General features: G+C 42.2%; 1 long non-coding RNA gene across 2 annotated transcripts; it reads left to right on the top strand.

Annotated features, from left to right (window-relative positions):
* The first annotated feature begins 37,750 nt into the window (after window positions 1-37,750).
* On the top strand, window positions 37,751-55,082 carry LOC133559903 (uncharacterized). 2 transcript variants are annotated; one of them, XR_009808322.1, is made up of 4 exons: window positions 37,751-38,197; window positions 49,077-49,148; window positions 49,215-49,279; window positions 54,740-55,082. It is a non-coding gene; the product is annotated as an uncharacterized LOC133559903 (long non-coding RNA). The 2 variants fall into 2 exon arrangements; XR_009808321.1 differs by lacking the exon at window positions 54,740-55,082 and adding an exon at window positions 52,454-54,721.
* The last annotated feature ends 17,007 nt before the right edge of the window (window positions 55,083-72,089 follow it).

Below are 72,089 nucleotides of genomic sequence, written 5' to 3'. Positions count from 1 at the left end.
ATTTCACCTCAGGTAAACGTTTTATGTAATATTTAAAATATTTAAAATACGCCAGTTCAGTTTGGCCATGATCGAGTGTGTTGTAAAGAGCCTCCCTGTATTGACCGGTGCATATTCCATTCCAAATCAGGAAGTGAACAGTGTCCATAACATCGCTCAAGTCTCCTGTCCATCATTACATCAAACATAATGCAGAGAGTCTGGGAGGCTTAAATTTGCAACGATTACAGTGAATTGAGCAAGAGGATGCACTAACTTGTTGAAGCCAAACCATCATCATCATTATATTCCTCCGTCCTGTCTCTGGGTGTGTGCTAAGTCAGGACAGCACACCCTAACCATAAAAGGAGATGTTTTTGTGTAAGTGTCTAGAAAGACAACAGATGCAGGCCGTATCTTACATGCTGGCATTAAACTACACATGCAGTCTCTTCTCACGGATAGGGCCATCACCTCTGCATACCAAGGTCCAATTTTATTGCCTTTTCTTCCACGAGAACTAATCCAATCCTCACACAAATGTCAATACTAAAAGGCCCTATGTCATTATGTGCCCAAACTGAAATACCTACCATCTTTTTTCTCCCAGATGAATATAAATATTTACCATGTGCAAAACATAATATGATTTAATCAATTCACTTTCTTTACCTCTCCATGGTGGCCATGGTCCCACAGGGCACTCCATCCTCGAATCACAAGAGACTCCAAGATGCATAGCACCACTGCTGAGCGTCATAAAGGCAACATGCAAGCGACGTGGATGGGCATTCACCAGCTCCAGTCCTGTGCGACGTGGACCAGATGGACGCCGCACGCCGCTGGGTGACATCTCAAGACAGAAGTGGCCTCCTGCCCCCGCGCTGAAGAAGATGAAAGCTGCGAGGAGGCAGGTCGTGTCAAACGGCGATTGATCTGATCAACAACCGCAACCTGGATGAAATCAAAGTGGTGGAGACATGTGGCGAGAGACATCTGGTCGCAAACACATGCTCCCATCGCTGCTTTCCTCCCCCGCTTACTGGCCTGTAGCTGACAGAGGGGCACTGACGGTGCAGTGGTGTGTTAGTGGGGGTATGGAAAAGGCGACAATGTCATTGTGACTTAGAATGGATGCCATATTAGTAGGGGTGTTGTCAAAATGTTTTATTTTAGAATGAATCACGATTTCTTATTTGTAACTGTTCTTAATTGATAAAAAAAAAAAAAAAAATTACCTACTCAGGCTAATCACATTGTTTATGTAGATGCCCCATATATGCTGTAGAGATTTATTTTAAAAAGCAAGTTTTGGATACTTCTTTTGTTGCCTTATTTATATTTGACTTTATTAAATTTTTGCGTAGAAACAAAACCAGTTTTCCTCTAAGCAATACAGACATTTTTTCAAAGCTGATTATCTATTTTATGAAGGGATGTACAAAACCCAAAACCAGTGAGGTTGGCACGTTGTGTAATTCGTAAATAAAAACAGAATACAATGATTTGCAAATCTTTTTCAACCTATATTCAAATAAATTTTGCAAAGATAAGATATTTAATGTTGGAACTGAGAGATATACATATATATATATATATCCATCCATCCATCCATCATCTTCCGCTTATCCGAGGTCGGGTCGCGGGGGCAACAGCCTAAGCAGGGAAACCCAGACTTCCCTCTCCCCAGCCACTTCGTCTAGCTCTTCCCGGGGGATCCCGAGGCGTTCCCAGGCCAGCCGGGAGACATAGTCTTCCCAACGTGTCCTGGGTCTTCCCCGTGGCCTCCTACCGGTTGGACGTGCCCTAAACACCTCCCTAGGGAGGCGTTCGGGCGGCATCCTGACCAGATGCCCGAACCACCTCATCTGGCTCCTCTCGATGTGAAGGAGCAGCGGCTTTACTTTGAGTTCCTCCCGGATGGCAGAGCTTCTCACCCTATCTCTAAGGGAGAGCCCCGCCACACGGCGGAGGAAACTCATTTCGGCCGCTTGTACCCGTGATCTTATCCTTTCGGTCATGACCCAAAGCTCATGACCATAGGTGAGGATGGGAACGTAGATCGACCGGTAAATTGAGAGCTTTACCTTCCGGCTCAGCTCCTTCTTCACCACAACGGACCGGTACAACGTCCGCATTACTAAAGACGCCGCACCGATCCGCCTGTCGATCTCACGATCCACTCTTCCCTCACTCGTGAACAAGACTCCTAGGTACTTGAACTCCTCCACTTGGGGCAGGGTCTCCTCCCCAACCCGGAGATGGCACTCCACCCTTTTCCGGGCGAGAACCATGGACTCGGACTTGGAGGTGCTGATTCTCATTCCGGTCGCTTCACACTCGGCTGCGAAACGATCCAGCGAGAGCTGAAGATCCCGGTCAGATGAAGCCATCAGGACCACATCATCTGCAAAAAGCAGAGACCTAATCCTGCGGTTACCAAACCGGAACCCCTCAACGCCTTGACTGCACCTAGAAATTCTGTCCATAAAAGTTATGAACAGAATCGGTGACAAAGGACAGCCTTGGCGGAGTCCAACCCTCACTGGAAATGTGTTCGACTTACTGCCGGCAATGCGGACCAAGCTCTGGCACTGATCGTACAGGGAACGGACCGCCACAATAAGACAGTCCGATACCCCATACTCTCTGAGCACTCCCCACAGGACTTCCCGAGGGACACGGTCGAATGCCTTCTCCAAGTCCACAAAGCACATGTAGACTGGTTGGGCAAACTCCCATGCACCCTCAAGAACCCTGCCGAGAGTATAGAGCTGGTCCACAGTTCCACGACCAGGACGAAAACCACACTGTTCCTCCTGAATCCGAGGTTCGACTATCCGACGTAGCCTCCTCTCCAGTACACCTGAATAAACCTTACCGGGAAGGCTGAGGAGTGTGATCCCACGATAGTTGGAACACACCCTCCGGTCCCCCTTCTTAAAGAGAGGAACCACCACCCCGGTCTGCCAATCCAGAGGTACCGCCCCCGATGTCCACGCGATGCTGCAAAGTCTTGTCAACCAAGACAGCCCCACAGCATCCAGAGCCTTAAGGAACTCCGGGCGGATCTCGTCCACCCCTGGGGCCTTGCCACCGAGGAGCTTTTTAACTACCTCAGCGACCTCAGCCCCAGAAATAGGAGAGACCACCACAGATTCCCCAGGCACTGCTTCCTCATAGGAAGACGTGTTGGTGGGATTGAGGAGGTCTTCGAAGTATTCCTTCCACCTATCCACAACATCCGCAGTCGAGGTCAGCAGAACACCATCCGCACCATACACGGTGTTGATAGTGCACTGCTTCCCCTTCCTGAGGCGGCGGACGGTGGTCCAGAATCGCTTCGAAGCCGTCCGGAAGTCGTTTTCCATGGCTTCCCCGAACTCTTCCCATGTCCGAGTTTTTGCCTCCGCGACCGCTGAAGCTGCACACCGCTTGGCCTGTCGGTACCTGTCCACTGCCTCCGGAGTCCTATGAGCCAAAAGGACCCGATAGGACTCCTTCTTCAGCTTGACGGCATCCCTCACCGCTGGTGTCCACCAAGGGGTTTTAGGATTGCCGCCCCGACAGGCACCAACTACCTTGCGGCCACAGCTCCGATCTGCCGCCTCGACAATAGAGGTGCGGAACATGGTCCACTCGGACTCAATGTCCAGCACCTCCCTCGTGACATGTTCAAAGTTCTTCCGGAGGTGGGAATTGAAACTTTGTCTGACAGGAGACTCTGCCAGACGTTCCCAGCAGACCCTCACAATGCGTTTGGGCCTCCCAGGTCTGTCCGGCATCCTCCCCCACCATCGCAGCCAACTCACCACCAGGTGGTGATCGGTAGAAAGCTCCGCCCCTCTCTTCACCCGAGTGTCCATAACATAAGGCCGCAAATCCGATGACACAACTACAAAGTCGATCATGGAACTGCGGCCTAGGGTGTCCTGGTGCCAAGTGCACATATGGACACCCTTATGTTTGAACATGGTGTTTGTTATGGACAAACTGTGACGAGCACAAAAGTCCAATAACAAAACACCACTCGGGTTCAGATCCGGGCGGCCATTCTTCCCAATCACGCCTCACCAGGTTTCACTGTCGTTGCCAACGTGAGCGTTGAAGTCTCCCAGTAGGACAAGGGAATCACCCGGGGGAGCACTTTCCAGTACTCCCTCGAGCGTTCCCAAAAAGGGTGGGTACTCTGAACTGCTGTTTGGTGCATAAGCACAAACAACAGTCAGGACCCGTCCCCCCACCCGAAGGCGGAGGGAGGCTACCCTTTCGTCCACCGGGTTGAACTCCAACGTACAGGCTTTGAGCCGGGGGGAAACAAGAATTGCCACCCCAGCCCGTCGCCTCTCACTGCCGGCAACGCCAGAGTGGAAGAGGGTCCAATCCCTCTCGAGAGAACTGGTTCCAGAGCCCTTGCTGTGCGTCGAAGTGAGTCCGACTATATCCAGCCGGACTTTCTCGACTTCGCGCACTAGCTCAGGCTCTTTCCCCCCCAGTGACGTGACGTTCCACGTCCCAAGAGCTAGCTTCTGTAGCCGAGGATCGGACCGCCAAGTGCCCTGCCTTCGGCTGTCGCCCAGCTCACAATGCACCCGACCTCTATGGCCCCTGCTATGGGTGGTGAGCCCATTGGAGGGGGGACCCACGTTGCCTCTTCGGGCTGTGCCCGGCCGGGCCCCATGGGAACAGGCCCGGCCACCAGGCGCTCGCCATCGTGCCCCACCTCCGGGCCTGGCTCCAGAGGGGGGCCCCGGTGACCCGCGTCCGGGCGAGGGAAATCTGGGTCCATGATGTTTCTTCTTCATAAAGGTCTTCCGGAGGTGGGAATTGATATATATATATATACACAGCTGACAGCCCGGAAAACGACACCGGGGCAGTGAGAGGTAGCATCCCGAACTGCACCTTCTGAGAGGAAGGAACCCACACCAAGCTACGAATCGACCTACAGGAAGTATACCCCCAGGGATTCCCGAGAGGGGGGAGGAAGTGAGTCCCACCGGACGGATCAAAGGACGACGACACATGGCAATGGAAACACGATGACGACTATCAAATGCATATGTTGGAAATGTTATTCAAGAACCAACATGGCATGCGGATCCACAAGCCACGATGAAGTGTATGCAGAAGGTTGTAGAATCACAGCGCACAGGAAATTCGCCTGGTGAGACACTAGAGGAGCCAGGCCCGGACTCACCCCACAGTGCCTGGAGCCTCCAGGTGATGCAACCACCCGATGCACTTAGGACATCAGAACATCGTCGGATAAAATGGCCCCAAGCTAGTAAGTAGAAGGAGCGGCTCCAGTTTGATGGAGATGCTGATACCATCTTGGAAGCAACAGCCAAAGGGGAAGCTGACCAACGCCTCAAGACGATGACCACGAGCATCATCAGCCTCGCTGCAGAGACGTTTGGACTTAAGGAGAAGCATGCAGCGAAGCCCCCCTACATCATGAACAATAGAGCGAGTAAGATCCAGCAGCTCAGGCAGGAACTGAAGAGCTTGAGGCAGCAGTTCAAGGTTGCAAGTAAAGAGGATAGCGGGCCGCTTGCGGAGCTACGTTGCATAATCCGCAAGAAATTGATGACCTTGCGGAGAGCTTAGCGGCATAGGAGGAGGAGGAGGAGGAGGAAGTATAGGTCCAAGAGGACAGCTGCCTTTCTGGTGAATCCATTTGGAGTCACAAAACAGCTGCTAGGACAGAAGCGAAGCGGCAAAATGGCCTGCTCCAAAGCTGAGGTCAACCACCACCTCAAGCAAACCTACAGCGATGGATGTAGAGAGCAAGACCTAGGCCCTTGTAGGTCCTTGATCAATCCACCTACACCGACGCTAGACTTCGATGGCTTTGAGATGAGGGTCAGTAGGTTCCGGCGCAGGTGGATGGGACTGCCGCAAAGCGAGCAGCATTGCTCTATACAGGCAGAATAACAAGCTGAAGCTCCCCATCAGCAGCCTGAGCGAGGAGTTCATGGTAATGCGGTCTGGGAGCTCCTACAATATCGGGAGTCCAGTGACCCAAAGGTTGCCCGGGCTGGGATTGAAGTCAGGACGGGCGGAAATGGAGAGCTGCCGAGGCTGTGGATGTTGTAGAGTATGCAGAAGTTATGTCAAAGGGTGTTGGTGGGAACAGTGGCGCAGGGGAGAGTTGGCTTAAGTAGCAGAAGAACACCTCGCTATGATAAGGCGCAGGGTAAACAGAAGAGGTCACTAATCCTCGAAGAGGTGCGAGCAGGAGTTGAGGAAAGGCGAGCCTGCCAGATGGCGGGTATGCGGCAACAGGGCGCCTGGGCGAGATGGGAACAAGCAGCCGAGCACAAGGTTACATGGAACAAGCTCTGGAAAGCCGAACCTATCGGTTAAAATTCTTGATCCAGGCGGTCTACGATGGTCTGCCAAGTCCATCCAACCTCTTCACCTGGGGGGAGGTGGAGACACCAGCATGCCCCCTCTGCCAGAGGAGAGGAACTTTGGAGCACATCCTGAACTGTTGTCCAAAAGCCCTGGGTGAGGGGAGGTACCGCTGGCGACATGACCAGGTCCTGAAAGCCATTGCCGATTCCATCTGCAGCTGTGTCAGTAACAGCAAGGGCCTCTGCCCAGTTAAGAGCACCGCTTTCATCAGAGCTGGAGATAAGTTAACACCGGCTGCCCGGAACACCTCTTCTAGCCTAGCCTGTTGGCAACAACACGAGACTGGGAGCTTCTCAGTTGATCTGGGTAAGCAATTTAAGTTCCCTGACATGGTTGCCAAAACAACACTAAGGCCAGATATTATGCTTACCTCATTGGCCTCAAAGCAGGTAATCCTCTTGGAGCTCACAGTGCCTTGGGAGGACCGTATGAAGAAGGCCAATGGGAGGAAGAGCGCAAAGTACTCTCAGCTTGTGGAGGAGTGTCACAGCAATGAGTGGCGAGTGATATGTCGACCCATTAAAGTGGGATGTCAAGGGTTTGTGGGCAAATCCCTCTACAGGGCCTATAGAATGCTTGGCATCACAGGGGCCAGCCAGCAGAAGTGGCATCAAGGTGGTTGTGGATCAGGAGGGGAGAGGCATGGTATGTTGGACAGTAGCGCTACCTGGACACAGGCCGGGGACTGATCAACCCTGGCTGGGTTGCCTAGGGGAGGGTTCTGATTGTTGAAAGACCCGAAACCATCACAGAGTATGTGTCCAGTTACACCATTGCTGTATCTATATATAGGAACAAGCGGTAGATAATGTGTGTATATGTATATATTAATGCATATATTATTAAATGTTGTTGTTGTTGTTGTTTGGTTTCAGAGGACTTTGTGGGCGAAATAGAGGAACTCCCATTGACTCCATTGTTAGCTGACTTTTTCTAAGGTTTATTTATGAGTTAGAATGCATAAATGATTAAAATGTGTTCCTTTCTTACTTACATAAGGTTTGTGAGTGATAGGCAAAATTCCCCCAAAAAGTAGAGTTCCCGTTTAACCCTGACACTTCAACACTCTAATTTTTGCCGTGTATATAGGACTCGGAGGTTAACTAAATAGCGCAGTAAATTAAAGCCCCATGCATGTTTTGACAGTTAGAAACAGTGTAAAACTGGGGTCCCCAAACTATGGATCCGGCCAGCCAGTGCCCAAAATCTGGCCCGCCGGAAGTATTATTTTTTAAAACCTGTCCTTTCTAATCAATTTCATCCGCTTGTTACTTTCAGTGTCTCCTAGCCACTCTGGCAAATCATATTGTCTAAAAATGCATTTTTCCATTTCGAACGTGACATCAAGTGCGCACTCTTTCAGTTAGTTAGTGCACGAGGAATATATACAAATTATTTTAACCCAATGCAGCCCCCCCAAGTCAAAAATCTTTTGGACCCCTGGTCTAAAACATGCGCTGCGACACCTACAGGACTCCAGTGGAACAGAAACACCTGGTCTGCCACGGAAGATTTACACAGAATTCTGAAGTCTTACAATATAGTGAACATTTTAGCTTAACTGACGTTTGGATTTTTCGTTCCGGAAAGCTCCCAGAACATCTGTCAGTTGCTCTCCTTGTTGGCCACGTTGAAAAGCGAGAATAAATCTGATACATAGCAAATGGGATCTTTTTGCTCCTGAACAAAGCAAAACAAAAAGCTGTACAGCATCAACTGATGTAACGTTTACTATTACCCGCAACCAACATGCTAAGCTCCTTGCGGCATCAATCGATCTTGTGCGACTTCTCCCGTGTTCGCTGCTGCGATCATCTGATCCTCTAATCTCACAACGCCAGGTTTCACTCAACGTCATCTGCCATTGAGCTGCAGCCAGGCGCCCAATGCCGCCCCTGGCACCGCAACACCACTCATTCAGTGTGTAGTGTGTGTGTGTGTGTGTGTGCGTGTGTGTGTTTGTGTGCATGAGTGCTTGTGTGTTTGTGTGTGTTAGTACTCACTGTTGCTAGGCTACGAAGGGAGGAATCAAATTTTGGGTGACTTCTACAGCTGTGCCACCATGACTGACCTGGCGGCATTCCCAGTTTGAAACTGGGTGGAATGAAGCAGGAAAGGCATGAGAAGTTCAACCAAGCAGAGCTCTGGTCTAACACCTGGAAATAGGAAATCTTTTGAAAGTACATTTTAAAATCTATTGCCATTGGAAAAGCCTCTGTATGACTTTAATGATTTTGGTAGCTCTTTACTGAAGGGGCCCATTTGGATCCCAAACGTCCCAAGCAAGATGTTTATACATCTATATTTGTACCGTACTTTTCGGACAACAAGGCGCACTTAAAATCCTTTAATTTTCTCAAAACTCGACAGTGCGCCTTAAGTACGGAATGATTCTGGTTTTGTTTACTGACGTTGAAGCTATTTTATTCTGTACATGGTGAAATAGTAAGTGTGACCAGTATATGGCAGTCACACATAAGAGCTACATGTAGACTGCAATATGACCCAAGTAAACAACACGAAAATTGTATATGTTCCATTGAAAATATAGAACATTACACACGGCGCTCAAAAATGTATCAAAATGTTTTCGTACGACTTTGGTAAACTATGAAGTTGTACTGTGCTTCAAAATAGGAGTATTATTATGGTGTGTGTATAAGGTAGGACAGTATCTGGCGTTTTGTTTCACAATATTATGCAAAGGAAACTTCTCTTACCTTCTGGTGCCTGCTGATCTGTATTTGGGATCTGCATAGGTCCTGAAAATTTGCACGCGTCCGCCTTTCTAGTCCGTGTCAACAGTAAAGCAAATAGAACTAGATTTTTCAATCCCTTTGGTAAGTAGGAACAATCTTGACGGTAGCAAAGGAGGGTAAGTATATCATCGGATGGGCACCCTACTTCATTGACGTTTTGTTCATTGAAGCCCACGACGTCTCCAGAGGCTGCAACGGTGTACCCAGTGTCCCAGGTACACCCCCTCCATGACGTACCCTCCATATCCTGTTGGACTTTGCATGGCAGGGACGTCCTTTTCCCTGAGGCCAGCTTAAGCCTGACCGCATACCATCGTCTCTATTTTACTGCCCAGTTGGGGTCCTTACACTTAATCCAGAGCCAGTGGCTGCTTTTTTTCGCCAGCACTTGAAATGGACTTGATAGCCTGTTGGAGGGAGAGACCATTCACCCCCATTTTTCTTAACAGACTGATGGTAGATGTGGCAACAAATCCCCTGCATCCCACCTCTACTGGGAAAATGCTAGTCTTCCAGCCGTTCTGGGATGCTTCAGCTGCCAGGTTCCTCATAAGCCTCTGCAACCCCTCCTTCCAATGGTACTGTCAGCTCCGCGACATAAGCCAGCTTTGCTGTTGGAGACCACAGGACCATATCTGGCCGGAGTGTTGTAGCCATTATTTCTGGGGGAAACACAAGCTTTTTATCCAATTTCCAATCTCGAGCCGACTGCAGAATGCTTGCATTATTTGGTGTTCTTTGATGCTCTTGATGTTGGCCAGCTGGTAAAAAGTGTGTGAAGTGAACCTTTTCTGCTGGTGTTTGTGGGAGATGGTTTGTGGTGGTTCGCCTCTGTTCCAGTGTTGATTCAATCTTTCTGAGCACTTGGTTATGCCGCCAAGTACAGCGTCTTTGGGTGAGACTTATAGTACACCCTGATAGGATATGCCTTAGATATGCAGGTACTTGACACAGGGAACAGGCGGGATTTTCTCTGTACCAGGTTTTCAGATTTAGAGGGGTTGGTAGCAGGTCGTATGTGGCTCTGATGATAAAACTCAGCCGTGCTCCCTCCCTTTGCCAGATGTCATACCAGTTGAGCTTTTTCCTCTCCAGGCTTTCCCAGTTGGTTCATCTCCCCTGCTTGGCCATTGAGACGGCTTTAGCATGTCGCTCTCCCTCCTCCTCCTCCTGTCTCCTGACTCCTTCAACTACTGTCTCTTCTGATCTGATGTTGCTTTGTGCCATAGGGGAGCTTTTGGGATGAGTCCGAGCCCTGCCCTCCATTGCTGTACTTGCCTCAGCCACATTTTTGAATTGAAGAGCAGACTTTGCACTCTGAACAGCTCCTGATAGATTCCACTTCTCTCCCGCTGCTATTCGGGGGGGCTGCTGTTCGAATAACTGCATCGTCATCCAAAGTAGTCGTCTTCTTCTATTTCTCTAGCTTCTGGTTCTGGGACATTCATCCTCCGCTGTTGCCATTTCTAAAATAGTGTAAAGTTCTTACTTCAATATGTCAGTAAACTCGCCATGAAAGCACTAAAACATACTTGTGTAGTGAGTTTACATTATTCACCCAAGGAACTTTAGTTACTAAAAAGTTCAGGTCAGACGTTTTTTCACGGGACACATTTCCGGCGTTGTTGTACTAGTGAGCCACGGATGAGGGGATGCTGCTCCGTTATTGATTTGAGTAAACTCTGAATGTCATTAAAACAGTTAGCTCCGTCTTTTGACACTTCTCCCACTCTCGTTCTTGCACGCTACACCACAACAACAAAGATGACGGGGAAAAGACGCTGCCATAGGTGAGCTATGTAAATAAGACTTGAAGCGACTGTCAGAAAGCGGCTCGAATTTGATCTGTAAAACATAATTTTGACCATAGAAACCCAATTATATGTTATGTAGACCACAAGGAAGTGTTTCGAAAAAAATTATAAAAGCATGGACTCCTTTAATGCGCCCTATAATCGCCTTGTATATGAAGATAGACCTGACTAGACCCGCTCATCAGCATTGTGCCTTATAATCTGGTGCCCCCTATGGTCCGGAAAATATGCTGTATATACTGTATATATATATATTATATATATATATATATATATATATATATATACATATATATATGTGTGTGTGTGTGTGTGGGAAAAATCACAAGACTACTTCATCTCTACAGAACTGTTTCATGAGGGGTTCCCTCAATCGTCAGGAGATAAAACATCTCCTGACGATATATATATATATATATATATATATATATATATATATATATATATATATATATATATATATATATATATACTTATGAAACAATATACTGACATACATTATGGGGTAAAACACGCAGCAACGCCCAAAAACACATAAGTGCGGTATAAACACACAGCAATGTGCATAACACGAAAAACATGCAGACAAGAGAAGTATGATTAAACCGGGAGTAACTACTTTTAACAGCCAGTTTGGGGGTTTTTTCAGTAGTTTTTTCATGGCACTGGCCACTCGACCAAGTGTCATTGTTGGTGTTTATTTCTTGTGCTTTGGAGCTTTGGACAATTCAAGAATTTGATCTGCACAGCTTCTCCATTCTGCTTCTGGGGTCCAATCCCAAAACAGAACATAACAGAAAGAATCAGCAAGACAGTTGGACCTCGCAAAGTAAGACCCTCCGCAGCCAGACTATGAGTCTTTAACAGCAATACAAATATTTGCCAAATTAGGGACCTGCGTCAACAACTTGGTCACTCGCCAAGATGCCCTGACAGAGGTTTTGGAAGCCGAGCTCTCTTCCATCCTCTCTGCACTCTTACCTGGCACGTCTTTTGATGTCTCTGTCCAGCCATCAGTCCATCTGCTTCAGTCACCTCGACATCAGTACGCCTGCTTCCTGACCCCCTTCTCGAACAGAATGGTGTTGCCACCTCCCACCTTACCAGTTAAGCCATCGCGTGGGCCAGGGTGGAGTGGAGTATTTCGTATATTCTGAGGCTCTCTTCGACACTTTCTGCGTTATACTCGATGGTTAAGGATCTGGTTGAAACACAGGACATTGATGACCTAATCGCGGTTCAAAGCAAATAGTGACTCGACAAGAAGGAGAAAAACTTTAACCAGCAGTGAGAACCTTCCCCAACGGCTGCATTTTTTTGATCCACCTTAAAGGGGAACTGCACGTTTTTAAAAATGGTGCCTATCATTCGCGGGGGTTGCTGGAGCCTATCTCAGCTGCTGTAATGTAGTAACAGGCACATTTATTATAACATTTCATATTTATGTATTTTAATCATTCAAAGCATACGCGGTGCATTCATTTTAAAAACACATCACAACGCTTGCTTTTTTTTTTCTTTATCACTGATTATTACTCACTGCAGACTTTATGAGAGAAAACAAACATAATAAAACATCACTTACTGTACAAGGTCTGCTTTCATTAGGATGCCGACTGCCGGGATGTTCATATATTCCCATTTAAAAGAAGAATATCTCATAATCCTTGCGAAGAAACGGGGTAAAGTTCGGGGGAAGAACTAGCACTTTTCGTGTCATTCCCACCAGTTCCAGGTTCAAAATTGTCTGTCGACGTGTCCCAACTTGTCGAATTACCTCCTCAGATTTCTCATGTCCAAGTGAGATGCATGATTTACGATAGGATAGGATAGTATAGGATAGGATAGGACAGGATAGGATAAGTCTTTATTGTCATTGCACAAGTACAACGAAACTTTGTTTTCAGCACAAAACTGTTCAAGATTAGACAAACAAACAGTGTACAGGGTTACAGAACAAGAACGCTGATGGGTCGCCATAAGGCGCCCCGTAAAAGATAGGAAAAAGGTCAACGCTGAGGAAGGATGAGTAAAAAAATACAATCTAAACTGGGCTCCTAAAGGGGTCCAGTCTGGAGTGGGAAAAAAACCTCCATAGCAAAGCACATATACATATTACAACATACATTTTGAGATATCTAGCAACAGAGGGAAGGAAGTTCGGGGTCATTCTGGTAGGCCGCAGATAAACTTACAAGGAGCAGGGAAGCGAGGAAGCAGCAAGCAACTCAATGAAGTAAACATAGGGAGAAAAGAAGTGATTACGTCACCGCTATAAATAGTTTGTCTGGGTTAGCACTTATAATAACAATATCAATAATATGTGGTTAATATACAAGTCCATCCATCCATCCATTTTCTGCCGCTTATTCCCGTTTGGAGTCGCGGGGGGCGCTGGCGCCTATCTCAGCTACAATCGGGCGGAAGGCGGGGTACACCCTGGACAAGTCGCCACCTCATCGCAGGGCCAACACAGATAGACAGACAACATTCACACTCACATTCACACACTAGGGCCAATTTTAGTGTTGCCAATCAACCTATCCCCAGGTGCATGTCTTTGGAAGTGGGAGGAAGCCGGAGTACCCGGAGGGAACCCACGCATTCACGGGGAGAACATGCAAACTCCACACAGAAAGATCCCGAGCCTGGATTTGAACCCAGGACTGCAGGACCTTCGTATTGTGAGGCAGACGCACTAACCCCTCTGCCACCGTGAAGCCCTAATATACAAGTCACAAAATGTAAATTGAAAAGTGCAATTCCCCTTTCAGTCTCCATCAGACCATCTCCCATGCAACTGATGAAGGAGCCTATGTAGGTTGGTGGAAACAGGGTAACGCCCACTGAGAGTCATCGATGCCAGCGACTTCACCTCTACATCTACTGAAGGCAGGCAGCCCATCTCTGTACACGCTGTCTCATTTGCCAGGTCAGCTGACTTAAAGGGGAACATTATCACAATTTCAGAAGGGTTAAAACCAATAATAATCAGTTCCCAGTGGCTTTTTTTTTTTTTATGTTTTTTCAAAATTTTACCCATCACGCAATATCCAGAAAAACTGCTTCAAAGGGCCTGATTTTCCCCATCGCTATATCCGCCCGTCCATTTTCCTGTGACGTCACTGCGTGATGCCAAAACAAACAAACATGGCGGATAGAACAGAAAGATATAGCGGCATTAGCTCAGATGCAGACTCGAATTTCAGCGGTTTAAGCGATTCAACGGATTATGCATGTGTTGAAACGGATGGTTGGAGTGTGGAGGCAGATAGCGAAAACTAAATTGAAGAAGAAACTGAAGCTATTGAGCCATATCGGTCGGGACAGACAGCGGCAACGAGGACGAATTCGGCGATTGCCTTCTAACCAACAATTGCATCTTTTGACAACTGGTGCAACTTGAATCCGTCGATGTGTATGTGTTTGTTTGGCATTAAATGTGGGTGGAGGGAAAGGCTGGATGCAAATATAGCTACAAATGAGGCATAATGATGCAATATGAACATACAGCTAGCCTAAATAGCATGTTAGCATCAATTAGCTTGCACTCATGGTGTGCGCAAATATGTCTGATTAGCACATAAGTCGATAACATCAACAAAACTCACCTTAGTGATTTCGTAGACTTTATCGTTGGAAATGCATCTGCTATGAGTGTCGCAGGATATCCACACATCTCTGTCGTAGCATTGCTATCGTCGGTAGCAATGCTATGACAGAACAGAACAAACGAGGGACTTTCGCATCTTTTGACAACTGGTGCAACTTGAATCTGTCGATTGGTATGTGTTTGTTTGGCATTAAATGTGGGTGGAGGGAAAGGCTGGATGCAACTATAGCTACAAATGAGGCATAATGATGCAATATGTACATACAGCTAGTCTAAATAGCATGTTAACATCGATTAGCGTGCCGTCACCATTGATATGTCTGATTAGCACACTCCACGTAAGTCAACTTGAATCCGTCGTTTGTTCGTGTTGTTACACCCTCCGACAACACACAGACAAGGCATAATGTCTCCAAGGTACGGAAAACAGTCGAAAAAACGGAAAATAACAGAGCTGATTTGACTTGGTGAGTGTAATGTGGTTGAGAAAATGGCGGATTGCTTCCTGTTGTGACATCACGGGTGAAAGGTCAGTGCTCCGACAGCGAACAATTGAAAGGCGTTTCTATCGCCAAATTCACCCTTTTAGAGTTCGGAAATCGGTTAAAAAACATATGGCCTTTTTTCTGCAACATCAAGGTATATATTGACGCTTACATAGGTCTGGTGATAATGTTCCCCTTTAAAAAAGCGACACCTACCTCCAGCATAAAGTTAAAGTTAAAGTACCAATGATTGTCACACACACTCTTGGTGTGGCGAAATTATTCGCTGCATTTGACCCATCACCCTTGATCACCCTCTGGGAGGTGAGGAGAGCAGTGAGCAGCAGCGGTGAAGTGCCAGGGAATAGTTTTTGGTGATTGATCCCCCTATTCCAACCATTGATGCATAACCACGTCAACATTGGCTTTTCCACCTTGACTTTCATCTAAGTAACTATCTTGCCAGCTTCGAGATACCATCCCTTGGCTCTCAAAATTACTTCATACAACTTGTATTAATTCTGGAGCTGGTGATTGTTTCTTGGATGAATGTTTTGTTAAATTATATAGCATACTCGTTTCCAAAGAATACTAAACTGATGCATTTACTTGACACGCGCCATCTGTTCTTTGTTTTCATGTACAATCAAATTATGTCAAAAAGCTTTCGCTCCACTCCAATATTCTTGGGCGTACTTGGCAAGCTACGTACAACCTGCATATCAATTGAAACAAACTCACAATCATTAATCGGAACATTTTTTGGGTAGTCTGCTCTCAGTGATCCTAAGACTAAAGATGTTACCCCTGCTTACCAAGAGAGGTTTTCAGTAAGGATTGTGCCATCTTCTGGCACAAGACCATGTGATTGTGGTATCGACCTCATGTACTTCACATGTCTTATCATCTTCTGTCCTGAGCTTGAATCAACCAAAAAATACATATCCACTTCGATTGCTTCCGGTATTACCCGTCCATCCTTGTTTTCCTTGGCTGCTGGGTTTTTCTTTGTTGAGAAAAATAATAAGTCACTTTGACGCTGTTTCGATTACTATGCATTGAATGATACAACTGTGAAGAAAAAGTATCCACTGTTAAAAATCGCTTTTAGTTACCTCCATCAAGCTAAATATTTTAACACGTTCGAGCTTTGTTCACATCCGGGAGGTGGAGGAATGGAAGAAAGCCTTTGATATCACCACCAACGGTGTGCTGCACATATGGGCGCTCTTTTCTCGTCGCCTGATGCCTGTGAAGAAAAATTACAACATTGGCAATAATGAACTTCTGGGCATTCTATTGGTTCTGCAAGAGTGGAAGTGAAAAGTATTTATGTCATCTTCACGGACCACAAAAGCTTGGCCTACCTGCGTTCCACCCAGATTCTTAACTCTGGACAGGCACGATGGTCTCTGTTTTTGTCTGTGTTCCGCCCAGGTTACCTGTGCAGCTTACATTCCTCGGGGGTCTCCAGCACAATGTAGAGGAGGCACTTAAGACTCCCTGTAGCTGCCACCTCTGTTGCTGGCTGGTTGTCCGCCACCCCATGACCTATAATTCCAGTCTTTGAAGCAAGCTCTAAACTGGCTTGCCAATCTTTCTACTGGGACAGTGGTTTTGTTGGATTTCTATGAGGTCTAAGGCTATGGAATGTAAGAAAGCCTTTGATATCCCCACCAACGGTGTGCTGCACATCTGGGAATTCTACTCTCGTCGCCTGACACATTGGCAGTAAGGAACTTCTGGCCTTTATATTGGTTCTGCAGGAGTGGAAGTTAATTTTTTTTCACCATATTCATAGACCACAAAAGCTTGGCCTACCTGCATTCCACCCAGAGGCTTAACTCTGGACAGGCACAATAAGTTCTGTTTTTGTCTCTGTTCAACTACTCCCTGAAGTTCCACCCCGGTTACTTGTGCAGTTTATATTCCTCGGGGGTCTCCAGCAGGATGTAGAAGAGGCACTCAAGACTCCCTGCACCTGCGGCCTGTCTTGTGAACAGTTGTCCGTTGTCCCATAAGCTATAGTTCCAGTCTTTGAAGCAAGCTCTTGACTGGCTTGCCAATCTTGCCAATATTTCGACTGGCACAGTAGATTAGTTGGTCTTCCATGAGGACTAAGGCTAAAAAATGTGTGGCCACTAGCTCCGTCTGCGCTCGCAACAAGCCGTCCCATGAGCCATCGGGATGTGGTTGAATGGAAGAAAGCCTTTGATATCGCCACCAACAGTGTGTTGAACTTCTGGGAATTACTCTTCAATCGCTTGACGCATGCGGACAAAAATTACAACATTGGCAATAAGGAACTTCTGGCCTCTGTTTTGGGGGTAGATAATTTCACGATCAATCAATCAATCAATCAATCAATCAATGATTATTTATACAGCCCAAATCACCAGTGTCTCAAAGGGCTGCACAAACCACAACACAAACCACAACGACATCCTCTGTAAAGCCCACATATGGGAACGGTTCTGCACTCTTATCATTTCAGCAGATCTGTCGTACTGGAAATATTCAAAAAGTAAAAGGAGATGTGCTGTCTGTCATCCACAATCTTTATGTAAGAGATGAAACCATGTTTTGATTTTTTTAATGCATTCTAAGTTGTAAATAAATACATAAAAAGTCCACAACAAGTGAGTCAATGGGGGCTCACTATTACGCCCACAAAACCCTCTGAAAAACCATCCAAAACCTGCCATCAATAATCCATTTACATTTTGTGACCTAAATGACCAACCTTTTACTTTTTATTCATAGCTGTATGTAAAAGTGGCTGGATGTATCTGCTGCTTTAATGTCTTTAATGTCCTTTGTCTTCTTTGATGTTTGATGTTTCCCTCTTACACAGATGTGAGAGGGATGTGTACTATGGCTTCGAGTTAAATGATAAATAAATGATAAATGGGTTGTACTTGTATAGCGCTTTTCTACCTTCAAGGTACTCAAAGCGCTTTGACACTACTTCCACATTTACCCATTCACACACACATTCACACACTGATGGAGGGAGCTGCCATGCAAGGCGCCAACCAGTACCCATCAGGAGCAAGGGTGAAGTGTCTTGCTCAGGACACAACGGACGTGACGAGGTTGGTACTAGGTGGGATTTGAACCAGGGCCCCTCGGGTTGCGCACGGCCACTCTCCCACTGCGCCACGCCGTCTCTTGTTGTTGTTGTTTTTTTTCCCTTGGCTTAGACCGATTTTTTTATTTTATTTTATTTTATTTTAATTTTCTATTTTTTTCTCCCATTACCCCCCACTTGTTTACCTGTACCTCACCTTTTTTGTAAGGGGCGCTGGAAGCCGGCAGACCCATCAGCAATCCTGTTCTGTCTCCCTGTAACTTTTGTCTGATCTTGAATGGGATAGTGATGAAAATTTTAATTTTCCTGAAGGAGCTCTCCTGAATGAATAAATAAAGTACTATCTAATCTAATCTAATCTAATCTAATCCAAATACTAACAATATTGTTATTATCAGCACCAAGGCAGACTCACCATTTTTAGCTGCGCATTGATAACCGAAAGCTAACTATAGCTTATGCTGCTGTGCTGTGAGCCTGACGGTGTCCTGATGCTATATTGCATCTCGGCTTGTCAAATTTTTTGTAGATTATGGGAGGATTTAGCTATAAATCAAGAAATTGTTCATCTGTGACATTCAATTCATACCCACAAATGGAGACAAACACACAAGAACCAAATATGTTGTCTGCAGGCAGCAATTTATAATTTTAAATCTTTGTGTGGACTATGATTAATTATGTGGACATCCTATCTGTCCCCACCGCAGTGAGAGCAGACATTGTACAGTAAGCACTGAAGTGAGAGCAGACCTTGTACAGTAAGTGATCAGTTTATTATGTTGGTAGTTTGTATTTCTTGTTTAGTACTTAGGAATACTGCTACCTGATGCTTGGTGTTTCACTAAAGCTGAATCTGTTTAGCAAAGCTTCTAAAATTTGTAGATCATCCTCCTTGTATACATATTCAACAATATAAGGTTCTGGATTATTATTTTCCACAAAGTCTGTATGATTAGCATTGTTGTTGGCGGGGAATGGATCTGTGGTTCTCACCTCTATGCTACGGATCACGTAACTGGCTCACTCATAATCTCTCAAAAACGGCTCTGCAAACTTTCTGAGATTAATACAATTTTGATCATATCTATTTACTCTCAAACTTTGTAAGTCTTTTGGTGTTATAAAGCAGATATACAGTATATGATGGTTATAGCTTCAATATAGAGGCAACTTGTTTTACATTCTACTGGTACTTTAAGGCTATTACTCACAGTCTATAGACCAGACCAGAGCAAGTCAACTAGACTTTCTGACAGTCGCTTCCGGATGCACCGTTTTGTGGGCGGCCTTATTTACATGGCTCAACTTCGACAGCGTCTTCTCCCCGTCATGTTTGTTGTAGTGGTGTAGCGTGCAAGGATGGGAGTGGAAGAAGTGTCAAAAGATGGAGCTAACTGTTTTAATAACTTTCAGACTTTACTTAAATCAATAATGGATCATCATCTCCTCATCTGGAAACAACCACACTGGAAATGTGAAAAACCGTCCGACCGGAACTCTCTATTAACTAAAGTTCCTTGGGTAAATAATGCAAAACTCACTACACCAGTATGTTTTAGTGCTTTCATGGCAGATATAAGTAGGGACTTTACACTACTTTATATTAGAAATGACAACAGCGGAGGATTAATGCCCCATTACAAGAAGATGGAGAGAAAGAAGAAGCTTGTCGGCACAGACTTTTCAGGACTTATGCAGATCCCAAACATAGATCAGCAGGTACCAGAAGGTAAGAAAAGTTGCTTCTGCATTATAATGCCAGATAATATGTGTTAACTTATACACACACCATAAAAATAGTATGTTTGATTGATTGATTGAAACTTTTATTAGTAGATTGCCCAGTTCAGTACATATTCCGTACTATTGACCACTAAATGGTAACACCCAGATAAGTTTTTCAACTTGTTTAAGTCGGGGTACACATTAATCAATTCATGGTACAAATATATACTATCAGCAAATACAGTCATCACACAAGCTAATCATCATAGTACGTATATACAATTAATTATTTACATTATTTACAGTCCGGGGGGTGGGATTTGGTTGATATCAGTACTTCAGTCATCAACAATTGCATCAACAGAGAAATGGACATTGAAATAGTGTAAGTCTTACTTAGTAGGATATGTACAGCAAGCAGAGAACATAGTGAGTTCAGATAGCATAAGAGCAAGTAAATACATTAGAAATACATTTGGTTATTTACATTAGGTTATTTGCAATCCGGGCTTCACGGTGGCGGAGGGGTTAGTGCGTCTGCCTCACAATACGAAGTTCCTGCAGTCCCGGGTTCAAATCCAGGCTCGGGATCTTTCTGTGTGGAGTTTGCATGTTCTCCCCGTGAATGCGTGGGTTCCCTCCGGGTACTCCGGCTTCCTCCCACCTCCAAAGACATGCCCCTGGGGATAGGTTGATTGGCAACACTAAATTGGCCCTAGTGTGTGAATGTTGTCTGTCTATCTGTGTTGGCCCTGCGATGAGATAGCGACTTCCGCCCGATTGTAGCTGAGATAGGCGCCAGCGCCCCCCGCGACCCCGAAAGGGAATAAGCGGTAGAAAATGGATGGATGGATATTTGCAATCCGGGGAGATGGGATGTGAATGGAGGAGGGTATTAGTAAAGGGTTGAAGTTGCCTGGAGGTGTTGTTTTCGAGCGGTTTTGAAGGAGGATAGAGATGCACTTACTTTTACACCTGTTGGGAGTGCATTCCACATTGATGTGGCATTGAATGAGAATGAGTTAAGATATTTGTTAGATTGGAATCTGGGTTTAACGTAGTTTGTGGAGCTCCCCCTGGTGTTGTGGTTGTGGCGGTCATTTACGTTAAGGAAGTAGTATGACATGTACCTAAGTATCAGGGAGGTGTAGCTGATTTTATAGACTAGGCTCAGTGCAAGTTGTTTTACTCTGTCCTCCACCCTGAGCCAGCCCACTTTTGAGAAGTGGGTTGGAGTGAGGTGTGATCTGGGGTGGAGGTCTAAAAGTAACCGGACTAGCTTGTGCTTGAATGTTTGAAGTCTAGATTTCAGGGTTTTGGAGGTGCTGGGGTACCAGGAGGTGCAAGCGTAAGCGAAAAAGGGTAGAATGAGAGTTCCCGCTAGAATCTTCAAGGTGCTTTTGTTGACCAGAGAGGAGATTCTGTAGAGGAATCTTTTTCTTTGGTTGACCTTTTTGATTACCTTTGTTGCCATTTTATCACAGGAAAAATTAGCCTCTAGAATGGAACCTAGGTAGGCGACCTCATCTTTCCTGGTGACAATAATGTCACCCACTTTTATAGTGAAGTCACTGACTTTCTTAAGGTTGATGTGGGACCCAAATAGGATGGACTATGTTCTACCTAAGTGTATGGATAGCTTGTTGTCAGCGAGCCAGGTGCAAATATTACGGAATTCAGCACTGATGATTTATTCCACCTGTGACTTGTCCTTGCCGGATACCAGCAGGGCCGAGTCGTCCGCAAACAGGAACAATTCACAGTTGCATGCTGCTGGCATATCATTTACAGATATTAGGAACAGTAAAGGTCCTAGTATACTGCCTTGGGGGACTCCACAGCTTACTGAGAGGGGAGGGGACACGGTGCCCATTCACCTCTACCACCTATTTCCTCCCCTCCAAGTAAGATTGCATCCAGCTCGATGAGGTTTTATCGAATCTGATTGCTCTGAGCTTATCCAACAGTATAGCGTGGTTAACAGTGTCAAAGGCCTTCTGAATGTCCAGCATGACCATGCCACAGTATTTGCCCGCATCCACCTCATGTTTGATGTGGTGGGTCAGATAGAGAAGGCATGTGTCAGTGAAGTGGTTAGTCCTGAAGCCGGATTGGAATTTGTACATGAGTTTATTAGTAGCAAGTAATCTATCAACCTGTTCATAAACTATTTTTTCCATTACTTTCAAAATGGAACTGAGAATAGACACAGGTCGGTAGTTACCAGGTTCTAATTTGCTTCCTTTTTTACAAAGGGGGGTTACTCTTGCTATCTTGAAATCCTTGGGTACTTTGGCCTTGTTTGATTGAGAGGTTTATTATACGTGTGATTATTGGGGCAATGGTGGTTGCAGAGTACACGAGGAATCTGGAGGGGATATTGTCAAGGCCGGTGGCCTAGTTTGGGTGGAGCGCGCTCAATTTATTAAGCATTTTGTCAGCTGAGACCAATTTGAAATTGTTGTTGATTACTCCTAGCTTTCTGTAGAAGGCTTTAATGTTTTTTCCACCAAAGCAACCAGAGTGATGGGACAGCTTGTTAACGAGAGTTGTGGCTATGCTGGTGAAAAAGGTGTTAAGTCTGCTTGCTACCTCCATTTTGTCTGTAATGAGGGCATCACCCTCCTTGATGTTGATGTTGGTGAGTCTGGTTTTAAGTTTCTGGCTGTTTCCAGGAAGCTGGTTGTTGAGAATTTTCCAGAGCTCACGTGGCTTATTTGTGTGTTCCTCTATTTTGTCATTGATATAATTTCTTTTGACGATTTAGTCAGGTTGTTTGTATTATTTCTTAATTTATTGCATTGCTTTTTGAGTGTTGAAAGGAGTGATTTGAGGTTATTATTATTGGGTTGTTTATCTACTTTGTACACTTTTGGTATGCGTAGTGTTTTCTGTCTTTGTCTTTTATGGCAGCTAATAGGTCTGGATTGATCCATGGTTCAGACTAAGCTTTGATCCTGACTGTTCTCACGGGAGCCATATCATTTAGTATCGCTAGGAACGCTGTTTTGAAGCGATCCCAAGCATCTTCAACCAGGTTGCCCGTGAGCACAGGGGACCAGTCCCACTCACCTAATTTAAGGTTGAAATTATCACTGGAGTATGTTTTAAGGGATCTGAATTGAGCTGTTATGTGGCCATTGGCTTTGGGTTTAGCTATTTTGCGCGTGCAGAAGGTTATATAGTGGTCGCTTAGACCACAGATCATGACTCCACTATTTTTTATGTTATGCCGGTCTGATGTGAGGATGAGATCTATGGTTGATTTGGTGGAATCCCACACCCGTGTGGGGAGTGTTGTTAGCTGGGAGAGAGCGTGCAGATTACAGAACTTGCTGTAAGATTTGAAGGCAGGCGCATCTCTGCGTTGAATATCCGTGTTCAGATCTCCAGTTATAATTTCTCCATGTTGTCTACACCAGCTAAGCACTCTTCAAGAGCACCTTAGAAATCACCCGGGGTCTGTATACAGTCCCTCTCAGTACCGGCTTAGCGTTTGTGAATTTGATTTCTGCCCACACAGATTCAAGGGCATTGTGGTTAAGATCAGAAGCACAGTTGCACAGAAGCACATGTTGAAGCACAGTACAATCCATCAAGCTTCATAGCTTACCAAAGTCGTACTAAAACATTTTGATGGATGTTTGAGCGCCGTCTGTAATGTGTATTTTCAATGGAACATTTAAAATGCTGGTGTTGTTTACAAACCCCGTTTCCACTATGAGTTGGGAAATTGTGTTGGATGTAAATATAAACGGAATACAATGATTTGCAAATCCTTTTCAACCCATATTCAATTGAATGCACTACAAAGACAAGATATTTGATGTTTAAACTCATAAACTTTATTTTTTTTTTTTTGCAAATAATAATTAACTTAGAATTTCATGGTTGGAACACGTGCCAAAGTAGTTGGGAAAGGGCATGTTCACCACTGTGTTTCATCACCTTTTCTTTTAACAACACTCAATAAACCTTTGGGAACTGAGGAGAGACATTTTTGAAGCTTTTCAGGTGGACTTCTTTCCCATTCTTGTTTTATGTACAGCTTAAGTCGTTCAACAGTCTGGGGTCCCCGATGTGGTATTTTACGCTTCATAATGCGCCACACATTTTCAATGGGAGACAGGTCTGGACTACAGGCAAGCTAGTCTAGTACCCGCACTCTTTTACTATGAAGCCACGCTAAGTAACAAGTGAATTGGCATTGTCTTGCTGAAATAAGCAGTGGCGTCCATTAAAACGTTGCTTGGATGGCAACTTATGTTGCTCCAAAAGCTGTATGTACCTTTCAGCATTAATGTTGCCTTCACAGATGTGCAAGTTACCCATGCCATCACAGATGCTGGCTTTTCAACTTTGCACCTAGAACAGTCCTGATGGTTGTTTTCCTCTTTGGTCCGGAGGACACGACGTTCACCGTTTCCAAAAAACAAGTTGAAATGTGGACTCATCAGACCACAGAACACTTCTCCACTTTGCATCAGTCCATCTTAGATTAGCTCGGGCCCAGAGAAGCCGGCGGCGTTTCTGGGTATCGTTGATAAATGGCTTTGGCTTTGCATAGTAGTTTTAACTTGCACTTACAGATGTAGCGACAAACTGTAGTTACTGACAGTGGTTTTTCTGAAGTGTTCCTGAGCCCATGTGGTGATATCCTTTACACACTGATGTTGCTTTTTGATGCGGTACCGCCTGAGGGAACGAAGGTCCGTAATATCATCGCTTACGTGCAGTGATTTCCCCAGATTCTCTGAACCTTTTGATGGTATTACGGACCATAGATGGTGAAATCCCAAAATTCCTTTCAAATCATTTTAGTACCGGTCCTAGAACCAAAATATTAGTATCGTTACAACAGGACTTTCAGGACTTGAAACTGAAACAGAACAGAACAAAAGTTGTGTATTTGTATCCACCACAATGGCAAAAATATTAATGTTACATCAATCCAACGGTTTCTTATGGACGGCAAAAAAATGACAACACAACATCCACTCGTAACTCTAAAGTTGACCTCATGAGTGGGCGGGCAGCAAAGCTGTCAAAAGCTCACAAGTAAATGTGCAGCAGATACACTTTCATTTGACAAAAAGCCAAGTTTCAAACTTGGGGATGCACCCTTAGACGGAGGTCCGCCTACACGCTCTGCGGCGAGCTTGCAACGAAGTCGATACCCAAAGAACATTCTTTAACTTTGTCCTGAATAACTAATACAAAAATCCCCTCTCTTGCCTCCTGTTTCCGAGACAGATGTACATGGCACGGAGATGGGAAGTAATTGGGCAGCCCTCAAGAGCATCTTCTCAAAGCGAAAATATAAATGATTGCTGTGGCTAAAAGCACTCTGGCACCAGATAAAAAGAGAGGACAGGTGCTTTGCACTTTTGTCCACCTCTTAAGTGGGAGGGTAGAAGTAGAAAATGAGAGGTCATGTACCAACTTCACCCCTGAGCTTTTCAGTAAAAATCATTACTGCTCATCAGAGACTATAACAGCATTACTAACAGCGTTATTTTTTTTCCCCAGTACCAAAGTATATAATTAATTGCTGTTTACCGCTTATTATAGAAAACTAAAAGAAACGGGGCCCTGGATTCAACTGTGCTCTGATTCAGGATGTAACTGTTTAATCCCCTTAAATCCGAGAGCACTCGGGACCGAAATGTTCACGTCCTCATTTCACATCATCTGGAGACGTCCAGAAAAGACAAACTGAGTCACATGTGAGGCTTTTGTTGACGAAACGCTGACAGTGCGAGACGTGTTTTGGCAAAGGCAAGGGTAATATTGGCCAGGAAAGTGTTTGGGATACTCATTAAAATGACACAAACACCTACACTCAAAAGTTCTAAAGGGAAAAAAGATTACCCTTGATGGCAAACACGCGGGGAATTCAGAATGCACAAACGACAGTGCATAGGAAAGAAGGAAGTAAACAGGAAGTCACAAAAAGCATGTATCCACATTTGACTTACCGTACTTTCCGGACCATAGGGCGCACCGGATTAAAAGGCGCACTGCCGACGAATGGTCTATTTTCGATCATTTTTCATGTATAAGGCGCACCAGATTATAAAGGCGCATTAAAGGAGTCATATTTTTTTTTTTCTAAATGTAAAACAATTCCTTGTGGTCTACATACCATGTAATGGTGGTTCTTTGGTCAAAATGTTGCTTATATTATGTTTTACAGATCATCTTCTAATCTAATCTAATATTTCTGACAGTTGCTTCCGGACGCCCCGTTTTGTGGGCGGTCTTATTTACGTGGCTCACCTTTCAGCAGCATCTTCACCCCGTCATCTTTGTTGTAGCGGTGTAGCGTGCAAGGACGGGAGTGGAAGAAGTGTCAAAAGTTGAAGCTAACTGTTTTAATGACATTCAGACTTTACTTCAATCAATGACGGAGCAGCATCTCCACATCCACCGGAAATGTGTCCTCTGAAAATCCGTCTGACCAGGACCCTCTAATAACTTAAGTTCCTTGGGATTTTAGAGCTTTAATGGCAGATATAAGTACGAACTTTACAGCACTTTGTATAAGAAATGGCAACAGCAGAGGATGAATGTCCCATAACAAGAATGTTAAATTTACTATGAATTGGTTAACGCGGGGGAAGCACGGTGAAAGAGGGGTTACTGCGTTTGCCTCACAATACGAAGGTCCTAAGTAGTCCTGGGTTCAATCCTGGGCTTGGGATCTTTCTGTGTGGAGTTTGCACGTCCTCCCCGTGACTGCATGGGTTCCCTTCGGGTACTCCGGCTTCCTCCCACTTCCAAAGACATGCACCTGGGGTTAGGTTGATTGGCAACACTAAATTTGCCCTGGTGTGTGAATGTTGTCTGTCTGTCTGTGTTGGCCCTGCGATGAGGTGGCGACTTGTGCAAGGTGTACGCCGCCTTCCGGCCAATTGTAGCTGGGATAGGCACCAGCGGCCCATGCGACCCCAAAGGGAATAAGCAGTAGAAAATGGATGGATGATTAACGTGGACCTTGACTTAAACAAGTTGAAAAACTTATTCCAGTGTTACCCATCCATCCATCCATCCATTTTCTACCACTTATTCCCTTTGGTATGTGGTCAATTGTATGGAATATGTACTGTACTGTGCAATCTACTAATAAAAGTTTCGATCAATCAAAAGAAGATAGTGAAAAAGAAGATACACAAGAAGATAGTCAGCACGGACTACAAAGGTGGACCCGCACAATTTTTCAGGACTTATGCAGATCCCAAATACAGATCAGCAGGTACCAGAAGGTAAGAAAAGTTGCTCTAGCATAACATTGTGAAACAAAACGCCAGATAGTATGTCTTACCTTATACACACACCATAATAATACTCGTATGTTTAATGCGCCGACAATACATCAAGCGTTGCGGCTTCATAACTTACCAAAGTCGGACTAAAACATTTTGATAGATTTTTGAGCGCTGTGTGTAATGTTATATATTTTCAATGGAATATATAAAATATTGATGTTGTTCATTTGAGTCATATTGCAGTTTAAACTTATCTATTGTGTGTCACTGCCAATATATTGCAAATCTACGTGTATCTCTTATGTTTGACTGCCATCTACTGGTCTCACTTCTCGTTACACAAGGTACCAAATAAAATGGCTTAGATGTTGGTAAAAATAAAAACAGAATTATTACAAAATGAGATACCCTTAAGAGAAAATACAATTTCTGTAATTTCCTTTCTATGCGAACTATAGTTTAGGACCATTATTATATATACAGTATATGACAGGAGGGTTCTGAAGCCTTCAGAAAGGCTTGTGAAAGATTCTCTATACCAGTAATATATACCAGTAATATTTACTTAGCTGAGTAGGGGGGCACATTTCCAGAAAGATAAGAAACAGGGGGCCAAACCTCCCCCTTCTCTATTAGTCCTATTTTGTATAATCTGGAGAATCAGCGTCCTCTACAGTAGACAGGGACCTTCTGTAAAAGTTTGTTGAACTGACCTACCAATTTGTAATTATGAGAGGACTCAGAGAAGTGCCTTGAGGAACTCCTCGGTGATGTAAATCAACAAGATTGGACTCCAGTGTTCTATGTTTACTAGCAAAGTTAAAATGCTGATACAAGAATCTACCAATGTGGCTCCTTGCTGCCAGTTATTTGGTTGTAGTTTGTTTTAGTCTTGGTTTTCTGATAGTACTGACTGTAATCATATGATTTCCATTTCTTGTGATATTATACACATGCATGACATTTTTAATTTCCCCTCAGGGGTTTATAAAGTATTTCTGATTCTGATTCTGATTCTGATGATGTACTTCTTCCTGAAAGAAGCCTAATTTATGTGTAAAATGTGTTGGTTAGAGATTTGTTATTGACAGAAAGCTTGTCTATTTAGCGATTATAGTCCCAGCACCCATGTTTAAAGTGCTCCAAGGTCGTCCTTACAACGCAAGCACTCTACTGCTTTTAAGAATATGCTGCAAACGTTTTTGTCTCTCAAGTTTTTAACTGAATTCGGGGGTCGGTCTGCTGTCATTTCTTGGCTGGGTTTGGCCCTTGGCTGCCAGACGATTAACCGTGCTCTATCCAGTAATGATAGGTGCCCCGTGCTGTTATTAAGCACCTGCTGCAAAAAAAATGTCATAGATCCTCTACAAGTCAGGAGCGTTCCGCTGCTTTTAAGGACCCGCTGCAAAAAAACGCTTGTCAAAGTTATTTTGCATGGCGGCAAAGGCTTTTTAAGACACTGCTGCAAAAACACTAGTCAAAGATTGTCTATATGACAGGAATGCTCTGCTGTTTTTAGGGACACTCTGCAACAACCTGGACTAAGATCCTCTAAATTAAACAATATTAGGAACTTGCTGCAAAATTTCTATTCAAATATCTTGTTAATGGCAGGTGTGCGCTGCGGTTTTTAAAGACATATTGCAACAACTCTTCCCCCTTTTCAGACCATGATCATAATGTACGCCAACAAACTGATTGAACGGTTGCTTTGCAATCATAAGTCAGGTATAAAAAAAGTTCAGCCAACGTATAGAATTAATTTCATAAAGGGTTTCAACCAGCGTCCAGAAAAATGCCCAGAGTTAAACTTGCCAACCTTGACACCTCCGAATTCGGGAGATGATTCAAGTATTTCTTTATATATATATATATATAAATTATATATTAATTATATATAGCTCCGTGCCTGCCTACTTTATGGGTTGTAGATAAACCTATGGATAACGGAGACATATATAATAGTCTCCTTTTTAGGTGAGAGAGGACGCTAAAGGCAGTGCCTTTAAGGCAGGCCCCCAATATTGTTGTCTGGGTGGAAATCGGTAGAAATTCGGCAGAATGGTTGCCCCGGGAGATTTTCAGGAGGGGCACTGAAATTCGGGAGTCTGCCGGGAAAATCGGGAGGGTTGGCAAGTATGCTTGAAGTACCTTTTTGCATCAAATAATATTAGTTAAGACATACTGCAGTTGCAGGTGGTTAAATAATAGAGGTGTGGGGGGAAATCGATTCGAATTTGAACCGCGATTCTCACGTTGTGCGATTCAGAATCGATTCTCATATTTAAAAAAAAAGATTTTTTGTTTTTGATTTTTTTTTTTATCAATCCAACAAAACAATACACAGCAATACCATAACAATGCAATCTAATTCCAAAACCAAACCTGACCCAGCAACACTCAGAACTGCAATAAACAGAGCAATTTAGAGGAGACACAAACACGACACAGAACGAACCAAAAGTAATGAATATTGAATATTATCAACAACGGTATAAATATTACTTATAATTTCAACATAGCAGTGATTGAAAATCCCTCATTGACATTATCATTAGACATTTATAAAAATAAAAGAACAATAGTGTCACAGTGGCTTACACTTGCATCACATCTCATAAGCTTGACAACACACTGTGTCCAATGTTTTCGAAAAGATAATATAAGTCATATTTTTGGTTCGTTTAATAGTTAAAACAAATTTATATTATTGCAATCAGTGATAAAACTTAGTCCTTTACAATTATAAAAGCTTTTTACAAAAGTCTATTACTCTGCTTGCATGTCAGCAGACTGGGGTAGATCCTGCTGAAATCCTATGTATTGAATGAATACAGAATCCTTTTAAATCAACAAGATTGGACTCCAATCAAGATTGGACTTGGGGCGGCATGGCGTAGTGGGTAGAGCGGTCGTGCCAGAAACCTGAGGGTTGCAGGTTCGCTTCCCACCTATTGACATCCAAATCGCTGCCATTGTGTCCTTGGGCAGGACACTTCACCCTTGCCCCCGGTGCCGCTCACACTGGTGAATGAATGATGAATGAATGATTGGTGGTGGTCGGAGGGGCCGTAGGCGCAAACTGGCAGCCACGCTTCCGTCAGTCTACCCCAGGGCAGCTGTGGCTACAGATGTAGCTTACCACCACCAGGTGTGAATGAATGATGGGTTCCCACTTCTTTTGAGCGCTTTGAGTATCTAACAATAGAAAAGCGCGACATAAATCTAATCCATTATTATTATTATTATTACTATTAAATCGGGAAAAAAATTGTTTTTGGATCGAGAATCGGGTTGAATTGAAAAAAAAATCGATTTTGAATCGAATCGTGACCCCAACAATCGATATTGAATCGATTCGTGGGACACCCAAAGATTTGAAGCCCTATTAAATAAATTCTTGTCGAAACATATTTAGCAAAAACGCAAAAATCCCTTGTTGATTCACATTTTCAGAAAGTGGGTTAGGGCGGGGGTCAGCCCATGCGGCTCTTTAGCGCCGCCCTAGTGGCTCCCTGGACCTCTTTCAGAGATTTGTGAAAATGGAAACAGATTAAGAAATATATATATTTTTTGTTTTAATATGGTTTCTGTAGGAGAACAAACATGACACAAACCTTCTTAATTGTTAGAAATGTCACTGTTTATGTTATTCATGCTTCACTGATGACTATTTGGCAAGCATCGTTTTACATCCATCCATTTTCTACCACTTGTCCCTTTCAGGGTAGCAGGGGGTCATTTTGTCCCACTAATTTCAGCGATCCTTGAACTCATCATAGTCTCCGATTCTGCCACAGAAAGACTTTTTAATGCCACTCCTACGTCTCATTTTGTCCACCAAACTTTTTATGCTGTGCGAGAGCTTTGTTGATTTCATTGATTTACTGGAGTGCTTATCAGGCACATTTGGTCAATCCATGACTGCAAGCTAATCAATGCTAACATGCTGATTAGGCTCGCTGTATGTACGTATTGCATCATTATGCCTCACTTGTAGTCATATTTGAGCTCATTTGATTCCCTTCACTTATGTCCTCTGTGCATTTAATTTAAGTCTCATAACACATTATCTGTATGTAACATTGGCTGTATTTCTCAGATTTGCTTGTGTGCCATGTTGTTCCAGACCACCGCAAACGTTACCCAGCTTGCCAAGAATGTAATAAATCCATTAGAAGAAGACAGCCTGACGTTTCCTTAAACTTGGACACACACATCTATACCTTTGGCCATTCTGAGATAGTAATTTCCAGAAGTTATCTTATCCTATGCGAAGCCTCCATTTTACTAATGATTTCCAATGTTGCAAAAATGTGTAGAAAAAAAACTTAAATTACAACATTTCTGTCAACGAAGATTTGCTTTAGCTTTTGATAGTAGTGTGACTGTGAGTGTGAATGTTGTCTGTCTATCTGTGTTGGCCCTGCGATGAGGTGGCGACTTGTCCAGGGTGTACCCCGCCTTCCGCCCGATTGTAGCTGAGATAGGCGCCAGCGCCCCCCGCGACCCCAAAAGGGAATAAGCGGTAGAAAATGGATGGATAGACACATCATGTGTTGCCTTCATTATAACACTTATAGAAGACTTATGATTTTTTGTAGCTCCAGACAGATTTAATTTTTATATTTTTGGTCCAATATGGCTCTTTACATTTTGGGTTGCCGACCCCTTGGTTAGGGCTTGAGTTTGACACCTGTGCAGCGATCATACTTGCCAACCTTGAGACCTCCGATTTCGGGAGGTGGGGGGTGTGGGGTGTGGGGGTGTGGTCAGAGGCGTGGTTGGGGCGGGAGCATGGTTAAGAGGGGAGGAGTATATTTACATCTACAATTCACTAGAGTATTTCATATATATATATATATATATATATATGAAATACTTGACTTTCAGTGAATTCTAGCTATACATATTTATTTTATATATATATAAGTAAAATAAATAGTTGAATTTCAGACGGCACCTATTAAATACACAGTAATAAAAACACAGTTCTACTAACCGTACTGTGCTTGCTGGTTACTAAAAAAAAAAAAACACTTACCTTTCACTATTTCAGTAACCTTTGTTCTGCCATTTATTACTTCATTTTGCTTGTCGACGGTGTAATGTATTGGGTTGGAGTCAATAAACAGGCGAGGTGATGAAGTTACGTCTCTCTACTGTGGGCTTCAGAATAGACTCCCTCACTTGCAGTCAGGTGCGCAACACCACGTAAATCGTTGGCCAATCAGAAAGCAACCCCATAACGCTATAGCCAACATTCACCAGGAGATGGCAACAGACAACATAGAATAACTCTATTACAGACGGCGTCGCCATGGCTGTAATTTCTTCGTTCTTTTGCTTCGTCTCCTTTTGTGTGCAGTTTTTTATTCAAATCCGTAGATGTTGTAACGTGATCGGGCAGGCAAGCTGTTTATATAGTGGGAAAGCGGACGTGAAAACAGGCTGTCCCCACTCAGGTCCACAAGGAGCTGGAGGGTGCGTGGCCTCCAGCTCCGGCTGAATTTCGGGAGATTTTCGGGAGAAATTTCTTCCGGGAGGTTTTCGGGAGAGGTGCTGAATTTCGGGAGTCTCCCGGAAAATCCGAGAGGGTTGGCAAGTATGGCAGCGATGCTGTACTGTTTTGAAGCATCTGCTGCAAAACGCCAGTCCATTGCACTGGTCGCCCAGGGTGCGCTGGGGGTCCCCACATCTGCGATCCCCTCCAAGGCTATTCATTGTCCCATTGGGTTGAGTTTTTCCTTGCCCTGATGTGGGGTCTGAGCCAAGGATGTCGTTGTGGCTTGTGCAGCCCTTTGAGACACTCCTGATTTAGGGCTGTATAAGTAGACATTGATTGATTGAAGATCCTCTATAACAGTGGTTCTCGACCTTTTTTTAGAGATGTACCCCCTGTGAACATTTCTTAATTTAAGTACCCCCTTATCAGAGCAAAGCATTTATGGTTGAAAAAAAGAGATAAAGAAGTAAAATACAGCACTATGTCATCAGTTTCTGATTCATTAAATTGTATAAAAGTGCAAAATGTTGCTCATTTGTAGTGGTCTTTCTTGAACTATTTGGAAGAAAAGATATAAAAATAACTAAAAACTTGTTGAAAAATAAACAAGTGAGTCAATTATAAAGAAGATTTCTACACATAAAAGTAATCATCAACTTAAAGTGCCCTCTTTGGGGATTGTAATAGAGATCCATCTGGATTCATGAACTTAATTCTAAACATTTCTTCACAAAAAAAAAAAAAATCTTTAATATCAATAACTATGGAACATGTCCACAAAAAAATCTAGCTGTCAACACTGAATACTGCATTGTTGCATTTCTTTTCACAGTTTATGAACTTACATTCATATTTTGTTGAAGTATAATTCAATAAATATATTTATAAAGGATTTTTGAATTGTTGCTATTTTTAGAATTGTTTTTTTAAATCTCACGTACCCCTTGGCATACCTTCAAGTACCCCCAGGGGTACGCGTACCCCCATTTGAGAACCACTGCTCTATAACACAGGAGCGCTCTGCTGTTTTTGACCCACTGTTAAAACACTAGTGAAAGATCTTCTCGGTTTTGCGTGGCGTGTGGGGGATTGCTATGATATGCTGTGATCCACGTGCATTTAAATACCTAATAGGTTTTAAAGGAAATCAAATATAATGCCTGTGGGAACTGGCATATCTGAGCGCGCACACACACACACACACACACACACGCACACACACAGATATAGTCTCACGCTCTGTGTGAACAGTGGTCTTTAACGAGGGGGCGAGGAGAGAAAGCATGCGTGATTGTTTTAAAAATGCTGCCCTCAAGGCACGTTATCGCTCAATGTAGGCCTGCTTCTCCCTCAGTCATACGTCCTCTCTTGTTGATTGTGCACCGTTGATCGGTGGCAACAAAGGCGTCATTAGTGGGGCTTTGGTCCCCACCACCACCAGGCCCCGGAGTAATTATGAAAGGGGGGCCCGGCAATAATTCAAGGGCCGATCAGTGCCGCTTGAAACTAAAGAGAGAGAGAGAGAAGTTCACAGATTCGGGCTGGCTGCGCCCATCTGCCTCCATTTGCGGGCCACCTGCCTGAAGATCTGACCCACGTCAGCCACCAGAATGGAGCGCCGTCACACACAAGAGCGAGGTAGAGGAAGCATATGGGATCCATGCCATCAATCATTTACACTGTTTCTTAAACTGCTGCATTGTGTGCTTGTTGTTATTAATGTGCTGCAGCTTGGAGTGACTCAGTCACCAATCAATGAAAGTTTTTTTCCCCGAGTGTTTTCACTGCATTGCGTGTGTTGGTCCCTGCCAGAAGAGGGCAGTGTGGAGCACCGGCCTCTCAGCTCCAGCACCGGAATTGCCCCAATTCCATTGCTCCAAAAGAGGGACTTGGAAAGTAAACAAATGAGTCTGATGGGATATTCAGCATTCTTCAACATTTCCCATGGAGCTGAGTGCATGGATTTATTGGCTGTTGCTTGATATATTTGTTGATGATGCTCTAATTCACTTTCACATTCTTTTTTTTTTTTTCGCAAAACCCCATAAATGCTACATTCGAGCAGATGAATTCCACTCATCTAAAACAGTCACACTTTTGGTATACATCTAGTCTGTGCAGATAATATTCATTCATTCACAAATCTATTATATATAATCTATTGTATATATTTATATATATGTAATCCCATCCATCAATTTTCTACCGCTTGTCCCTCTTGGGGTTGCGGGTGGGGGGATTTGCGTGTCACCACCTCATCACAGGGCCATTACTCACACTCTCACACTAGGGACTATTTAGCGTTGCCAATCAACCTATCCCCAGGTGCATGTCTTTGGGAGGTGGCAGGAAGCCGGAGTACCCGGAGGTAACATACATGGTCACAGTGAGAACATGCAACCTCCACACAGAAAGACCCAAGCATGGGAATCGAACCCAAGACCTATATATATATATATATATATATATATATATATATAAACGTTAGATATGTCCGATAAATGCTTTAAAATGTAATAGAAGTTATCGGTATGGGTTTCAAAAAGTAAAACGCCGCTGTGTATATAGACGTAGGGAGAAATACAGAGCACCCTCAAACCTTAAAGGCACTGCCTTTGTGTGTCGGTCCAGTCACCTAATACCTACGGTTTTTGACAAACACAAGCGAATGCGAGGCATACTTGGTCAACAGCCATACAGGTCACATTGAGGGTGGCGGGACAAACAACTTTAAGACTGTTACAAATATTCGCCACACTGTGAACCCACACCAAACAAGAATGACAAACACATTTCGGGAGAACATCCGCACCGTAACACAACATAAACACAACAGAACAAATACCCAGAACCCCTTGCAGCACTAACTACCGAACGCTACAATATACACCCCGCCCACCTCAACCCCCTTCTTGCTCTCTCAGAAAGAGCATGTCCCAAATTCCAAGCTGCTGTTTTGAGGCATGCTAAAAAAAATAACGCACTTTGTGACTTCAATAATAAATATGGCAGTGCCATGTTGGCATTTTTTTCTTTAACTTGAGTTGATTTATTTTGGAAACCTTGTTACATTGTTTAATGCATCCAGCGGGGCATCACAACAAAATTAAGCATAATAATGTGTTAATTTCACGACTGTATATATCGGTATCGGTTGATATCGTAATCGGTAATTAAGAGATGGACAATATTGGATATCGGCAAAAAAGCCATCGGACATCTGTAGTGTATAAATATACAAATTAGGGCTGGGCAACGATTAAACATTTTTATCAAAGTTAATCGCACTATTTCTCCAATTAATCACGATTAACTCCATTGTACACAAAAAGCCCAATAATGAATTCGAAAGTAGTGTGTAGTGCACCTTTATTGGAATATTCTCCCATATGAACAAAAGCGCCAAAACATTTGTTGTGCAAACACAGTTTAAATCAGTACTTGTTAAACAGTAGCAGTTATATAGCATATTTTATAAAAATCAGCTCAAAAAATGTAAATACAAACATTCAAGCTTATTGCCACTGCCAGCGTATTTAAGTTATCCTGTTTGTTATGGAAAATAAATATAAATCTACATACAAATCTCTGAGCCACAACCATAACATCCGAACAGGCAATTTCTGAGGTAACAGCTGAAACATTTTTTTAATCTGGGAGAAAGAAAAGTAAGGGTGAAGCACAAAACACTTCACTGGTGGGATTTTCATTACAGGGGAGTAGAATGTAAAGTCCATGTTAATAATGGTGTTCCTTCAGAGAATCTCACTCAACTCTGTGCAGTTTGTTCATTCTTAGAACTTGACGGCCATTCATTTTAAATGTACTGCCCTATGAATTAAAGTGCCATAACATTTTCTGTGCAAACACACTTTTAACACTGTATGACTTCAGTGAAGTGCACCGCGCATATTTCAGCATAATGCCTCTCCTCTCTTTTCATTATAGACAGAGCATTTGAATGCACTTTTCATCAATATAATGCACTGTATATCCCAGGTAATTATGCTTACCGATTGATGTCCAGTAGTCCCCACTGAGAGCGACCACAGCTGCACGCTGTAAAGTGGTCACTTTTACAGTCCTCTCCTTTTCATAAAACTCGTGTATTCTTCGTGCGATGGCGAATCTGGATGGCGGCTCATACGTGATGTCACTTGTTGCGATTAGCACAATTTTTCTCAGGCCGGCGTCTTCCACAACACTAGTGGGCCTACAGTCTAGAACTGTGCACTTCGCTATAGCATTTGTTAGCTTCTCTTGCTCTCCTTTATCTAGACTTCACCCGCACGCTGCATTTAACTGGTCTGCTGAAGCCTGTAAAATGACCAATTCAGTGGCTCCACTTTCTGCTTTGTTGAATGGTTTGCTCGCATCAACACTATGCTTCGCGTGAAGGTGATATTTTAGACCGGAAGTACTCCTGTGATAAGAAAATTCAGCTTGGCAGTGGCTACAAACCACTTTGCTTCTGTCAAATAAGCCGCCTGGAAGTACTTTATAATGAAAATGACTCTGTAAAAGTTCTGTTGCCTTACCCTTTTTCTCCATGCTTGTTTTGTTTTTTCCACGTTCTCCTTCCTTTTCCGCAGCAGCCAGCAATAGGCGTTAACGAAATAAATGCATGTAAACAACATACGCAAATGCGCGATAAAAGAATTGTCGGCGTTAATAAATTGATGAGTTACTCATAATAACGCATTAACTTGCCCAGCCCTAATATATATATATATATATATATATATATATATATATATATATATACAGTATATATATATTAGAGATGCGTGGTTTGCGGTCACAACCGCGGAGTACACGGATAAACCGCGGGTTGGGCGGGTGACATGACGAAAAAATAGATTTTAAATAAATTCGGGCGGGTGGCGGTTGAACCAATTCGGAAATATATATTGTTTTAATCCCAGGAATGTAAAACGTATATATAAAACGTCTTCGTTTGTCTTGTCTTTATTGCACAAGATGTAATACAACCACACAACAGCTCTCATGTCTCTAACGCTTTTCCAGGGACAACTCGAACTCTCACTTTTTGTCGATAACGTCACTTCCCTATCTCTCCCGGAAGTCCCGCCCCCCAGCCAAAGTCATTGGCTAACACCCCGTACCCAGCCGCTACATTATACATAGTTAAATGTTATGTTGAAGAGGTTCATTTAGCCTACTGACGTGTATTTATAAATGGTTGATTTATATAGGCTAGTAGGTAAAGTGTTGTACCTGACAACTCTTGATGGTACAATCCACATAACACGCCACAGACAACGTCACGCTAACATCACGTGACATCTCTGCTGAAGGCTGCAGAAGCAAGGTAGCCCAAACTTGTCAGGTACAACACTTTACCTTACTAGCCTATAGAAATCAATCATATATAAATAGTTAAATGTTGTTACTCACATACGAAAAACGAACCGCACTCTTTGAAACAGTATGTGGGCACACTTTTATTTTGAAGTGTCTCGTTTGGTCTGTCGACGGATGTAAGGAAGCTACTTCCGGGTATGGCCAACAAGGTATTTGTCATTTGTTGGTATTTTACTCCATTTGCTGTGCATGTTATTATTTTTACGTTTTTTTTTTTACGTTTGTAACGTGCTTAATTTTTTTACAGTTTTCACGGTGAATTTGAAGGGAAAGTAAGCCTTCAAATAAATCAGTTCAAGAAAGCCATTTTGTGTGTGCTATTTGGAGGGAGTTACACTTTCTAACCTCACTAATGCCTTTCATCGTCTATATTAGATACATAACAACGGGTTGGTGGCGGGTGGATGACGACTTTTGTGATGCGGTTTCGGATCATATAATTGCCTATCCGCGCATCTCTAATATATATATGTATATATATATATATATATATATATATATATATATGTATGTGTGGGAAAAATCACAAGGCTACTTCATCTCTACAGAACTGTTTCATGAGGTGTTTCCCTCAATCATCAGGAGATTTTTGATTGAGGGAAACCCTCATGAAATAGTTCTGTAGAGATGAAGTAGTCTTGTGATTTTTCCCACACACACATATTGCGCTCTACCACGGTATCGAGCACTATTCTCTGGATAATCCAATTTTTATTTATTTTTTATTTTTTCATATGCTCTGAATTGACTCATTTTTAGTGTATGCTAAATCTCTAATGCTACACAAGCTGTACTCTGACTACACTAAAGGTGCAACTAATACTGAGAGGTTCTGAGTCCCGTGTCATGCTACTAGCACCATCACCATCCTGAGAGACTCTGCAGGATTCCAGCATGCGTCTTAAAGTTAAAATCAGATACAAAACAAGCCGAGCACTAAGTAAGTGAGATTTTACGTCACCAACAGGAAATATTCAATGCATTAATACAGCAACAACAAGACAACGTTAAAGGCTTTGTGAAATTGATTTTGGAGTTATCCAACAAGAGATTGGACACACTATCTAGAGAACTTTAAGAAGTCGAAACCAGTCTTCAGTTCACCCAAAATGAAGTGGATGACATTATAGTAAACTTTGAAAAACATGCTGATGATGCCCCTAAAGCTGACCAACACGCCGGATTGTAGTCAGCTGGAGGCGTGTCTTAATGAAATTAAACAATGGATGTCCGCTAACTTTTTGCAACTCAACGCCAAAAAAACGGAAATGCTGATTATCGGTCCTGCTAGACACCAAACTCTATTTAATAATACAACTCTAACATTTGACAACCAAACAATTAAACAAGGCGACACGGTAAAGAATCTGGGTATTATCTTCAACCCAACTCTCTCCTTTGAGGCACACATTAAAAGCGTTACTAAAACGGCCTTCTTTCATCTCCGTAATATCGCTAAAATTCGCTCCATTCTGTCCACTAAAGACGCTGAGATCATTATCCATGCGTTTGTTACGTCTCGCCTCGACTACTGTAACGTATTATTTTCGGCTCTCCCCATGTCTAGCATTAAAAGATTACAGTTGGTACAAAATGCGGCTGCTAGACTTTTGACAAGAACAAGAAAGTTTGATCACATTACGCCTGTACTGGCTCACCTGCACTGGCTTCCTGTGCACTTAAGATGTGACTTTAAGGTTTTACTACTTACGTATAAAATACTACACGGTCTAGCTCCATCCTATCTTGCCGATTGTATTGTACCATATGTCCCGGCAAGAAATCTGCGTTCAAAGGACTCCTGCTTGTTAGTGATTCCCAAAGCCCAAAAAAAGTCTGCGGGCTATAGAGCGTTTTCCGTTCGGGCCCCAGTACTCTGGAATGCCCTCCCGGTAACAGTTCGAGATGCCACCTCAGTAGAAGCATTTAAGTCTCACCTTAAAACTCATCTGTATACTCTAGCCTTTAAATAGACTCCCTTTTTAGACCAGTTGATCTGCCGTTTCTTTTCTTTTTCTTCTATGTCCCACTCTCCCTTGTGGAGGGGGTCCGGTCCGATTCGGTGGCCATGTACTACTTGCCTGTGTATCGGCTGGGGACATCTCTGCGCTGCTGATCTGCCTCCGCTTGGGATGGTTTCCTGCTGGCTCCGCTGTGAACGGGACTCTCGCTGCTGTGTTGGATCCGCTTTGGACTGGCCTCTCGCTACTGTGTTGGATCCATTGTGGATTGAACTTTCACAGTATCATGTTAGACCCGCTCGACATCCATTGCTTTCCTCCTCTCTAAGGTTCTCATAGTCATTATTGTCACCGATGTCCCACTGGGTGTGAGTTTTCCTTGCCCTTATGTGGGCTTACCGAGGATGTCGTGGTGGTTTGTGCAGCCCTTTGAGACACTAGTGATTTAGGGCTATATAAGTAAACATTGATTGATTGATTGATTATAACTGATTAAAATGTGTGAAAGTCATCTCTCTGTTACTGACAAAATGGAATACCTGGAAGGTCAGACTAAACAAAACAATTTGATGTTTGATGGTATCATGGAGTCGCCTGACTGAGTCTGAGAGGAATATCTGCGAGAACTAGTCAAAGAGCGGGGACACCAGGCTGGGAAACAGGAAAAACAGACATGATTCGATCAAATCTATAATAGTGAAATTTCACTAGTTTAAGGACAAACTGGATGTCTTGCATAAGGTGACATATCTTAGAGCAGGGGTCACCAACCTTTTTGAAACCAAGAGCTACTTCTTGGGTACTGATTAATGCAAAGGGCTACCAGTTTGATACACACTTAAATAAATTGCCAGAAATAGCCAATTTGCTCAATTTACCTTTAATAAATAAATATATATATATATATTAAAATATGGGTATTTATGGCTGTCATTCCGTCGTATATTTTTTTTCCTTTTACAGAAGGTTTTTTTGTAGAGAAAAAATTATGAAAAAAACACTTAATTGAACGGTTTAAAAGAGGAGAAAATACGAAAAAAAATAAAAATAAAATTTGGAAACAGTTTATCTTCAATTTCAACTCTTTAAAATTCAAAATTCAACCGAAAAAAATTAATAGAAAAACTAGCTAATTCGAATCTTTTTGAAAAAAATAAAAAAAAATTTTTTTGGAACATCATTAGTAATTTTTCCTGATTAAGATTAATTTTAGAATTTTGATGACATGTTTTGAATAGGTTAAAATCCAATCTGCACTTTGTTAGAAAATACAACAAATTGGACAAATCTATATTTCTAACAAAGACAATTTTTTTTTCTTGATTTTCCAGAACAAAAATTTTAAAAGAAATTCAAAAGACTTTGAAATAAAATTTAAATTTGATTCTACAGATTTTCTAGATTTGCCAGAATAATTTTTTGGAATTTTAATCATAAATTTGAAGAAATGTTTCACAAATATTCTTCGTCGAAAAAACAGAAGCTAAAATGAAGTATTAAATTAAAATGTATTTATTATTCTTTACAATAATTAAAAAAAAAATACTTGAACATTGATTTAAAAATTGTCAGGAAAGAAGAGGAAGGAATTTAAAAGGTAAAAGTGTTTAAAAATCCTAAAATAATTTTTAAGGTTGTATTTTTTCTCTAAAATTGTCTTTCTGAAAGTTCTAAGAAGCAAAGTAAAAAAATAAATGAATTTATTTAATCAAGTGAAGACCAAGTCTTTAAAATATTTTCTTGGATTTTCAAATTCTATTTGAGTTTTGTCTCTCTTAGAATTAAAAATGTCGAGCAAAGCGAGACCAGCTTGCTAGTAGATAAATAACATGTTAAAAATAGAGGCAGCTCATTGGTAAGTGCTGCTATTTGAGCTATTTTTAGAACAGGCCAGCGGGCTACTCCTCTGGTTCTTACGGGCTACCTGTTGGTGACCCCTTTCTTAGAGGAACTATAGGACCTTTATCAATGAGGACTTTACTGATGCTATTTGTTTAAAAAGAAAAGACAATCAGTCAGTGTCTGTTGTGACCACCATTTGCCTCACACAGTGCAACACATCTCCGTCGCATAGAGTTAACCACACGCCCTCAAAGCTTGCGGCCTTGTGATGTGTGTGTGATACAACTGCACATTTCAGTCTGGCCTTTTATTGGGGGCATCCTCAGACACACCTGTGCAATAATCATGCTGTTAATCAGCATCTTGATATGCCACACCTGTGAGGTGGGATGGATTATCTTGGCAAAGAAGTGATCACTAACACAGATTTGGACAGCTTTGTGAACAATGTTTGAGAGGAATAGGTATTTTCTGTTTATAGTAAAAGTTGTAGATTTTTAAGTTCAACTCCGGGAAAATGGGCGCAAAAAAAAAAGTGTTTGTATATTTTTTTCAGTACATATATGCACCTACTAGGATTACTTTAAACCAGGGGTCTGATACACGCGGCCTGCGGGCCAATTGCGGCCCGTTAGACATTATTTTGCGGCCCGCACCTTGATATGAAAACTTAATGGTAGTGCGCTCCGCGAGATTTATATGAATGGCGCTTGACAGCGTCATACTTGCCAACCCTCCCGATTTCTCCAGGAGACTCCTGAATATCAGGACACCCATTCTCTCAAATTTCTGTTGATTTTCACCCAAACAACAATGTTCAGGGGGTACCGTAACGGCATTGCCTTAGGCGCCCTCTACAACCTGCTCATAACAGTGAGCCAGCTCAGTCATATGCTATATCTGACTTTTAAACACACACGTAGGTGAATGCAAGGCATACTTGGTCAACAGCCATACAGGTCACACTGAGGCTGGCCGTAGGTTGGCCGTTTAAACAACTTCAACACTTTTACGAATAACCCACACCAAACAAGAATGACAACACAAACAAATACACAGAATCCCTTGCAGCACCAACTCTTCCGGGCTACAATATACAACCCTGCTACCATCAAACCCCGGTCCCCCAACCCTCCCCCCCACACATTAACAGCCACCCCCCCCCCCCCCCCCCCCCCCCCCCCCGTCCCCGTGCGTCGGTTGAGGTGGTGTACATTGTAGCCCGGAAGAGTTAGTGCTACAAGGGGTTCTGGGTATTTGTTCTCTTGTGTTTATGTTGTGTTACGGTGCAGATTTTCTCACGAAATGTGTTTGTCATTCTTGTTTGGTGTGGGTTCACAGTGTGGCGCATATTTGTAACAGTGTTACAGTTGTTTATACGGCCACCCTCAGTGTGACCTGTATGGCTGTTGACCAAGTATGCGTGTCATTCATTGGCGTGTGTTTGCAGAAGCCTCATACAAAAAGTGGCTGGGCCGACACACTGTTCGTATGTTGTAAAGTTGGACGCAATGACATGATGTAGATGACGTTAAAGGAAGTGCTATCACGACACGCCTTTAATATTGATGGCCGGGTGAAAATTGGGACAAATTCGGGAGAATGGTTGCCCAGGGAGATTGTCGGGAGGTGCACTGAAATTTTGGAGTACGTACGTAGTAAAACCTTAAAGTCACATCTGAAGTGCACAAGAAGCCAGTGCAGGGGAGCTAGTATAGGCGTGATTTGATCAAACTTGTATTTTCTCAAACTTTAAAATATTTCCCCCATACTTGCCAACCCTCCCGGATTTTCCGGGAGACTCCTGGAAAATCTACCACCACCACCACCCCCTCCTCCGTGCATCCGCTGAGGTGGGCGGAGTTGGGGGGGCGGGGTTTGGTGGTAGCGGGGGTGTATAATGTAGCCCGGAAGAGTTAGGGATGTATGGGATTCTGGGTATTTGTTCTGTTGTGTTTATGTATTGTTACAGTGCAGATGTTCTCACGAAATGTGTTTGTCATTCTTGTCTGGTGTGGTTTCACAGTGTGGCGCATATTAGTAAGAGTGTTAAAGTTGTTTATATCACAACCCTTAGTGTAACCTGTATGGCTGTTGATCAAGTATGCCTTGCAGTCCCTTATGTGTACTGCAGAAGCTTCATACAACATGTGAAAGGGCTGGTAAGCTGTGAGTTACAGTTGTAGAGGGTGCCAAACGCATTGTCACCATACCACTTCTATAGCATTATTTTTATGGTGCAAATCAGCAGACATTTGAGAGATTAGTTGCTCTGGAATAATGGAGGCTCCCGGTAAAATTGGGATGATTGTAAAATCCGCTGGCAGCACTGGTATCAAATTTCTATTTTAAGGTGCGGGATGCGTGTCTGAGACCCCTGGTTTATACATATCACAATGCAAAAAAAAAAACCTGTACGCTGTGTTTTTAATTTTAAATTTCAAAAGGAAGTTGTGGCTCTCATTGTTTTCTTTATTTTGTGAAACGGGTCGAAATGGCTCCTTGAGTGGTAAAAGTTGCCGACCCCTGCTCTACAGCTACAGCACTTGTCCGTATGATTGATGACTGGCAGCAACAAATTGATTCGAAAAAATATGTCGATGCCGTCTAGTTACATTTTAGTGCAGCGTTCGACGTTATAGATCATGGCTTCCTGTTTAAAAAAGCTTTCTGCATATGGATTCTTGGCTCTATACATATATTAAAAAATGGACAGCCTCTTGTCACTTACTTTGAAAGGTATTTCTTTGGAGCAGGTGCATCAAACCGAGCTGTTAGGGTTAACCATAAATTTTCAATTGAATTGGTCTTGTCATATAAACAACAGTGTGTCCAAAGTGTTTTTAAAGTTAAAGTTAAAGTACCAATGATACTCTCACACACACATGAGGTGTGGCGAAATTTGTCCTCTGCATTTGACCCATCCTCTGGATCACCCCCTGGGAGGTGAGGGGAGCAGTGGGCAGCAGCAATCATTTTGGTGATTTAATCCCCAATTCCAACCCTTGATGCAGAGTGCCAACTAGGGAGGTAATGGGTCCCATTTTATAGTCTTTGGTATGACTCGGCCGGGGTTTGAACTCACAACCTACCGATCTCAGGGCGGACACTCTAATCACTAGACCACTGAGTAGGGTATTTTTAGAAGATGTGCCTATGTTATGACTGAAACAAGCCTTACAGTCATTGGTGTTGTCTCATCTTGATTATTGCTCCGGGATTTGATCATGCGCTCCAAAAAAAAGTTATTTAAAAGCTCCAACTTATGCAAAATAAGGGCGCACGATTGGCACTGAAATGCCCACTTTGGACTAGTATTGACAGTATGCACCACAATGGTAAATGGGTTGTACTTGTATAGCGCTTTTCTACCCCTTTTACGGAGCCCAAAGCACTTTGACAGTATTTCCACATTCGCCCATTCACACACACATTCACACACAGACGGCGGGAGCTGCCGTGCAAGGCGCTCACCAGAACCCATAAAGAGCAAGGGTGAAGTGTCTTGCCCAAGGACACAACGGACGTGACTAGGATGGTAGAAGGTGGGGATTGAACCAGTAGCCCTCAGATTGCTGGCACAATCTCTAATGGTTATATATTAAGTGCTTACTAAAATACCTACTGGTATTTTTTTTTAACTATTTATACTATTAGGCCAAATACACTCCAAAAAACCATATGTACGTGACAGACACAGACACTCCACTAGACAAAAGACTAATGGGAACATTGTAGTACCAGGAATAAGAACATGTGCTATGCAACAAACGGTGTTGTACATAGCTGCTTTCCATTGGAATAGGCTGCCTTGTGTATTAAAATAGTGAATTAATATAAGGGGTTTGAAAAACAAGCATAAAAAGCTACTACACTAAAAACTGTCTTTATTCCTTTTACTTCTTTATTTTATATTTGTTTTATTTACATCATTTTTAGGCATACTCTGTATTATTGGGTGTCTTTGCTATGTACAAAACCCAAAACTAGTGAAGTTTGCACGTAAATAAATGTTGCTTGGATGGCAGCATTTGTTGCTCCAAAACCTGTATCTACCTTTCAGCATTAATGGTGCCATCACAGATGTGTAAGTTACACATGCCTTGGGCACTAATACATCCCCATACCATCACAGATGCTGGCTTTTCAACTTTGCACCTATAACAGTCCGGATGGTTGTTTTCCTCTTTGGTCCGGAGGACACAAAGTCTACAGTTTCCAAAAACTAAATGTGAAATCGTCAGACCACAGAACACTTTTACAATTTGCTTCAGTCTTTCTTAGATGAGGTCGAGCCTAGTGAAGCCGGCGGCGTTTCTGGGTGTTGTTGATAAATGGCTTTGGCTTTGCATAGTAGAATTTTAACTTGCACTTACAGATGTAGCGGCAAACTGTAGTTAGTAACAGTGGTTTTCTGAAGTGTTCCTGAGCCCATGTGGTGATATCCTTTATCAGTCAATCAATCAATGATTATTTATATAGCCCTAAATCACTAGTGTCTCAAAGGGCTGCGCAAACCACAACACAAACCACAACGACATCCTCGGTAGAGCCCACATAAGGGCAAGGAAAACTCACACCCAGTGGGACGTCGGTGACAATGATGACTATGAGAAACCTTGGAGAGGACTGCATATGTGGGCAATCCCCCACCCCCATCCTGGGGACCGAAAGCAATGGATATCGAGCGGGTCTTACATAATACTGTGAAAGTTCAATCCATAGTGGATGCAACACAACCGTGAGAGTCCAATCCAAAGTGGATCCAACACAGTAGCGAGAGTCCCGTTCATAGCGGAGCCAGCAGGAAACCATCCCAAGCGGAGGCGGATCAGCAGCGCAGAGATGTCCCCAGTCGATACAAAGGCGAGCGGTTCATCCTGGGTCCCGACTCTGGACGAGCAGTCCATCCTAGGTCCCGACTCTGGACAGCCAGTACGTCATCCATGGCCACCGGACCGGACCCCCTCCACAAGGGAGGGGGGGACAGAGGAGAAAAACAAAAGAACCGGCAGATCAACTGGTCTAAAAAGGGAGTGTATTTAAAGGCTAGAGTATAGAAATGAGTTTTAAGATTAGACTTAAATGCTTCTACTGAGGTAGCATCTCGAACTGTTACAGGGAGGGCATTCCAGAGTACTGGAGCCCGACGTAAAACGCTCTATAGCCCGCAAACCTTTTTTTGGGCTCTGGGAATCACTAATAAGCCGGAGTCCTTTGAACGCAGATTTCTTGCCGGGACATATGGTACAATACAATCGGCAAGATAGGCTGGAGCTAGACCGTGTAGTATTTTATACGTAAGTAGTAAAACCTTAAAGTCACATCTTAAGTGCACAGTAAGCCAGTGCAGGTGAGCCAGTATAGGCGTAATATGATCAAACTTTCTTGTTCTTGTCAAAAGTCTATCAGCCGCATTTTGTACCAACTGTAATCTTTTAATGCTAGACATGGGGAGACCCGAAAATAATACGTTACAGTAGTCGAGGCGAGACGTAACAAACGCATGGATAATGATCTCAGCGTCTTTAGTGGACAGAATGGAGCGAATTTTAGCGATATTACGGAGATGAAAGAAGGCCGTTTTAGTAACGCTTTTAATGTGTGACTCAAAGGAGAGAGTTGGGTCGAAGATAATACCCAGATTCTTTACCGAGTCGCCTTGTTTAATTGTTTGGTTGTCAAATGTTAAAGTTGTATCATTAAATAGAGGTCGGTGTCTAGCAGGACTGATAATCAGCATTTCCATTTTTTTGGCGTTGAGTTGCAAAAAGTTAGCGGACATCCATTGTTTGATTTCATTAAGACACGCCTCCAGCTGACTACAATCCGGCGTGTTGGTCAGCTTTAGGGGCATGTAGAGTTGGGTGTCATTAGCATAACAGTGAAAGCTAACACCGTATTTGCGTATGATGTCACTTAGCATGTAGATGCTGAAGAGTGCAGGGCCAAGGACCGAACCCTGGGGAACTCCACACGTTACCTTAACATAGTCCGAGGTCACATTGTTATGGGAGACGCACTGCATCCGGTCAGTAAGATAAGAATTAAACCAAGACAGGGCTAAGTCTGACATACCAATTTGTGTTATGATACGCTCTAATAAAATATTATAAACGATAGTATCGAAAGCAGAGCTAAGATCGAGGAGCAGCAACATAGATGACGCATTAGAATCCATCGTTAGCAGTAGATCATTAGTCATTTTTGCGAGGGCTGTCTCCGTAGAGTGATTTGCCCTGAAACCGAATTGAAAGGTTTCACATAGATTGTTAGACGCTAAGTGTTCATTTAGCTGCTGTGCAACAATTTTTTCGAGGATTTTTTAAATAAAGGGAAGGTGAGACAGCGGTCGGTAGTTTACCATGAGGTCAGGATCGAGGTTAGGTCTTTTAAGGAGAGGCTGAATAAGCGCTTTTTTGAATGCTAGGGGAACAGTGCCCGAGGAAAGTGATACGTTTATAATATTTAGAACTGATGGACCTAATAATACAAAGAGCTCCTTGATAAATTTCCCAGAAAGTGGGTCAAGTAAACATGTTGTTTGTTTTATTCCATTTGCACGTTGTAACAATTCCTCTAATGTTATTTCCTCATTATGAGAGAAACTATTTTGGAGGGCATTATCCGCCGTATATACTATCGTATCTGTGTTAATAAAACCCAGTTGTTGCTGGGACGCATTGTCTTTAATCTCCTTTCTAATGACTTCAATTTTCTTATTAAAGAATTTCATAAAGTCATCTGCTGAGTGGGTGGAGCTACTGGAAGGAGTCCCTTGTTGGGTTAGCGATGCTACTGTACTAAACAAAAATGTAGGATTGTTTTTATTAAAGGCCTACTGAAACCCAAAACTACCCACCACGCAGTCTGATAGTTTATATATCAATGATGAAATATTAACATTGCAACACATGCCAATACGGCCAGTTTAGTTTACTAAATTGCAATTTTAAAAATCCCGCGGAGTTTCTTGTTGAAAACGTCGCGGAATGATGACGCGTGCGCGAGACGTCACGGACTGTATATTAGCCAGCACCGTTTGCGGCTAAAAGTTGTCTCTTTTCATCGCGCAATTAAACAGTATTCTGGACATCTGTGTTGCTGAATCTTTTGCAATTTGTTCAATTAATAATGGAGAAGTCAAAGTAGAAAGATGGAGTTGGGAAGCTTTAGCCTTTAGCCACACAAACACACAGTGATTCCTTGTTTAAAATTCCCGCAGGTGACGCTTTACTATGGATCAGAGCGGTCAAGCGAACATTGATCCCGACCACTTGTCAACCGGCAGGTTTCGGTGAGAAAATGGTGGTAAAAAGTCGCCTCTTACCTGATATCAGCTGAGCTTACGCCTTCCATGCAGCTGCCGTCGAATTCCCTCAGAGACTTGCCTCAAGACAGCCGTGGACACACCCCTTTGACTATCAGGTACTATTTAATCTCACTCAAACACTAGCAACACAATAGAAAGATAAGGGATTTCCCAGAATTATCCTAGTAAATGTGTCTGAAAACATCTGAATCCGTCCCAATGTAATCTCCTTTTTTTAAAACTTTTTTTTAACTTTTTTTTTTTTATTCCTTCACTATCAATATCATCATCCACGAATCGTTCATCCTCGCTCAAATAATGGTGAAATTGTTGTTTTCTCGGTCCAAATAGCTCTTGCTGCTGGAGGCTCCCATTAAAAACAATGTGAGGACGTTAGGAGCCCTCACCCTTGTGACGCCATTGTCTGCGACTTCCAGTAAAGGCAAGGCTTTTTTATCAGCACCAAAAGTTGCGAACTTTATCGTCGATGTTCTCTACTAAATCCTTTCAGCAAAAATATGGCAATATCGCAAAATGACACATAAAATGGATCTGCTATCCCCGTTTAAATAAGAAAATCTAATTTCAGTAGGCCTCTAAGGTGGATGAGATTTAAGTAATATTTAGCTTTAACTAAGGTAAGCATGCGTTTATAAGTTATTAAACTATCACTCCATGCTTGATGGTAAACCTCAAGTTTAGTTGCGCGCCATTTGCGTTCCCACTTTCTACATGATAATTTCTGAGTTCTAGTTTCTTCTGTAAACCATGGGGTACGCCTTTTTGGAGCCTTTTTTAACTTCAGCGGTGCTATACTATCAATGGTTTCGCGCAGGGCGTCGTTAAAGTTGTTAGTGAGGTTATGCATAGAGCCCACATACTTTGGGAATCGTGCCATTACCGAGGGCAGTAGGCCAGCAAGAGTCGTCGTTGTGGCAGCATTAATGTTGCGGCTGCTATAGCAGTTATTATTATTATTAGCTTGCCGAACGTGAGTCTGAACTGCGAATTTTATAAGGTAATGATCGGACATTACTTTAGTATACGGGAGTTTCATAACTTTGGAAACGGTGATACCCCTGACCAGCACTAGGTCTATCGTATTACCGTTGCGATGCGTGGGTTCATTTATTATTTGTGTAAGACCACAGCTATCAATTATAGTCTAGAGCGCCACACACCGTGGGTCTGATGGGGTATTCATGTGAATATTAAAGTCCCTCATTATAATTATATTATCGGCGTGCGTCACTAGATCAGCAACGAACTCTGAAAATTAATTGATAAAGTCCAAATAGGGCCCTGGGGAGCGGTAGATAACAGACAGGTATAGAGGCAGCGGTGTGACAGACCTCATAGTAAGCACCTCAAATGATTTATATTTATTATTTATGTTAGGACTAAGGTTAAAGTTTTCGTTGTATATTAGTGCAACCCCCCACCCCTTTTACAGTATCAACATTCAGAATTGTCTGGCAGTCGTACACACTGATGTCACCTTTTGATGCAGTCCCGCCTTAGGGATCCAAGGTCACGGGATTTTAATGTTACGTGCAGTGATTTCTCTAGATTCTATTAACATTTTGATGACATTATAAATCTTAGATCAGTGTTTCTTACCTTGTTAGAGGCACCGAACCCCACCATCATATGTGCATTCACCAAACCTTTCTTTAGTTGAAAATAAAATGTTGTTTTTTTTAAATTCAAGACAAAGTTACATGTTTTTTTACTGGTGCACAAAATGAATCATGCATGAACATCACCTTGTTCAAAGAACAAAACCCACACAGTGCATGCACTCACAACAAATTACACACCTGCAAATCAGATGGAAAAATAGAGGGAACATTGTTTTGAGGTGTCTATAATACGTTGATATGGAGACGTTTTTATTTACACGATGAGTCGGGTGTGTCTTGACCTCCGCGGCGGAGGCTCCCCTGAATCCCCGAGGCCGACTCACCAAACCCCTAGGATTTGATCGAACCCAGGTCAAGAACCACTGCCTTAGATGGTGAAATCCCTAAATTCCTTGCAACAGCTCATTGATAAATGTTGTTCTTAAACTGTTTGACAATTTGCTCACGCATTTGTTCACAAATTGGTGACCCTAACCCCAGCCTTGTTTGTGAATGGCCGAGCATTTCATGGAAGCTGCTTTTATACCCAATCATGACACCCACCTGTTCCCGATTAGCCTGTTAACCTGTGAAATGTTCCAAACCTACTCAGTGGCTTAGTGGTTAGAGTGTCCGCCCTGAGATCGATAGGTTGGGAGTTCAAAACCCGGCCGAGTCCTACTAAAGACTATCAAAAAATGGGACCCATTGCCTCCCGGCTTGGCACTCAGCATCAAGGGTTGGAATTGGGGGTAAAATCACCATAAATGATTCCCGGGAGTGGCACCGCTGCTGCCCACTGCGCCCCTCACTTCCCAATGGGTGATCAAGTGGATGGTTCAAATGCAGAGGACAAATTTCACCACACCTCATGTGTGTGTGACAATCATTGGTACAATAACTTTAACTTTAAATAAGTGTTTGATGAGCATTCCTCAACTTTTTCAGTCTTTCTTGCCACTTGTGCTAGCTTTTTGAAACATGTTGCAGTCATTAAATTCCAAATGAGCTAATATTTGCAAAAAATAACAACGTTTTCCAGTTTGAACATTAAATATCTTGTCTTTGCAGTTTATTCAATTGAATATAGGTTGAAAAGGATTTTCAAATCGTTTTATTCTGTTTTCATTTCCGATTTACACAACGTGCCAACTTCACTGGTTTTCAGGTTTTGTATGTATTGTTGATATTTTATTTAGATGTTGTCATTGCTTTGGGTGATGCACCCCAGCACGTTTAGTGGCTACTGTGTACCAACTAATGGGTATCCATCCATCCATTCATACATTTTCTACCGCGTTTCCCTTTCGGGGTCGCGGGGGGTGCTGGAGCTTATCTCAGCTGCATTCGGGCGGAAGGCACCGTACACTCTGGACAAGTCGCCACCTCATCACTGGGCCAACACAGACAGGCAGACAACATTTAACGGGGATCCAAATAAACCAATAAGGTTGATTTTCTGTACAAGTATAATATAAAATCGCAAAAATGGTTGCTGAAATGTGGGAGTGTGCGCACTTTTGAGATAGTGTTGCATATGGAATGTGACTTCAATGCAAACATGAACAGTTGCAGTGTATATAGTTGAGTGTGCTTGCGTCCATTGGGAAGAGGTGTCCACATGTTTAATGCAGCATGTTTATCCCCTGTCTCTGTTCCCTGTCACAGATACCATTTGACACAAGAGCTCTTCAGGGGCCAGTTATTCCAGGCCATTGAATCCACATCAAAACCAGCCACTTTCTGTGTGTGTGTGTGTGTGTGTGTGTGTGTGTGTGTGTGTGCGTGTGCGTGTGCGTGTGCGTGTGCGTGTGCGTGTGCGTGTGCGTGTGCGTGTGCGTGTGCGTGTGCGTGTGCGTGTGCGTGTGCGCGTGCGTGTGCGTATGCGTGTGTGAGTGAGAGAAAGAGGGGGAGCCTCATCGTTTCTCTCGCTATCCGCTTCTGTCTGTAAATGAAACCCCAACGCGAAATCTTTTGGCTCGTCAAGGGAAAGGCACAGATATTAACTTCTCTCTGCAGGGCGACTGACCCGTCTTTAAACTGCGCACTCAGGTTAATATTGTTATTGTAAATATGGAGAAACGGCAGAAATACTTAAAGGGGAACTGCACTTTTTTTTGGGATTTTATCTAACGTTCACAATCATTATAAGAGACAAGAGGTCAAAAAAATGTTGGGTTTTTTTGCATTCAAATGTGTAAAAATCGGCTCGTTTTTGGTGGCTAGCAATGCCGCTAATGGGAGTATAATCCATTCAGCCGCTAAAATTACATTAAAAATGCATCAATTACGTTCCATAACCTGCATAATAAACAAGCCGTACAAACATAGTTTTTGTAAGAGCAAACACTGAGGAACTCTTTTTCTAGCATAGTAACACATCGTGGCAGCAAGATGGAACAGGGGTTAGTGCATGTGCCTCACAATACGAAGGTCTCCTGGGTTCGATCACCCAGGCTCGGGATCTTTCTGTGTGGCATTTGCATGTGATTGCGTGGGTTCCCTCCAGGTACTCCGGCTTACTCCCATCTCCCAAAGACATGCACCTGGGGATAGGTTGATTGGCAACACTAAATGGGCCCTTGTTTGTGAATGTGAGTGGGCATGTTGTCTGTCTATCTGTGTTGGCCCTGCCATGAGATGGCAACTTGTCAAAGGTGTACACCGCCTTCCACCCAAATTCAGCTGAGATAGGCAGTGTATGTACTGTAGTTGTGATAACAAACACGATGTTCTACATGTATCATGATCAATATTAAAAGGATTACCTCAATGGACAGTTGGTCAAGCTGTTTTATTCAAGTAGACTTTGGGTAAGCACGCCATTTCTGTCCGCATAACTTGGCTCCAAGTTCCACATTTATACCCGCAAGTCTCGCCGACCTCACTCTCTCGGCTACAGTCTGCTCCAAATGTTACCCCTTTTGTGCTTGCTCCTGTAACCATCCTCTGTATATTCAGGCTCAAAAACATTTCTCCAAAGATAGTTGTCTTTGTTGTCTGTCATGATTACAACACACTCGGGTTTTATTCCCGGAAGTAGGAACACACATTTGTTGCTGGAAGGGCAACATCCGTGGCAGCACTCATGCAGCCCCAGACCATAATGCTATACCACTAATTGGAGAAAGAACACAATTTTCTTCATACTCAGTTGTGTGGTCAGCTATTTAGACAATAATGGATGTGTGTATGTATAAATCTACACTGTTATACAGTATGTGTCCACGCCCTAAATTAGTCCAATTCCTCAAATAGTTCGGCTTTAGCCCAGGGAAACACTTTAATCCGATCATATTCGTTTTTTAAAAAATTGGACTAACACACGTGGATAATGCGATTGAAAACCAAATCCCTCGGGGGTGTGTGACGCCGCAGAGAACCCTTCCTATCACGCACTCTCCAGTCGTAACACGCGGGATACAACACGGAAGCATATACCATTCAATAAAAATGTAGAAACATTTGGAATAAAGAGGAAACTATTTATTTGCTTACACATGAAAACAACAGAACATTTTGAAGTGCCTCGATGGTTGTAAAAAAGAAAGGTAGCTCAGGAAATTTCAAATTCCGGCTTAATTTGTAGTCCCGAACAAAATATGACTGAGATAAAAGATAATAAAGCAGGTATATTAAAGGCGAATAATAAAGCGTACAAAACCTCTTCACGTTGCATTTGTGCACTCCAAACTCATTAACAGTAACTCTGTATAGTGTAACTCTGGCTTTGGAGCAATCAAAGCTGCTCACACGGTCACTAAGGTGGCCACTATGTTTGACAGATCAACTTAATGTGTATTACCGGTATATTTATCCATGAAAGCATTTTTGTTGTAAATTGTGAGGTGCGTCTGTTAAAATCATTGTTGTTTTTACAAATGATGACAGATGTGAACAAGATGTGAACAAGAGCCTGTATTGTCTTTGTGTCAATTATCAAAAAACTTTCAGCTCTCTTTGATTCCACTGAGCAGTTGAGAGCTATCCTTCTTCGACCAAGCAAGGTCTTGGAACATTCCGCTGTGTACGTTGGAATGCGACGAGAGGGGTTTTCTTTTGTCCTCAAAAACCCGCCGAAGCTGAAACCAGGATGAGCCCAAGCACGAAGCATCATCTTCTTTTGTCTTCAATGTGACCGAAAACAATGACTGTTTATATACTCCCCATTCTTGTTTTGACATGTGTTGTTGCGTAAACATTGAATATCTAAATAAAAGAGGAGATGAAAACCTTTTCGTTAGAGCTTGGTGCAGAAACTGTACAAGGTGTACAGAGGCCATGTCTCTCCTCATGATCTGAGTCCAAATTTAACTCTGTCTCTGTTTGATTCCTCGCCTTTTTGTCTCGTTTAATAGATGTCTACAGGGTTTGAACCTGACAGTTGTATTGTATATTAAGTATGTGTCCATGAAAGGGCTTTTTATCCATCCATCCATGTTCTACCGCTTATTACCTTTGGGGTCGCATGGGGTGCTGGTGCCTATCTCAGCTACAACCGGACGGAAGGCGGGTACACCCTGGACAAGTCGCTACCTCATCACAGGGCCAACACAGATAGACAGACAACATTCACACTCACATTCACACACAAGGGCCAATTTAGTGTTGCCAATCAACCTATCCCCAGGTGCATGTCTTTGGAAGATCATGCAATAAAATTAGTCCGAAAATTCATTCGAAAAAACTCTTACATTGGTCTTTCCTTTGCTTCGGACCTGCATCCATCCCGATACGTTCTTGGTAATAGAGTCATGTTCGTAGCGTAATCCAAGATCATTTCCCGATGCTGTCCACTATTTAACATCAGCATAGCCATTAGAGATGGAATATTTCTAATATGTACCAATATTACAGCGGAAATTACTTAAAACAAGTTGTAAGAATCCGTAATGCTGAGTTTGACAGCATCGGTCAACCAGAAAAGCAATTAATTAATTTGATTGATTGATTGATACTTTTATTAGTTTGCACAGTACATTAAAATCCCTAAATTCCTTGCAATAGCTCGTTGAGAAATGTTCTAAATCTTTTAGACAATTTGCTTACAAAGTGGTGACCCTCACCCCATCCTTGTTTGTGAATTACTTAGCATTTCATGCAAGCTGCTTTTATACCCAAACATGGCACCCAACTGTTCCCAATTAGCCTGCACACCTGTGGGATATTCCATATAAGTGTTTGATGAGCAGTCCTCAACTTTATCAGTATTTATTGCCACCTTTCCCAACTTCTTTGTCACGTGTTGCTGGCATCAAATTCTAAAGTTAATGATTATTTGCAGAAAAAAAAATGTTTATCAGTTTGAACATCAAATATGTTGTCTTTGCAAATTATTGTATTCCGTTTATATTTATATCCAACACAATTTCCCAACTCATATGGAAACGGGGTTTGTAGTAGTTGACTGGGAGGTGTTTATTATCATTTGAGCCCCCAGTGCCGTTTAGCCAATATTCGCATTAGGCCCCTCTACACTATTTTTGGATAAGGTTATCCAGGGTAAATCCCACCTAACTTAATCCGTGCCCACACCCAACAATGCCAACGTTTAAGATCCCCTCCCCCTTCGTCTGCCATCGCCACGCGATCTAGTACACATGGGCTAAAAAATGCGCATGCTCACCTCTGACCTGGAAGTTTATCCTTACCCTGTGTTTCAATGTAGACTTTTGCCACATTTCTTTTAACAATAAACCTGGGTTACCTCAACATCAGCAGCTGTTAGACTGTTGTAGTGAATCACACCCGAGCCATCATACATGAATCATATCTTTAATGGATGTTTCAAAGTAAACAATGTGATAAAGAACATTTTACAACCACAACAGGACACTGTGCTTTTAGGCTGAAATTGGCGGTCGTACTTGACGGCCACAACCACTTCATGGCTTCACAATAGTTAGAGTAATCGCTCGACATTCATGGCGGACAATAACTGATAGTCTGCTTTGCCAGTCCAAATGCATTCACTATTTTTCGTAGTCTTCCCTTGTCCAGAGGAGCCCAAATTGTCGTCTCTCCTTCAACTAATGGACACATTTTTTCACTAAGTCGAATCACAGCTGAACTGAACAATTGAAAGTTCTCTTACCATCCCTTTGACACAACACACTCGTTGACGAACATATCCCAGGAGGCAGCCGTTCTTCCAGGCCTTATCCAAAACCGTTGCTCAACGTTGCTATGTTGCCGCCTGAGATGTGTTGTATCCAAAATAGCCGCAATTGCCCGTTTCCTTCTCTTAAGGTATTGATGTGTGATTTCAAAAAGCGCCTGTACATGTACAAGAAGGAGAAATCGATAAATCAATCAATGTTTACTTATATAGCCCTAAATCACTAGTGTTTCAAAGGGCTGCACAAACCACAACACAAACCACTATGACATCCTCGGTAGGCCCACATAAGGGCAAGGAAAACTCACACCCAGTGGGACGTCGGTGACAATGATGACTATGAGAACCTTGGAGAGGACCGCATATTAGGGACCACTAGGGGACCGAAAGCAATTAATGTCGAGCGGGTCTAACATAATACTGTGAAAGTCCAATCCATAGTAGATCTAACACAGCCGCAAGAGTCCAGTCCAAAGCGGATCCAACACAGCAGCGAGAGTCCCGTCCACAGCGGAGCCAGCAGGAAACCATCCCAAGCGGAGGCGGATCAGCAGCGCAGCGATGTCCCCAACCGCTACACAGGCAACGGTCCATCCTGGGTCCTGACTCTGGACGAGCGGTCCATCCTGATGGATTTGATACTTTTATTAGTAGATTGCACAGTACAGTACATATTCCGTACAATTGACCACTAAATGGTAACACCCGAATAAGTTTTTCAACTTGTTTAAGTCGGGGTCCACGTTAATCAATTCATGGTACAAATATATACTATCAACATAATACAGTCATCACACAAGTTAATCATCATAGTATGTACATTGAATTATTAACATTATTTACAATCCGGGGGGTGGGATGAGGAGCTTTGGTTGATATCAGTTCTTCAGTCATCAACAATTGCATCAACAGAGAAATGTGGACATTGAAACAGTGTAGGTCTTACTTAGTAGGATATGTACAGCCAGCAGAGAACATAGTGAGTTCAGATAGCATAAGATCAAGTATATACATTAGAAGTACATTTGAGTTGTTTATAATCCGGGGAGATGGGATGTGAATGGAGGAGGGTATTAGTAAAGTGTTGAAGTTGCCTGGAGGTGTTGTTTTAGAGCGGTTTTGAAGGAATATAGAGATGCACTTACTTTTATACCTGGGTCCCGACTCTAGACAGCCAGTACTTCATTCATGGCCATCGGACCGGACCCCCTCCATAAGGGAGAGTGGGACAGAGGAGAAAAAGAAAAGAAACGGCAGATCACCTGGTCTAAAATGGGAGTCTATTTAAAGGCTAGAGAATACAAATGAGTTTTAAGGTGAGACTTAAATGCTTCTACTGAGGTGGCATCTCGAACTGTTACCGGGAGGGCATTCCAGAGTACTGGAGCCCGAGTGGAAAAGGCTCTATAGCCCGCAGACTTTTTTTGGGCTTTAGGAATCACTAATAAGCCGGAGTCCTTTGAACGCTGATTTCTTGCCGGGACATATGGTACAATACAATCAGCAAGAAACATTGGCATGTCTGGATGACTTTCCAGTGGTTGCTGCCGAGTTATCCAACGGCTTGTTATGAAGCTGGCTGTGGCGCATTCTTTCTGATGTCACTTCCTGTGTGGGGCGTGGTCTTTCTGGCGTCACGTCCTCTCCGAACTCAGTTTGTAAACAATCAATGAGTCCATACAAAGCTAAGACCCATTTATTCAACAAATAGACGGTGCACTTACCCTTGTAAAAATTTGTCTGAGGAGGGAGACATTAAACAATGGTTTAGTGCGGCTGAAACGGGACGTAGCCTAAATAATTATTCGTTTAATGGGTTATCCGGTTTAGTGTAGACCAGGCGGCACCAACGCAGTGCCCGCGGGCACCAGGTCGCCTGTAAGGACCAGATGAATCGCCCGCTGGCCTGTTCTAAAAATAGCTCAAATAGCAGCACTTACCAGTGAGCTGCCTATATTTTTTTAATTTTATTTATTTACTAACAAGCTGGTCTCGCTTTACTCGACATTTTTAATTCTAAGAGATACAAAACTCAAATAGAAATTGAAAATCCAAGTAAATATTTTAAAGACTTGGTCTTCACTTGTTTAAATAAATGTGTTTATTTTTTTACTTTGCTTCTTATAACTTACAGAAAGACAATTTTTGAGAAAAAATACAACCTTAAAAATGATTTTAGGATTTTTAAATACATACACCTTTTTACTTTTTAAATTCCTTCCTCTTCTTTCATGACCATTCAAATCAATGTTCAAGTAAATTTGTTTTTTTTATTGTAAAGAATAATAAATACATTTTAATTTAATTCTTCATTTTAGCTTCTGTTTTTTAGATGAAGAATATTTGTGAAATATTTCTTCGAACTTATTATGATTAAATTTCAAAAAAAAATTATTCTGGCAAATCTAGAAAATCTTTATAATCAAGTTTAAATCTTATTTCAAAGTCTTTTGAATTTATTTTCAAATTTTTGTTCTGGAAAATCTAGAAGAAATAATTATTTGTCTTTGTTAGAAATATAGCTTGGTCCAATTTGTTATATATTCTAACAAAGTGCAGATTGGATTTTAACCTATTTGAAACATATCATCAACATTTCTAAAATTAATCTTAATCAGGAAAAATTACTAATGATGTTTCATAAATTCTTTTTTTAATTTTTTCAAAAAGATTCAAATTAGCTAGTTTTTCCTTTTCTTTTTTTTTTTTGGTTGAATTTTGAATTTTAAAGACTCGAAATTGAAGATAAACTATGTTTCAAAATGTAATTTAAATTTTTTTTGTGTTTTCTCCTCTTTTAAACCGTTCAATTAAGTGTTTTATTCATCATTTATTCTCTACAAAAAACCTTCCGTAAAAAAAACAAACATGTACGACGGAATGACAGACAGAAATACCCATTTTTTTATGTATAGATTTATTTATTAAAGGTAAATTGAGCAAATTGGCTATTTTTGGCAATGTATTTAAGTGTGTATCAAACTGGTAGCCCTTGGCATTAATCAGTACCCAAGAAGTAGCTCTTGGTTTCAAAAATGTTGGTTACCCCTGGTGTAGACATAGCCTTAGAGAGAGTGCATGGACTCTTGGACTTCACACGTACTGTAGGTGTGAAAACACAGAAAAACTAACTATTTGAGAAATCAGACTAATTTAGCGCATGGAAGCATAGTGATTGACACCTCTCTACCGTTGGTCTAGTACTGTACAATGATGAAATATCAGGGGTGTCATCGTTTTTGTTTATGGCGCACGATTCAAGTCACGTAGGTCTAAAACGCCAACGCTAGTGATAAGACCTTCTGCTTCCCCTCTGGAATGGTGCGCTTTGTAACGTGAGGATGTTTAGAGGCGGGTCAAAAGGCTGGTTCAACCCAGGGCCTCACCTATTTCCTAATTAATTCCCATGATCCAGCAACCTGCAGGCGCTCCCATACAAGCTAAGCAATGATTACACCTTGAGGGAGGGAGGTGGAGGTTGCGGCTATAGCAAGATGGAACATCCCTTGCCGCACACGCACGCACACACACACACACACACATGCAACCATCACTAACCCCCACCCCTCCCAGATTGGAGGCAGGTGCAGTGGCGAATCAAGCCTCATTAGCTGCACCTTCTGCTAGCGTATAGCGCAGACAGATGGATGCTCACCCTCACATGTTACCTCACATCAGATGGCGGTTGGAGGAGGGTGGCTAGGGGCTAGCATGGCGCTACGCTCAGACCCCCCCTTCTGTCGACATCACATCCTCAGAGCTACAACATAACACCCCCCACCTGCCCTTGCCTCTCAAAATGCTCTTTAACCTTAATACTGCCGTTGGCTATCCTGTACTTTCCAGGGAATATCTGACATGGGAGCAGTTTATTCCTCCTCAGGAGGTGCAGCATGCGCTCCTGGCCCAAAGAGGAGTGGAGGGGTTCTGTGTTGGCATGCGCTAACATTAGCTTTTGCAGGTAAGTGACATCACTTCCTCTTCAGGTGTGGAGTTTCCTGTTTCCGGCCAAACCTGCTGGAAAACACGCTCATACAAACTATCAATTAGAGGTGGGGGAAATAATCTATTTTTATATGCATCGCAATTCAAACATGGACGATTATAAAATCGATTAGTAACCATCAATAATTGATTTATAAACTGCAAATAATTAATGCAGACAGTTAGAAAGTTACAGCGAGCCACCTCACCAAGAGATCCGACTAGTTCCTTTATTGTGGTGCACTTACAGTGGGGCAAAAAAGTATTCAGTCAGCCACCGATTGTGCAAGTTCTCCCACTTAAAATGATGACAGAGGTGTGTAATTTTCATCATAGGTACACTTCAACTGTGAGCGACAGAATGTGAAAAAAAAATATCCAGAAATTCACATTGTAAGAATTTAAAAGAATTTATTTGTAATTTATGGTGGAAAATAAGTATTTGGTCAACCATTCAAAGCTCTCACTGATGGAAGGAGGTTTTGGCTGAAAATCTCACGATACATGGCCCCATTTATTCTTTCCTTAACTGCGGATCAATCGTCCTGTCCTCTTAGCAGGAAAACAGCCCCAAAGCATGATGTTTCCACCCCCATGCTTCACAGTAGGTATGGTGTTCTTGGGATGCAACTCAGTATTCTTCTTCTTTCAAACACGAGGAGTTGAGTTTATACCAAAAAGTTCTATTTTGGTTTCATCTGACCACATGACATTCTCCCAATCCTCTGCTGTATCATCCATGTGTCTATTGTGGTATAAACTCAACTTGTCGTATTTGGAGGAAGAAGAATACTGAGTTGCATCCCAAGAACACCATACCTACTGTGAAGCATGGGGGTGGAAACATCATGCTTTGGGGCTGTTTTTCTGCTAAGGGGACAGGACGATTGATCCGTGTTAAGGAAAGAATGAATGGGGGCCATGTATCGTGAGATTTTGAGCCAAAACCTCCTTCCATCAGTGAGAGCTTTGAATGGTTGACCAAATTTTCCAACATAACTTACAAATAAATTCCTTAAAATTCCTACAATGTGAATTCCTGTTTGTTTTTTTCACATTCTGTCTCTCACAGTTGAAGTGTACCTATGATGAAAATTACAGACCTCTGTCATCATTTTAAGTGGGAGAACTTGCACAATCGGTGGCTGACCAAATACTTTTTTTGTCCCACTGTATTTTCCACATTTCCATGAATTTAATAAATGGGGTGGGAATTTCTTTTTACAAATGCATTGTTTTTTAAAACTTCACGGTACGTAGGTCCTGAGTAGTCCTGGGTTCAATCCCGGGCTCGGGATCTTTCTGAGTGGAGTTTGCATGTCCTCCCCGTGAATGCGTGGGTTCACAGGCTTCTTCCCACCTCCAAAGACATGCACCTGGTGATAGGTTGATTGGCAACACTAAATTGGCCCTAGTGTGTGAATGTGATTGTGAATGTTGTCTGTCTATCTGTGTTGGACCCTGCGATGAGGTGGCGACTTGTCCACGGTGTACCCCGCCTTCCGCCCGATTGTAGCTGAGATAGGCACCAGCGCCCCCCGAGAAAGGGAATAAGCGGGAAAAAATGGATGGATGGATGTTTTTTAAAAATTGCAAATGATAAACGCTTATTTAATTAAACGAAAATAAATGTAAAACTGCATCAATATAAATAAATTAAATCTGCTTATTAATCAATTTTTAATTGAATCATAACTCCTGAATCGTAATAAAATCATGACGTGGCCAAAGATTCCCATTTCCCCTATCCATTTATCCATCCATTTTCTATACCACCTATCTTCATTAGGGTGATTGTTGTCACGATCGGCTTTTGCCGGAGTAGGACCTCAACGCAGATCAATAATAATAAGAATAATAACAAAAAGCGCACTCAAAAAAGCTGAGTGTGCACGCCAATGGTGTGGAGAACATGATGCACACAAAGCCACAGAAATGGGAAGCATGAGTGAAACCAGGGCAGAGAAGATGAACACGATTGGAAGGGTGAACCATCAGGAAATTACTGGTGCCCAATGAAAGGACTGAAAAGCTTAAGAAGTCAGGAGGAAATGGTTATCAGGTGTCATCAATGGTAGCCCGAAGACCAGGCACTGCAACCCAGTTGCCACATCATGACAATGGGTAAACTGGAGCCTGTTCCAGCTGACTTTGAGCAAAAGGCGGGGTACACTCTGGACCAGACGTGTCAAACTTGTTTTCATTGAGGGCCACTTTTAACAGTGAATAAAATTCAGTATGAATATAGATGTGTATGTATAAAACATGTGTATAAATGTCTTCTTTTTTTTTTTACGTACGCTGTACAAAACCAAATATTTAGATTGTACTTTATAACGCTGGCAGCTCAGTCGCCACAATTTTACTGTAATATTTGCAGGTCGTTGTTTTTTTACAGCATATAAAATAGACAAATACATGGAATTAAATTAAATGGAGGGGTGAATGTTGTCTGTCTATCTGTTGGCCCTGCGATGAGGTGGCGACTTGTCCAGGGTGTGAAGTTAAGTATATTTGTATAGCACTTTTTCTCTAGTGACTCAAAGCGCTTTACATAGTGAGACCCAATTTCTATTTTTTTACATTCAAAGCAGTGTGGGTGGCACTGGGAGCAGGTGGGTAAAGTGTCTTGCGCAAGGACACAACGGCAGTGACTAGAATGGGAGAAGCAGGGATCGAACCTGCAACCCTCAAGTTGCTGGCACGGCCGCTCCACCAACCGAGCTATACCGCCTTCCCCCCGAATGCAGCTGAGATATGCTCTAGCACCTCACAGAACCATGAAATGGACAAGCGGTAGAAAATGGATAGAAGGAAAATGGTACCACTGTTTTTTTTCATGTTGATGTGCTTTATAGTGTATTATTACTCTATACCAGGGGTAGGGAACCTATGGCTCTAGAGCCAGACGTGGCTCTTTTGATGACTGCATCTGGCTCTCAGATAAATTTTAGCTGACATTACTTGAATGAATAATTCCACTGGTAATCACAATGTTAAAAGTAACGTTCAAAATATAAAACATTCTCATGCATTTTAATCCATCCATCCGTTTTCTACCCCACCTGTTCAAGAAATAAAAATGTTATTAAAAATAATTACAGACTAATTATACTCTAAAAATGTTGATTTTACATAAAAAAATGCACGCATTTAGTTGTGTTCAGTGTTAAAAAATATGATATGGCTGTCACGGAAATATTTGGCATTCATGGCTCTCTCAGCCAAAAAGGTTCCCGACCCCTGCTCTATACTGTGTGTGGATTTTACTGTAAAAAATGTTTACTGTGAAATGTTTACATGAACATTTTGTTGGATTACTTGGTTTGAAATCGTTAGTCGAACAGATATTTAAGTATTTGTCTTTGTTTGAACAATATTGTATTGAAATGTATGATGTTATATTTTGTTTTATTAGACATGATTAAAGTGTAAATATATGTAATTGTATGTGGTACATTTATTTATGTAATACATTTATTAAGAAAAGATAAGGTTCTTTATTTACATATATTTCCACGCTTTAGGGGGCCACACAAATTGATGTGGCGGGCTAAATCTGGACATCTGCCCTAGACTGTTGGACAAACTATCCTAAGAACTGTTACGTCTCGCCTCGATTACTGTAACGTATTATTTTCGGGTCTCCCCATGTCTAGAATTAAAAGATTACAGTTGGTACAAAATGCGGCTGCCAGACTTTTGACAAGAACAAGAAAGTTTGATCACATTACGCCTGTACTGGCTCACCTGCACTGGCTTCCTGTGCACTTAAGATGTGACTTTAAGGTTTTACTACTTACGTATAAAATACTACACGGTCTAGCTCCAGCCTATCTTCCAGATTGTATTGTACCATATGTCCCGGCAAGAAATCTGCGTTCAAAGGACTCCGGCTTATTAGTTATTCCCAAAGCCCAAAAAAAGTCAGCGGGCTATAGAGCGTTTTCATTTCGGGCTCCAGTACTCTGGAATACACTCCCGGTAACAGTTCGAGATGCCACCTCAGTAGAAGCATTTAAGTCTCACCTTAAAACTCATTTGTATACTCTGGCCTTTAAATAGACTCCCTTTTTAGACCAGTTGATCTGCCGTTTCTTTTCTTTTTCTCCTATGTCCCACTCTCCCTTGTGGAGGGGGTCGGGTCCGATGGCCATGGATGACTTACTGGCTGTCCAGAGTCCGGACCCAGGATGGACCGCTCAGAGTCCGGACCCCGGATGGACCGCTCGCCTGTGTATCGGCTTGGGACATCCCTGCGCCACTGGTCCGACTCCGCTTGGGATGGTTTCCTGCTGGCTCTGCTGTGGACGGGACTCTCGCTGCTGTGTTGGATCCGCTTTGGACTGGACTCTCGCGGCTGTGTTGGATCCACAATGGATTGAACTTTCACAGTATCATGTTAGACCCGCTCGACATCCATTGCTTTCGTCCTCTCCAAGGTTCTCATAGTCATCATTGTCACAGACGTCCCACTGGGTGTGAGTTTTCCTTGCCCTTGTGTGGGCCTACCGAGGATGTCGTAGTGGTTTGTGTTGTGGTTTGTGCAGCCCTTTGAGACACTAGTGATTTAGGGCTATATAAGTAAACATTGATTGATTGATTGATTGATATATCGGGACGATTTGGACTGACTGATTTAATTTGATCAAACTTTTTCTAACATTCCAAACAACAAAATAGTGAAAGTATATACTATGATTCCTACTGATATCGTATCAGATTAATATCGCTATTGGCCAACACCCAAGGCTCCAATATTGGCATCGTATCGGATGTGAAAAAGCCCTAATTTGGAGTATCCAAAATTGTAAATGGATTATACTTGTATAGCACTTTTTTACTTTCAAGAAGGTAAGTCCAAGTAGTATCCACACAAGGAAAAGTGCTGCATTTCTAATGTGAATAACTTTCAATATGAGACGCAAAAGTAAACATACAACAATACATTTTCCACTCAAATATATGAGAGTATTTATCTCAAATACGCCCACAAGCGACTGTTTTATGATTCCGAGTGACATTTTTATCGTCATTCCTTTTCTGTCAAAGCTAATGAGGAATTTTGCCAGCTAATGAAGAGTAACAGGAACACATATCGGCTTCCCCTTCTTTTATCTGCCTCATCCTTGCATCCACTACCATACGCCATATGGGGAAGAGTGCGCGATGCGTGTGGAGTCTCCTTGCAAATACATGCCGAAGGAATTCAAAAAGTCTTCCCTCTCTTGTCTTGCTCACTCCCACGGGCACTTCAGAGTGAAGGTTACACTAGCAGCCTTTTTTGAGGCATGGGCGAAGAGGGAGTATACTGTTTCAGATTTTCACAAATCTTTATTGGTAATTCTCCGCTAGTTGCCAGGTTTGAAGATGCAGGCCATATGCTCATCCCTTACATCTGAAGTCAGGTTTATATATTGTAATAGGATTGTATATATACTGTATATATTTAGAAACATAACTATCTATAACAGGGGTGTCAAACTCAAATACAGTGTGGGCCAAAATTTAAAACTGAACAAAGCCGCGGGCCAAGGTTGAACAAATTAACCTTTTATTAGGGACTCAAACAAGTTTTGCGTTGAATATTGAACAAGGCTTATACAACTTTATAGTGACATGAAAAATCGAGTTTCAAATAATAATAATGATAATTAAAAAATATCAATGGCATATCAAATAAAATTCAAATACAAATGTAATGCCTCTTTTCTATTTTCAGTTTTCTGAGTTAAATATCAAGATATATTGTAGCGTCCCGAAAGAGTTAGTGCTGCAAGGGGCTCTGGGTATTTGTTCTGTTGTGTTTATGTTATGTTACAGTGCAGATGTTCTCCCGAAATGTGTTTGTCATTCTTGTTTGGTGTGAGTTCACAGTGTGGCGCATATTTGTTAAAGTTGTTTATACGGCCACCCTCAGTGTGACCTGTATGGCTGTTGACCAAGTATGCCCTGCATTCACTTATGTGTGTGTAATAGCTGCATATATTATGCGAGTGGGCCTGCACGCTGTTTGTATGGAAGAAATGCGGACGTGACGACAGGTTGTAGAGAATGCTAAAGGCAGTGACTTTAAGGCACGCCCTCAATATTGTTGTCCGGGTGGAAATCGGGAGAATGCTTGCTTGCCCCGGGAGATTTTTGGGAGGGGCACTGAACTTCGGGAGGATTGGCAAGTGTGAGAAATTGCGGTGTTACAGCCAGGGGCGCCGAAAAGGGGGGGTAATGAGACGGATTCTAGGGGCCCATGATGGAGGGAGGCCCAGAGAGGCCCCTAATGATGATGAAATTATATGTGTTGGGGGCCCTGTAAAGATTCTTTTCATGGGGCCCAAAATCCCTAGCGGCGCACCTGGTTACAGCGGCACCGCTGCTGTGTAATAACGGCGGGCCAGCTGCAATGTTAATTTGATATTGCCTCAAGGACCAAATTAAATTACACGGCGGGCCAAATTTGGCCCGCGGGCCAGAGTTTGACACCCATGATCTATAAGGTTAATGTTGTCCTTGGTTATTCAAGTATTCATCACATGCATGTATTGTTATGTTGGTCCTGCGATATGATGTGGCGACTTGTCCAGGGTATACCCCGTCTTCCGCCCAAATGCAGTACCAGTACCCCCATCTCCCCAAGAGGGACATGCGGTAGGAAATGGATGGACAGATGGATGCATTTGAAACTATTGTAAAGTTGATAAGAGGGATAATTATTATTATTATAATAAATTTTCAATAGTCTTATTTATTTTCGTATTTTTTATTGCGTCATTTGTAGTCCAATCATTTTCATTGTCATTTCTGTGTTATTACTATCTAGTTCATTAACTGGTTCTTTGCTATCATTTTTGGTATCATATCTGTTCATATTGTATTCGTTGTTGTTGTTTTTGTTTTTGTTGTCTGTCTCATATTCCTCTTATGTGCACAATTTTCCCTTCTGTCTCCTTTTTTTCTTCATTCTATCCCCTCCTGCTCTGGTCCGGCTATGCTAAAAATTCAATAAATACATTTAACAAAGTCAATCAATCAATCAATCAATCAAAGTTTACTTATATAACCCTTATTCATAAATGTCTCAAAAGGCTGCACAAGCCACAACGACATCCTCAGATCCCTCATCAGGGCAAGAAAAAACTCAACCCAAGGTGAACTTTTTTATACTTTTCAAAAAAAAAAGGGGGGGGACCACAAATAATGGCAATATTGGCTTTATTTTAACACCAAATCTTACGGTACATTAAAATGTTTCTTTTTGCAATCTAAGAACAATTGAGTCCTTAAATAAAACAGTGAACGTACGAGACAACTTGTCTTTTAGTAGCAAGTAAGCATGCAGAGTCTCCTATATTGTTTGCTAACGTAATCAGTAACATACTGTATCATTTATCATTGTAATATTTTGTCCAAATTATAAAGGACAAGCTGTAAACATTGATTATTTATCCACTTGTTCATTTACTGTTAATATCTTTATTTTCTGTTTTAACATACACGCCATGGAGGCAAGGTTAGTGATTTAGAAGTAGCTAAAACACTGCTGACCGCGGATATATATCCGCAGGTAATAGGATAAGCAGTTTTACAATGCAATGGATGAAAAAAATACATGCTGTACCTTATTGCCATATATTGTTCCCTTTTCTGACCGTGATGAGGTGTTCATTTCGTTGAGAGTTCTGACTGTTAAGTATTTTGATGACCACCTTCACACTTATGTGATTGAAAACACAAATACATTTCAAGTGATTAATATGAAAGATGCAACTGACGCTTTGCCACTTGATGTACATGAGCTGAGAGATTCTGAATTGCACTTACTGACAAGATACAGACTTATTTCCTAAATGTTGTGACTTGTGTAAATGGTAAATGTAATGAACACAAGGAATTATTGAATTAAATCCCAATTAAATTGCAATTATGTTGTTTTTTATATAGCATAGCATGCACATACACACAAACACGTGTTGCCAATATACACAAATATGTGTTAATTTTGAGTAAGTTACACAAACATTTGTTACTAAAACCTACACATTTACTGTGTTAATATAAGTAACAAAGTTAATTTGTTAAAATTAACAAAAATTGAGTTGTCCCCCTCTGGACATGGAGATGCGTAAAAAAACAACACTAATTGTGTTACTTCCAACACATTTGTTTTAAGAGTGTAGTCGTTAGCTGCTAGCGTTGTTTCAGTGTTATAGCTTGACATTCTCCCTTTTCTGTCTGCTTGGAAGTACTTTGTGATTGTGCGCTGCCGAACATGCTCCTCTGCTCGTAATATCACAAAGTGACCACGGAACCTGTAAAAAGTGAAGGCTGCTATTTCATCAAGAGAAGGACATACAAGCAATATGCTGAAACATTTGAACAGACAACTTGCTATACTTATAAATGAAGGTTGCAGTTTTGAACCTCTCCGATCTCATCCCAGAACCAGTCATCGTCATCTGCTCTACAACAGGGACTAACCAACACCGCCTATCCTGTTAGCGCTATTATTTGTTCAATTGAAATGAATGCCTTCTCATTTAGATGAGCATGATGAGAGACTGATTCTGACTGGCTCCAAGGCGGGCAGTACTAGCTCCAGTCCAGTCTGCCGCTAGAAGAATGTACTCTAAGGCTTGCACCCATTTGCCGGAGTAGAGACTCCTTTTTTTGGTAGGTGAATATTCAATCGCAGTCAGAGAAAAGTTGCATGTCTTCCTCCCACCAGATATTCACAGTCATTTTCATTATACAAGTGGAACTAAAAAAATTAGGATATCGTGTAAAAGACCATTCATGTCAGAAATTCCACTTGAAATTTGAAACTAATATGTGGTTACGTACAAAGTGAAATATGTCAAACTTGTATTTGTCCTAACTTTTAAGATCATGGCTTACAGTGTTTGAAACCCCACATTTTGAGATTTTCAAGTCATTGTTTTCATAAGCGGTAAGCCATAATCATCAAAATTATAACAAATAACGGCTTTAAATATCTGATGTTGCATGTAATCAGTTTATATCGCATGTTACTAAGGGTTATAGTCTTGTGTAATGTCCACATGATTTATTTTGTTAAATTCTACAGAAGAATGTCCATTTCTTATATTTATTTTCAAAAAAGTTATTTTTATTTTATGCCGTGTGTGCCTCTTAAGACTTTACATTAGGTGGTGTCACACTTTGTTGGTGACGAACCCCAAGATCAGAGGTGGGTAGTAACACGCTACATTTACTCCGTTACATCTACTTGAGTAACTTTTGGGATGAATTGTACTTCTAAGAGTAGTTTATATACTTTTACTTTTACTTGAGTATATTTATAGAGAAGACACGCTACTTTTACTCCGCCCCATTTATCTACATTCAGCTCGCTACTTGCTACTTTTTTTGATCAATCTGTTAATGCACACTTTGTTTGTTTTGGTTTGTCAGACAGACCTTCAAAGTAGGATCTACGCATGCCTGCGTTTCACCAATCACATGCAGTCTCTGGTGACGTTGGACCAATCAAACAGAGCCAGGCGGTCACATGGTGTTACCATTTGGTGGTCAATTGTACGGAATATGTACTGAACTGTGCAATCTAATAATAAAAGTTTCAATCAATCAATCAAGAGTGTAAAGGAAAAAAGACACTTTTTATTTCAACCATACTTCCCGTCAGAAGCCTAAAGACTGATCGCACAGTTCCTGTCTTCACAATAAAAGCGCTGCTCCATCGCGCCTGCGTTAACAAAATAAGAGTCTCCGAAAGCCAGCGCAAACAAGCTAGCAAGCTACGGAGTTTGCCGCCAATGTATTTCTTGTAAAGTGTATAAAAACGAATATGGAAGCTGGACAAATAAGATGCCAAAAACCAACCACTTTCATGTGGTATTAGACAGAAAAGAGGAACTTTTTTTTCCTCCATTTGAAAATGTGGACGTTATCAGCAATACTGTCTGATTCCAATCAATGCAAGTCCTCGGAATCAGGTAATACACCAACTTATATTCTTGTCTTCATGAAAGATAGGAATCTATATGTTAAACATGCATGTATATTCATTAAAACACCTTTTCCATGTCAACAAAAACGGCAAAATAAATAAATATAAATTATATACTGTATATATATATATATATATATATATATATATATATATATATATATATATATATATATATGATGTGTGTGTGTATATATGTATATATGAGGTAGATCACCTCGACTTGGTCATTTATTAAGTAATTGATTAACGTTGAAAAACTTTTTGGGGTGTTACCATTTAGTGGTCAATTGTACGGAATATGTACTCTACTGTGCAATCTAATAATACAAGTTTCAATCAATCAATGAATGCCTACTGAGCCTATGGTGCTGTTAAGTTATTGTGGCTCAATGTGCCTTAATTTTTTTTTATTTTAATGTTTTATTATTTAATATATATTACTGTTTTAGTTGCTTAGGAGATATTTCTGGCTCTGAATTTGCTCATTGCTATTTTTATATATTTTGTGCATTATTTGTTGCCGTAATCAACAGGTAACTCATTAGTTACTCAGTACTTGAGTAGTTTTTTCACAACATACTTTTTACTTTTACTCAAGTAAAATATTTGGGTGACCACTCCTTACTTTTACTTGAGTAATAAATCGCTAAAGTAACAGTACTCTTACTTGAGTACAATTTCTGGCTACTTTACCCACCTCTGCCCAAGATGCAGAGAAGGCAGCAGGCATTGTGCGGGAAAAACATGATTTAATTTTCAAAAATGAAAAAACACAAACCAGGAAAACAGGAACTGAAAGACGAGGAACAAAAATACAGCAAGCTACAAACAGCTACAGAATATAGCTTACCGCTACTGCATACAGCTACACTGACATCGACACGACAGGTAGGAATGACAATAATCCAGCACAGGTTCAAAGAGCAGCTTGCTGATTGACACCAGGTGTGGCCAGGTGCCAATCAGCCACAGCTGATGGGACACAGCACTCAGGGAGACAAACAGGAAACAGAACCAAAACAAGAGCGCTGACAGGAAATACTTCACACAGAGGTAAAACTAAAACACAATCAAACTGTCAGGGGCAAGCCTGACAGGTATGCTTTGTAAGGTCATGTTACCTCTAAACTACACAAAATTGATGCAAATCCAAGTGGAATCCGAACTGGAAAAATCTTATCAACTCCCATAATTAGTCTTTGCACAAGATATCA

This window comes from Nerophis ophidion, linkage group LG10, assembly GCF_033978795.1.
Source record: "Nerophis ophidion isolate RoL-2023_Sa linkage group LG10, RoL_Noph_v1.0, whole genome shotgun sequence".
NCBI lineage: Eukaryota > Metazoa > Chordata > Actinopteri > Syngnathiformes > Syngnathidae > Nerophis > Nerophis ophidion.
This window is presented reverse-complemented; position numbering and strand designations above follow the sequence as displayed.